Source organism: Ammospiza caudacuta, chromosome 2, assembly GCF_027887145.1.
Source record: "Ammospiza caudacuta isolate bAmmCau1 chromosome 2, bAmmCau1.pri, whole genome shotgun sequence".
Lineage (NCBI taxonomy): Eukaryota > Metazoa > Chordata > Aves > Passeriformes > Passerellidae > Ammospiza > Ammospiza caudacuta.
Genome location: NC_080594.1, coordinates 5154157 through 5222351, shown reverse-complemented (window position 1 = coordinate 5222351; position 68195 = coordinate 5154157). Strand labels below are relative to the sequence as shown.

Here is a 68195-nt window from a genome sequence, read left to right as displayed (position 1 = left end):
AGCTGGACATTACAGATCCAAACTGCTTTTACTCAGTCCTTCTGTGGGAAGAATCACATGCTACTTTTTGGGGTTTGTAGGGGTTTTTTTCCCCCACTAGTTGCTAATGACAGCAGAAGAAGAAGGAGCAACTTTTTCATGGAGTTTTCCAAGAAGCAAGATCCATGCTCTTTGGAGGCTCCATAATGCTCTGTGAAGATCCATGTCTCCACTTCTGGATGCTGACAGGAGGTTTGGATTTTTGCCAGGAGTGAGCTCAGAGGCAGAGCTGCCTGTGACACAGAGGAAGGGCAAAGACGCTTTGATGTTGAATGATGAGCAAACATCATTCAAAAGATGACATTTGAATTGTGCCCTCATGCACCAGAGATCAGGGATTGGGAATGTGATTTGTCCGGGGCAATGGCAGGGAAAAGGCTCAGGGTGACAGCTTCCAGCCAAATTGTGAGGGAATGCTAAGCCTTGACACGATTACCCATCTCTACCCAAATTTTGAGGGAATGCTGAGCCTTGACACAATTGCCCATCTCTACCCCTTGACCTGTTTAATAAGCACCACTTGCCAGATCCCTGAATGGGGTCAGGCGCCAGCTCTGCCTTTCCTGAGGCATCCACATTACAGGGAGGAACGTTCTTGTAGAGGAGACATCCCAGCTAAAAGAAGCCGCACAAGAAAGAAAAGGGAAGTTCAGCCCTGGGAATGCCTGCTCAGAGCCCCTGATCTGGACTGTGCCGCTGGGCTCCACCCCAGCAGCTTCCCCATCCAGGCTCTGGTGGCTGTACGCTCCAGTCCTAAAGCACAGAGCACGACAGCACCGAAATAACTGCAGAGTTAATATGTCCTGAAGGTCTCCTACTTTCACAGGAGCATGTGTAATGTCTCTTCCAAATGATCCCTCTTATGGGTGTTGCCCCCGGATACTCCCATTTGGGAAGCAGTTTAGTTGTGCATAAGTTTTTGAAGAGATGCAAACACGACCATTAAAATAATCTAAGCAATTCCCACACCCTCTCTGTAACATAAAAAACCTACTTGTCTCCCATCACCAGGACATGTGATTACTTTATTTTTCCTCCTGTTATTTCCTTTTAGGTAACCACATTATCAGAACCCACTAATTTATGAGGAGCAGACAAAGACCAGGAGAATCAGTCCCTTCCTTGAAGATGTTACTTCTGTCAGATTAATGTGTGAAAAACAGCCAGGAACTTCTCAATGAATCTTTCTGGAATATTTCCTAAGCAGCTGCTGATTCTTTCTGGGTTATAACAGAAAAGAAATCTGAGAGGAGAAACTGCAGCTGCTGCCACAACAGAAAGCTTATTATGAGACATTGCGCTCTTTTGTTTTTTCACTTCATTTGTTTGGGTTTTGGTGAGGTTTTTATTTTGCTGAAGTGATAAATTGCTAGGGAAAATCCACACCAGGAAATTTTTATATATACATATATATATATATGCCTACCAACATGCAGGTTCCCATACAACCACAGATGATGTCAGCTATTTGGGTTAGTAATGATTTCGTCCCCTGTGGTGCTTTGATTCCCTTGCTACAGGACTCAAATTCTGTGCTGGAGGCACTGGGCTGGGATTTGAATGATTTGCCACCAGTGCCTGTCCCTTTCCAGTGCACTCTGGCTCAGGTTACTTCCATTTACAGTGCCACAGTGCACCACAATCCCAGTTATCTTCTTTTCTGCCTCCATGGTTATTGTGTTCCAATACTAAACCTTTCCAAAAAGGGATCATACCTTCATCAGATTTTTTGGCCCTATTGCAATGCAATAACTGATAAGAGGGAACACCATCTGCACAAAAATACAATTCCCAAAGCTGCACTTAAGGCAACATTCCAGTCCTTAATTACCCAACACTGAATCAGAGAGGAAAGAAAGAAAACCAGCTCCAGGCATCTGCTCCCTCAGTCCCTGAGGAGGAAACCTGAGCTGCCAGCCCAGAGCCCACCACCATGCAGCATTCCTGCTGCTCAGAGAGCACGGGGTCCTGTGTTTGCCTTATGCCCAGAGCTGGTAGGAAGTAAGAGATTAGGAAATGTGGTGCTGTCAGGGCAGACTCAGCCCAGCACTGCCAAGAAAGTACATTTAGAAAAGCTCAGCATTTTGAAAAGAATCACCAAAACTTTTTGAGTTCCACAAAATGCTACTTTGCATTCACATTACAAAACTGTGTGACACCGAGGCCAACAACCAAAACAAGGGGGAATACCTCATATTGTAATGCAGTCAGAATTCAGGTGGCTGTGGGCATGCTACCTGCATGCCAACAGAAAGTGAATATATTTCTAGTCACCAGCAGGCTTTTCTGAAGCACCTCTGACATCCTCCAACACCCTTCTTCACTGCCAAGCATCTAAATAAAATAAAACAAATGTTAACATTGAGCAAGTAGGTTATTTACCCTCTTAGGTACTCCATGCCCTCCTCTGGAGGCTGCACACACTTTTCTCCACCACAGTTCACTTGCTGTGCAAGTTCAGTTTGGTATTTGTCAAATCCTTTCCAAATCTGGAAACACTGATGTGTCACGGAAGTATTTCTTTGTTCCCAGGTTACTGGGTGGATTAATTGCAGTGGCTTCTCAAAGGACAACTTAATCTGCATTAGCAACTCACCTGCTTCTCAGTGCAGCTACTGTGCACGTGTTGGCAAGGATGGATGGGAAATTAGGACACAGAAATAATTTTTGCTGTGTGTTTTTTGATGTGTCTCACCTTACCTGCCTAAATGGCTGGCAAGCATTTGCCACAGTACTTAAATGTCTTATGAAAATGAGTCAACAGAGAACCTCAGGCTGGTTGGGAAATTTTTTAACTTTCTCAGGCAATCAACTAGATCGTATTCTCCTAAGCAGTTGAGTCCCTATATTATTTGTCCATTTTTTAAAACAATGTAGTTTTAACCAGCCATATGACTTTGCAAACAGTCCATTGTATGTCTTGGAATCAAAACTGCTCTGTGACACAGACATGTTTCATTATTGATTCAACAAGTTTCAGTTCCATATGGCTTCAGTTACAGAATAACTAACTGGAGCCTTTCCTTCCTCGCACAAAAGCATCGTCAGCTAAACTCCAATAACAGAAGCTTTATTTCAGGCATGGGCAAGGGGTGGAAAGAGGCTAATTGAATCTGATCTGATAGTTTTTCCAGTTTTAAAAATTAGTGTGGATTGCCATTTCTTCTAGATGAAGGAGCGGGGGAAAAAATCTACAAGAGGCCAGATTCTGAGCTGATGCCCCAGCTGATGACCTGGTCCCATTTTACAAGTAGGAAAATAGTAGTTCTAGAAGGGAGACTCCCTACAAATGGGACAGGATGGTGTGGGTAAGTGGTGAGGGTTATGGACCAGCATGCAACTCCTCTGCAGATCAGAAATTAATGGGAGGACCACAGCATGGGGGTTTTGCTAAATCCATACCTCTGATTTGGCAGCCACAGTGATTCAGACTTCCTCCTGCAGCTTGTGGTCCTCAGCCAATGCCCACTCAAGTCAACAGAAATTTTTTGTTAACTTCAAAGGAAATTTACGTGGCCTTTATTTTCAGCCTTTGAGTGCAATTAAAGCCATATTGTGTTCAAATGCATGGTGGACACTGTTCCTTGGATGATGCTTTTCTTCCATCACTGCTTGGTTGGTAGGACTGGTGATGGTAATACCAGCAAAAGTGGAATCATTCTGCTTGTGCTATGAAGCTGTCAGTGGCTTCCAGGTGTTGGGAGATTTGAGGATTGAGGGCTTTGCCTCAGTTCCAGCTTTACAAATATACACAAAGAGAGGAGTTGAAACCTTACCTGCCTCTGGCATCCCTTCACTTAATTGCACTGTCCCTTTCTTTTCTCTAGGTTGTCCCACTATTGCTTGAGCCCTGTAAAGTAGGACATTACAAAAAGCTTGGTGCTAGAAGCCAGTTTTGCTGAGATTGACATGATTAGTCAGGGTGCAGTGGGGTCCTGAGGGAGGGAACGGGGACCCAGATCACTCTGAGAGCCAAATAAAATCTTTCTGTGGGCAGAAGTGAGGTCTGAAGAGCTCCCTGCCTACAAGCCCAGTGTCTGCAAGATTTCACTCCAGCTCTTTTCCTGGTGACCCTTACTGCTTTTGACAAGTCACCAGGCAATTGCAGATCAAAATCACAAGCTCAGCCCCAACTCCAGTTGGCAGTGCCTTAACTGAGACTGGTAGTGGCTCATTTTCAAACCAGTGAAAAGGTATAAGAACCTCACCAACTTGTTGCTGGGAGGGACAGGGCTGTGCTTGAGGCTCTGGGCAGGCAGGAAGCATCACAGCTGTACTCAATGCAGATCCAAGTGTAGACACACTCATGGCCAAGTCCTGCTTTCAGGTACTCCTTCAGTACAGAGAAACCATGTGGCAGCTCCTGTCTTCTAACCAAGAGCAAGTGATACTGTCCTGCTTTTCTCCATCAGCCTGCAGGATGGGGTGACAGCCAATCTATGCATACTGCCTCTTGCTGCCTCATGGCAGAGGTTGCAGGATGATGCTCCCACCCCTGAGGTCTGAGCAGGGTGCCCATTGCCATGGAAGGACTTCTGCTGTGTTGTGTGCTGCACTGTGTTCATTGTGTGCTGCATTCATTCATTGCAAATGTTCAGTTATCTCACAGGGTGCATACATTCAGAGCTGAGCTAAAAATGGACTGGATGTGTTTGCTGTATCTTGAACTGCCTGGGTGCAACAAAACATGATAGGCTGTTCCAGTTGTTCAAACTTGTATCTGTGTTTAATCAGCCCAGGTGCCCAGCTGTCTGCTAAAGGAAATCCTCCTGGAAGCCAGTGAGATGGGCTTTTCTTTATGAAATCTCATTACTGTGATAGGTGGCAGCAGTGTCTGTTCTGCTGGTTGGCATTACCTTCAGTTTCTTGTAACGCTGCCTGACTTTAACTGGCTGGGCTGACATCTTCTGTGAGAGGTCTTGCCTAGGGCTGATGCATTCCTCAGCCTTTTGTAAGACATGCTATTCAAATCTGGTTACTCTGGTCCTGTTAATTTCCTCTTAGGTTCTTCTAGAACACCATTGTAACGCTGAAGCGCTTACAGCAACTCCTGCATTTATAACCACCAGCTCACCTGGTGAGAAACAGCAGCTATTTCTGACAGCCCCTCTGAGCTGCCCAGGGTCTGCCTGCCCAGGGACCAGCCTGCTGGCACAGTGCATGGAGGTTGAGCAGGACTCACTGATTTCTGTCACTGCACCCCTATGATTTCAATGGGCACTGGGCAATGACAGCACAGAGAGGCAGTGATTACCTAAAAATGCTTAATGAAGTGATGACCATGATATCCCACAGGTACACAGCACTGCAGGCAGGGAGAAAGTCCAGAAAGTTCTCTGGGACAGAACTCTGGTGTCTCCTCAGTGAGACAGGGCCTTCTTTCAGCCTCCACATCAACTGTTACACACTTTCCATCTTCTCCAAAGAAAGGAGCAGAGGTCAGCTGGCAGCAGGCTCCTCTGTCCTCATGCTTTGCTGTTCAGCCCCTCCACAGCTGCAGTCTGGGCACTAAGGCAGGGCTCCAGGGGCTAAAGGAGCAAGCTGGACACTCTGGGGCCCAAAATCAGATTGCACAAGGCCACCATCATTCTGGCTCTCCTCCACCACCTTCTTGCTTATGGAGGGCTTGCTTTCCACAATCTTTAGCATTGCGCTTTTAACATCTTTTTCCTTGTGGGGTTGGTGGTGGTTAGAAAGATGTCTAACAGAAGCTGACCATCTTTTGTAAATATTTCTCAGTGGCGACTCAGGAGATGACAGGGCAAAGCCCCAGAGACATGTACCAGTCCCCTGGGAGGCCTGTCCATCCTTGGGAAAGCAGGGTGAGGAAATCTCAGCTCTTCTTCCTGTGAAGCTCCAGCTGAGGTTGGGCTGCCAGGCCCGAGGTGCCTGGGAGAGGTGCAGACCACTGATCTCTTCTGACTGAGCAGATGATACACAGCCAGGATGGGCACCTAAATTCAGGTGCCAAAAAGGTCATTGGCTGACATAATACATATAGTTTCTGACTCCAGAGATTACACGCCCAAGAGCACGACTCTTTATCCATCCTGGCATCAGCCCCTGCTGGTTTGAGTATTTAAAACAATGTTTCAAGCCTAAATTCTTCTTGCAGCCATAAAATGCCATAAATGGAGGCTGCTGGCAGACATGCAATCCCTTCCTCCTCTTTCATGTGTGCCATGGCTGGTCCTACTTTATCAAGCCTAGCACCTTCCACTGGGAAATGCCAGTCGAGATTTTCCATTTATAAAAACGCATCGTAGCGGATCTCGCAGTCTATCAGAGCATGTGGTACTCAGTGTGCTGCGAGCCCATCTTCACTGCTGCACTGAGCAAAATGGGCAATTCTCCTTCTGCAAGGCAGCTATTCAGATCCCAAACAGGGCTGGTTATTTTTTTCCTGACTTGCAGTTATTAAAAGCTCTGTCTTTTGCAGGCGCCTTGTTGTGCTGGATCAGAAACAGCGATGCAGGGGCACTGAAGGTTGAGCCCTGTGTTTTGCTAACACTTTGGAAGACGATGCCATCTGTGACTTGATTCAGATCAGTGGTTCAGTGAAATTCTGTTGGCAGGGAGTTATTCACCAGATTAATGTTTCAGAAGTTCTCGTGCTTCCAAAATGATGCTTTGCCTTCCATGTCTCTCTGCTGTTTTCTTTCATATCTCCAAAGGTAAGCCCTGTCAGAGTGCCTCATTAGCATGTCTGGACAAGGCAAGAAATACAATCTCTGCTGGCACAAGCCCATGGTGCACAGCTTGAAAGGGTGCACAGAGGTCCTGATGCTTGGAGCAGGTCATGCAGATGCCACCAAAGCCTGTACCATGGGCACACAGCGAGAGTCCCCCCTCAGACACCTCTTCCCTACAGCATCCCAACACAGGAGGCATCCCCAGAGCACACGTAGAACACAGTGTGGATAGGAAATCTGGTTCTTTCAAGAAAAATTAATTTTGGCCATTTGAAAACCTCCATGGCAAATCATCATGTGCCTCATTTGTGTGAGCAAGACCAAATTGAAAATGCCTTTGATTTGGATACCCTGTCAGGACTATAGCTCCCTACACACACCAGACTCTGGTTTACAAGCAATCAATATATTCTCAATACTCACTTGCAGAGATGGACTTGGCAGAGGTCCCTTCAGGCCAGGAAGCCCCATGGCTTTGGGTGCTGCTCAAACACCTCCAAAGCCATCAAAGAGCTCACAGCCCTGTGAAACACCTCACAAACATCCACCAGACAACCTAGACGTGGGAAATTAAATTCTGCAGCACCTCTGTGGGCACCTCTCCCCAGCTATTTTCTGAAATACATTTTTCCATAAAGCACCAGCAGTGTCAGACACTTCAGAGTGGCTGCAGCATCCTAAAGTTGTAGGGGGTGTTTTGAATTACACCAGACCTTCTCTGGGCAAACTGATCTCCACACAGCATTATTTGTAATTGAAAATGAGAGATCAGAGTAAATGAATTCTCATCACCATCACAGATCTTCATAAGCTGCCCACTGCCACAGTAATTAGGCACAAAAATTAGGCAATAACAGCAGTTGTTTCTGAAGTATTTTGAACATCATAAAAATAGTTTTAATGGTTAAAACCCAAAGTGCTGGGAGCCATCACTGTGACAGCTCTGTAGATGAGAGCTGCAGCCCAGCAGTGAGATGCTGTAAATTTACTCACAGTAAATCTGGATCACTGGAAAAATAGTTAGATAAAACAGAACATTTTCATACCTGTTAGTTTCTAGTTTGGTGTTGATTGGACAGTGTGTCTGATCATTTTGTGCAGCAGAGTGACAAATAACTTACAAAATTATTTCTCTGAAATTGTTTGGAAATATAGCTCTTCTTGCCACATATTTCATCTGGAAGGCAATTTTTTCCTGCCCTTCTGCAGATCAGCCTGGAGTTTCTGTTAGAGAGAAGTGGTAATACAGAGAGACATCAGCATCATTCATTGAATGAAAATACTGAAACAGCAAACAGTTTCTAAAAATAAAAATATAGTGAATATGTCTTTAGGTCTCTGAGGCATTATATGGTGACTAATCAGAGCAGTTTTCCTAGGAAAAAGGGACAGAAGCAATAGAGATGGCATCAGATTTAATAGTACAAAATGCAAGGTCGTGCCCCGAGGGAGTAATAATGAGAATTTCTGCTACCAGCTGAGAGCTCATCAGTTGGAAGTGACAGAGGAGGAGAAAGACCTGCGTGCACGAGCTGATCAAATGTCTGTAAGCTGGCAGCAGCATGCAGATGTGAGAAAGACAAATGTGAGCCTAAGACATGTCAGATGAGGGATTTCTAATAGAAATAGCAAGATTTTAATGCCATCACAGAAGTACAGAATATTGTATGTCCATATAAGAGATGAATTAATTTCAAATTGCCTTTTTTTGTGCCTTTCTCTCTTGTCATGACCTGGGAGGAGAGAGCTTTCTTCCACAAGAAGAGACTAAATGAGCTTGGTTTCTTGAGTCTAGCAAAATGCAGGGTGGAAAAAGATATATTTGTTGCTTACAAATACCCTGGAGGGAAGTACCAGGAAGAGAGAAGAGCTATTTGAGTGAAAGGGCAGTGCTGGCAGAAGAACAAGTGCCTATAAATTTGCCAGGAATACATTTCAGCTGGAAATTAGAAGAAGGACCTGACTGTCCAAGAAGTACATCTCTGGGATTGACTTGCAGGAGGTTTTATGGGGACAAAAAACCCCAACTTGTTGTAGTGCAGAAGTGAGGCAGTTCTTTACCACAGCTACCAAGCAGCAAGGGATTGGACAATATGGTCCAAAAGAGACTTTTTTGTCCCTATTTTCCACTGCCCTCATGTGCCTATCTTGTTCAACAACCTAAGGTTTCACACTGATGGTATTCAGCTACCTTTGAGTAGCTGAATAACCAAAAAAAATTGGTCTTTCTTATTTTGCTGACTAGAAGAACTCACAGCCAAGGCCTGGTGCTGTTCCCCTGGGTATTTTCTGGCCCATTTTGTTGAAGAAATTGGTAAGGACAATCCCAAGCCTGTTTCTAATGGACACATGCCACATGAGTCAGACCATCCAGAATGTCTGTGGAGAAATGGGCCAAAGGCTCCAAGCTGCCCTTTGCACTGAGATCAGCTCTGCTCCTGCCTGGGGTGGAGAAAGATCACACATTATCCAAATGTTTTAATGCACAAGTGAGGCATTGCACATAAAGACTTGTCTCCTGCAATGAAAAGAGCTGCATGGGCTCATCATAAATTACTCTTTTGGTGTCTTTTTGTGACTCTTCTCTGTGTTGAAGAGCTAGAGATGAAGCTTGGGCTTGGAGAAGGGTGGAACACCATGATGTGCAAGTGCCAGGTAGGTGATGAGCAGCAGCTTGGGGCAGCTTGCTTGCTACCTGCCCAGCACTTCATGCAGTACTCACTTTTGTAAGGTCATCTGAAATGTGAAGAAGCCCAGCCCAGAAGCAAAAATTAAAGTGAGCAGATATGGCAGAGGACCAGCTGGGTGAGGTTAGGCATGTGACATTGAAGTCCTCACTTAAAGCAGCTTAAATGGAACCATGGGTGGAATTGGTAGAATCAGCCTCAGCATGGAGGAAGTTTGCTCGATGGTTCTTACCATCAATATGCTCTGATCACCCCTGAGGGACAAGGAAGTTTGTCCTTCCTCTGTCTGTAACCAGAGATTCTGGGCAGATGATCTCAGAAAGCATCTGGATGCAAAGCATTTGATAAAGACACCTTTTATGTACATTTCTTTGCTTTCAGACTTAATAAAACACCACTGACCTTTGTTTTCTTTGCCTCTTCTCCCTGGCATATTATGTGTCTCAGATTGCAGTCCCATCAGGGTGGTTGTTCTCTCCATGTCACACTGTAACTTTACACAGCAATTTGTCACCGTAGATAAAACATCTCTGCTGGCCCAGGCTGTGTGCAAGTTAGAACAGGCATGGCATGCAAATCCAACCAACATTCAAGAGTTCAAGTTCAGAGGAGTCTGGAGGAGAGGGAAGAAGGGGGAGTGCTTTAGGAGGACAGTTTTGCAGAGGGCTGCCAAGGCAGTGATAGTGCACTCACAGATGAGAGGAGGGAGGGCTGTCCAGGAACAGGAAACGCAGCACAGAAGGGCAAGAGTGGGAGCAAGGGATGCAAGGAGGGATGTGGAGGAGAAATGCAGGGGAAGGAGTTTGAAGGAGAAAATTAGAGAGCTAGCAACACTGCTGTTGTGTGCTCAGAAACGAGCAGGAGCCCAAAGGCACTGTAGATAACAGAGTATGGCTGCTACCTCCCACCCCAGAGCCTCCCCTTCACTGCTGGGCAAACGATCAAATGTACACACAGACACACAAAGCCTTTGTAGAGGCTTCAAGGTGAAAGGCACCTATAACAGGAATTATTACTGTTGACATTAAGTAGCTGAGGAAGTTTTCACTTGGAAATCCACCTGGGCTTTGTCTCTTTTCAGCACAGTTATTATTCAACTGCAAACCTGCACGGGAGTTTCTTAAGTGCATATCTTTGTATTTAACTCAGCTAGTTGGTTTGGGCTTGCAGCAGCAGAGAACCTCCTGTGTGTTTGAGCAGCACACACACAAAACCCTTACTCTTAGCACAGCAACTGAATGTATATGCTTTGGTCAGTTTTATATTCCAAGCACTGAGTAAACCCTCAACAAATGCTGACTTCAAAAACTGGCTACACACCCATGCCAGTCAAACTTTCCATGGAGTCAGAACCTCAGAAATCCCTCACCAAGAAGGAAGCACTGGCCTGGTCTGAATTCATTTTACAAGAGGAGGGAACAAAGAGAACACATTCATCAAATTTTGTCTAGCCTAAATGATACTGTCCTAAAATTCAACCTTCTACTTTTGTTAGACTTTATAGCCTTGATAAGCAGCAACATCTTACTCCTAAACCCTACATGGAAGCAATCCTGGGAGTAAGACTAAAAGGAATCATACTCTTACTTCATCTTTTTGGGCACAAATGCATCCCTCTACAATGAGCTCTCTGCGCCCCTGAGGACCTGGGGTCTCTGGGGAGCCCAGTTTGTGAAACAAACAGGGATGAGGCAGCCCTTCTCCACAGGGCCTCAGGTTGTGCAAACAGCTCTCCTCCTCCTCCTCCTTCTCCCATGAGAAGGGAATTCATCACAAGAGTTGTGCTGCCCTGCAGCAGGGCAGGCAATGAGCAAAGAGAGGTAGGCAGAGCATGCTGAGCGAGGCACGTTCTGGACATGGGTGCAGGAGTAGGGAGGGAGCCATGGGGCAGCAATGCAAGCAGATCTCTGGCTGCACATGGCTTTTTACACCCACTGAGCTCAAAAACCCTTTAGGTGGGTACCCAGGGAAAGTCTGGTGAGCACAGAGGGAGCTTGTGCTGCTCCATCCCTCTCCTACCCTTGTGACTACAGGCTGGTTGGAAAATTAAGTTATATCTTTAGGCTGAGGATAGAAAGAGAGGACTGCATGAATGCCTTGTTGTTGATGTTATTCCCTGGAGAGCCCACTGTGCCCTTGGACAGGCCTCAGCTCTCAAGGGAAGGCAAATTTCTGCTGTCAAGGGGCTGTGTGAGGGCACAGAGCTGTGTAGGCAGGCAGGCTGTGTTTGAATGATGCAGTGCACAGCAGATGTCCCAGAGACAGCCAAGAGGTGGGACTGAGGCAAGGCTCAGGGAATGAGTCACCCACAGCTGAAGCCAAGCAAGGCCTGAGCGTTGAGACAAATTGTCTAAGATGAGCCAAGTGGGAAAGAGAAGAAGTCTTCCTATCAGGGAAACAGTCAGAGAGATGGAATAAGGAGGACAAACAAAATCAGAGAACTACAGAAGTGCAGGGTGTAATAAGGAGCACCCTTCACCAGACTGGTGGGCATCCAGCTTGGTACACTGCAGCAGTGGCCAGGAGCAGATGTCCAAGGAAAAAGTGCAGAAAAGCCACAACAGGCGTGGAGTGTGACTTTCCCCAGAGGACCCTCCCAGCCTCTGGCTCTCCACAGCACAGCAACTCCCCAAGCCAGAGGCTGTGCCTGCAATGTTCACAGCCTTCAGGGAGTTCTCTCCTCTGAACCTGATTGCTTTGCAATCCCCTCTGTGCTCTTGGCCTCTGTCCGAATTGGCAGGAGTGAGCTCCACAGCCTGAGGGTGCACAGGGGAGGGAGGGATGGATTGAGGAAAGCTGCTGAGGAGTGAGGGAGGATGGAGGGGAACCTTCTGGGAAAGGACCCATTGCATCAGCCTGTCCAGCCATTTGCAGAACCCTCCTAAAATGGCAAATTGAGGTCACATCACTGTGGTGCACTCCTAAAGCTCTCGTGTCAGCCCCTTGGAGTGCCCAAGACATCAGCATCGCGTTTGAGTGGACTGCCCCAAGCATAGCTCTGTCAAAAGGGAAACTGTTTCTGAGAAAGCAAATGCCAAAACCAATGACTTCAGCACCAAGAAGTTTGTTTTCCCTCCCAAGGAGCCTGCAGTCCCCATGAGGCCAGTTCCTCTTCAAGAAAAGAGCTCCAGGCACTTGGACAGCCTGCATTGGTGCTCCTTTCTGGACACCTCTGTGCCAGTCTGTGTTAGAGAGACAAACTTGCTCTGGGCACAACAAGAGGATAGGACAAAGGCCTTTTTTTCCCCCCAAATAGTAGAGCATTTCTTTTTTCCTCCAGGAAAGGGGCAGCAAACAAAGGTATTATGCCGATTAAAGAGAGGAGGGGGCAGGATCTGAGTTACAAAAGAAACTGGCACATTACAGCAAGGGAAGCTGCAAGGTACAAGGCCACACTGTAAAAGAAAAAAAAAGAAAAGGCATTCAAAGCCTCTCCAGCATCCATCAAAGCGATAACATTATTGCATGGTACGTTTATAGTTCCCTTGCAGCTGCGGCAGCAGCTTTTCACTGGGGCTGGGCTTAAAACGAGACCAGAGCCGGTTCTCTGCTGCTCCAGTGCCAGCAGACAGGCCTTTCCCACCCCCTCCTCCATGCACAGCCTGTAGCAGTCACTCCAAAATTCATTTCACCCTTTAATTGGATTTCATGGAGGAGAGCGAGGCGCGAAGGGGGAACGGCCGGGGCTGCGGGGGTCCCTGGTGCCTGGTGGGACAGTGACAGTGCAGGGAAGGACAGGGCTGGGACAGGGCTGCTGTGGCAGGGTCCTGCCCCGTGCAGGACCCACCAAACACGGTGTGGGCCAGCAGGCAGCAAACACTCCATTTCTGGTGTCAATTTTCAGCGAGCACGAGTCGCTTCCATTTCATCGCGCTCAAAAACGTCTGGGCTTAACTAGGTCACATTTCCTAACTGTATCAGAGGCAGAGGCTTCTCTTGCTTGAGTGATTTAACTAACCACCCTGGAAGAATTTTACTGAGTGGTGCCACCAGTGTCCATGATGAGAGATGACTCCCCCTGCCTTGCTCTGGAGGAGTGAAGATGACCTGTGCAAGGAGTCAAATGCTGTTTACAGCCCCACTGCTTTAAGATCCTAGGTGAGAAGCAGCTCTTTCCCAGCAGCATGAATATGTGTGTCTCTGAGACAAGCTATTTCCAACTTGCATTTTTACCCCATTAGGTGCCAAGGGACAACTTTTGTATGTTGTGTTTATCCTGCAGACAATGGCACTAAGCAGTGAAAGCTACAGGGCAAAGAGATTCTGCACCCCATGTGCAGGTGGAAAACCAAACCTCAGTCCTGGGTGCCAGGGAATAGGTGGAGAGGCAAGAATTGGCAGACATTTCAATGTAAACCCCAATCTCCTGTGCCTCTTTCCCCCACTGCTGTGGGTGGCAGAGCCCAGCACCTCAGCTCTCCTCTGTGAAGAAATCAGAAGGGTCCCACATGCTGGCTGATGGTTTCACCCTGCTGGGGGGACCACTCACCTTCCCTCCCAGCTCAGCATCACCTTTGCACTGTGACCACTGCCCTGCCTCAGGGAAGAGCTGCAGGGAGCCTCCAGGGCAGCCCTCTGGAGCTACAGCCCAGTCAACCTGCCCTGCCAAAATCCTAACCCCAGCACAAAACAGGATTCACCTAATGTACAGCCCTACCCTGAATCATGCTGGACTCTTGGTGTATCCTGCACTCTCATCCCCCAGGCTGATGCTACACAAGTGAAAAAAATCCATCCTTTTGCCCACATTAGCCATTTTGGCCATCAGTGTCCATGGGTGTGTCTTTGATTGAGGCTCATTTAGGGGGATAAACTGACTTGTCTTTGTTTTTCAAACACTTCTGATTTTTCAAACACTTCTGTTTTTCAATCCTCCTGATACAGGTGGGAACAAGACAGTCACTATTTTCAGCCTCTCTGCATCCATCACTTTCTCTGCTCAATTTTGCTCCACATCCTTCATCTGTTACTCATGCAACAAGAGAATGTCTCCAGTCCATAATTCACCTGCTCTGCCTAGACAGCAGAAAGTTGGTATTTTCAGCATGGCTTTTTTTTTTTTCCTGTCTTTTTTTCTTTTTTTTTTTAATGCTGTTCTTTATATAGCCAGCCATTTTGTTCTCTCCTGAGCCAGCTGCTGCAGACTGAGCAGATGTTCCCAGCGAGCTGTGTGTGGTGACACCCAGCCTCCCCCAGGCAGCTGTGGGTGACTGAGAACCCACAGAGGTGGCAGTGCCATCAGGGCAGCCTTCCCCACCGCGTGTGTCAGCAGCAAGGGTCACCTGCCCCTTACCTTGGCTAAGTCCCACTGGGTGCCTGCACAGCCTTCTCTATCCTAAATTATTCCATGCCATCTGCAAAACTTGCTGCTTCACTGCTTCCCCCACTTTTCCAAGTCATTAATAAATATTAAGCACCAGCAGTGTGCTCACAGCTCACTGCCCAGTCTCCATCCCTGGAGGGAGAGTGCATCCCTTCCCCCTTTGCCACCAGTTAGACCCTCAGCATCCCCTCCCATCCACCCCCCATCATCCCCACCCGGCTGCAAGGGGCTCCAGCCTGCACAGAGCAGCTTTGGTGGGCTGCAGGGGTGTTTTTTTGTCCCTGGTCATCCCCTGTTTCTAAAAATGGAGCACAGGTTGCCCAACCTCAGCTGACTCACTCAGCTCCTCCACATTGCAAAGCACTCAATAATTCACAATGCTAAATGGCCCCTTTGGTTCAGGCTGAGCTTCCCATCCCGGGGGATGACAGACACAGCACTGCAGCTCCTGTTACCCTCTCTGTCCTGCAGCCAGAGCAGCAAGTACAGAGGCCCCCAGGCTGACCTCCCACCTCCCTGAGGTGCTGCTCAGCCCTCTGAGGATCCCCCCTGCCCATGGGGGAAGGAGCATGCAGTGGGCTGTGGAAGGGAAACAGTCAAGAGATCCAGAAAGACTGGCCCTAGTAGGGATTTCTCTGCTGACTTATTGGGCAGGAAAAATGCCACTGAGGGCACCCACCTTCCCTCCCCACACCCCTCTGCATACAGCCCGAGAGATTGTGACAGTCCCCCCCTTGTCATACCCAAAAAATCCTTTTGTGGGGGTTGAGACCCTCGTCCCCCTTGCCCAGGGGCTGGTGATGGCCCCCTGCACAAAGCTGCTGTCTGTGGGGAGCTGCATCCAACATTTCATCTCTAGTTTGAAAAGAAGGGAAGGCTTGTTTTGATTTTGTTGATTATCTATTTTAAAGGAACACATAGGGAAAGTAGGAATTTTAGTCTGCATGTCTCTGAAGTACAGCTGCATACCAGAAGTAGCCATGGACGTCCTGTCTGTTTGCCCAAGGACATCCCTGATATTTCACCATCTCCCAGAGCTTTGGCTTTTGTATCTCTTGTCCACCTCACATCCTTCCTTCCAATAACTAAAGGGAGCCCACAAGAAAGATGTAGAGGAACTTTGTACAAGAGCTTGTAGTGACAGGACAAGGGGAAATTGATTCAAACTGAAAAAAGGCAGGTTTACATTAGATATTAGAAAGAAATTCTTTACTGTGAGGGCGGTGAAGGACTAGAACAGGCCACCCAGAGAAGTTGTGGCTGCCCCATCCGTGGAGCCCCACCAAGGAGCTGCAGCGCAGGGTCTTCTGTCCCTCTCCAACCTTGAATCAGGCTGGGGCTCTGTCTGCATTCTGCTCAGCCCATGATACATTTAACCAGACTTGTCACTGTGCAGGGAAGTCAGCCACTCATGCAGACTGCAAAGCCTTGTTCAGATGCTCACTTTGAGAGCTTAGCCACAGAAAAAAGTACAGTGCATGCACAGTACATGACTTTAAAGCAATCAAAATGTGCTCAAGAAAAAGTCAACTTTAAAGACATAAGCTGAGAGAGATCTTCATTGCAGAGGTTACTTCCCTGCCTAATTTCAGCCTTCCGTTCTCTGGGGTTTTGGCCAAAAATCTGCTAAGAACATCACTACTTTCTCCCTAATTGATCAAACCACATTTCTTTTCCAGAGAAAAGCACAGACCCAGGCTGGGATAATCACCACTGCTTGAAAGACAAGCATTTTGAGCAACTGGGGAGCAGGGGACTGGAGAGAAAACGAGTGCCCTGGCTGCCCCTCAGCAACCCCCAGGCCTGGTGCTGTGTCCTCACTGCCTGCCTGTCCTGCAGCAGGGCACTTCCCTCTCTCCTTGGCAGAGCTGCGGATGCCTGCAGTGGCAAAGCCTGTTTTCCCTAAACACACAAGGAAACAAAAGAGAGATTTCCCAGTCACTCTTTCAGGATTGCTTCTCCTAAAACTCTCTAAAGCAGTGCTGCAAGCCCTTCTTTGATGTTTGCTTACATCCTCCTTTATCTGCTTCTGTGACACTTTTGTGGCTTTTCTGCCCGAAGTGATGCAGCTCCCTCCCTGCTCTGCAGTGGCCTCCTGTGCTTGCTCTCAGTCACTCTGTGTCCTCTGGTCACACCTCTCCTGACCCACTGTGAGCACCGTTGGCAATTTGGATAGCAGCTCCTATGTTTCACAAAGGGAATCTGTATGGGGGGGTTTTATGTGTATCTTGAAAGAGAGTAGCTTTTAACAACAGCTTTTGCTGACCTCTCTGCTGCATCCAATTCATTTTCATATAAATCATCTAGAAGGACTAAAATCTATACAAAGTATCACATGCTATCCATTCCCGAACGTTTTTGCCTAAGGCTTTCTGTTACTTTGAGGTTTTTTTTCCCTCATGTAGGGTCAGGAATGGCACTACTGAGAGAGGGTTTATAGATATTGTGCTATTTGTATTATACTACAAATCAAACAGGGGAGAGGAGGATAGAGGAAGAGAGAATGAGTAAAAACTCTCTTTTTTTTTTCCCCCTCCAAATCAGCCTGTATTGAAAAGGCAATTATTATTTCAGGGTAGTCTCCTTCTCTCAGACCTCTCTATCAAACTTTTCCTATGCACATTCCTCCTCATTTGGTTAGCATTCATTACTATGAGCCTGATCACAGACTTCATGGTGCTCCTTGAAGAAATTCATGCCCCCATCCCATGACATCTCCTTGATCACTTGACTTTGCACTTGAATACAACTGGCAATGCTTTTTCTGACACAAATGCAAACCTGATGGCACCAAAATCTTCATGGGCTTGTCACAGCCTAGATAGGTTGATATTTAAAAAAAGAAAAAAAAAGGAAATAAAGAAAAAGGGGGAGAGGGATGACCAAGCAACTCTACAGGCAGCCAAAAGATTTCATTTCAGTATTGTCAAAATGAAACATTCAGAACAATTTTTCATTTCTTTCTAAGCCAGAAGGTCTTAAATCCTCATAGATGGAATAAAGAAAATTAAATACATGGCTTTGCCTCTTTGCTTTGCCATGTTTTAAGTTAGACTGTGTTTTCTTAATTTATTGTCCTGCCATGGGGTTGCCAGGAATTGCCAGTCACTACAGACTGCTGAGTTTCCAGAGCAATGAATTGCTCACAGCTTCCCTACCCATGGGCTCTACTGCAGTTCCCACTGCCCCAGCCAGCCCAGCTTCCTAGAAGTGTTTCTGCCTTAAGAGAGGTATTCTTAATATTCCAATGGTTTCTCATGCAGGTGCTCTCTGCATCACCAAGCACCTTCAGCTGCTGCTGTCTGCACAGCAAGCTGCTTCCTGGGTCTGAGCAATGCAGGCTCCTCTCCTGCACTTTGCCAACAGGTTATTCCCACTGGAATGCTCCTCCAGCCCAGCACTTTGCTGGCCTTCCCTCCAGAAATGCTCAGCAGTTTGTCAATACAGAGCTGGCCTTGGCATGCCTGAAGGACAACAGCGTCGTAGTTGCTGCCCGTAAACCCCATCCTAGCTTGCCCACTGCAGCAGAGTCCTCCTGTGCCCTCTCCAGAGCCCATAATCACTGAGTGATGCTGCCAAGCAGCTCAATTGCAAGTTTACAGCCCAGCTAAATGGCCCTGTGCTCCCCACAGTTCTCATTCAGCATTTCCGCCGTCACCCTCTCACTGGATATCTGGTTCAGATTAATTGGCCTGAAGATGGGGCAGCCTGCATTTGTCTGCATCGTTTCCTGCCCAAGCTGCTAACCTCAATAGATATAATTTTTTTGAAAAGGAACGCATTGGCAGACCATCAGAAAGGAAAACTCCCTGACAGTGCAATTATAGTTTAATGTGTAATAGCCATCTGGGAGATGCTGGGAAAGCCCAGGCATTTTGGGTGTATGGAAATACAACTTGCTGCTACGCATGGAAAAAAAGTGAAAAACCCACTGAAGGGAACTTTGCAATAGCCAGGGGTGAACAAACTCTGTGTGAACCAATAGCTCATTTCCATCTCCACCCCTGATACCAGAAATGTAGGCCATGCAGGAAAGGTGGGATCACCTGCAGGCAGGGAGAGCCATTCCTGCTGGCGATGGGCTAAGTGAGAAAACAACACCAACTTGCCCTGATCTTCGGTTCAGTGACATTGATGGAGGGACTAATTCAAACTGATTGACCACAACTTCAGACCTCACATTGCTGTCACATATGATTAAAGCTGATCAAGTTGCTCACTGCAGATAAATCCTGTGACAAACGCAGCGCCGCTATCTGTCCCCGCGTTATCAGCCGGCAGCCTGGCTGCTCACGGGCGGGCTCACTCCTCCAGTGACTGTGACAAGTGCTTTGTGTGAAGGCATTTTAACATATGGCTGAGCTGAGACCCTTCTGCTGAAAATATCCTGCTCCTCACTCAGCATTTATGTTGTGCCATTGGTCATGTAATTCATCCTAAGTCGCCTCTGGTTAGGTGGCATCCCCTGCTCATCGCGAGTGATTTGCAATCACGCCGGATTGTTCCACGAGCCTATTATGCAACTGATAGGGCTCTTCAGCCTGGCTTTGAGAATAAACACCAGCCTGAGAATTCAATTATATTTATTCACATTACTCCAAAAGATAGCTTGCTTTCGTGAGCATCTTTGTGGGTAGAAAATTCTTTTCCAGCAGAGTGTTTGGGAATAAAATGGGTCACAATCGCTAAGGAAGACAGGCTGCATGTTTTATTCACAAGCACATTTTGTGAACGTTTATTGCTACATACGCCCAGCTCTAGTGAAGATGGACATCTCTAGTTTCCCTTCTCATTTGCCGTCCCTTAGTTCTTATTTTTGTCTCCAGGTATTAACTACATCCTATTGACATTTTCAGCTACCAACTGAAAGGAGGAAAAAAAATTAATTCTGGGAAACTATGCAAAAAAAAAAAACTTTACTCCCTCCTAAACCTTTTCCTTAAATTCAATTATATCACTCTCATCCGCAACAGTCTAATGGCCATTTACAGAGTCTGTATCAGATGCAGCCACACGGTTTCTGCTGAGCAAAAATTTCTCTGGCAAAATGCCACTTCATTTACTGGTGAGCTGGTTTGCTCAGCGCACCTCAGCTTTGACAGATTCTCACCAGCTACAGCACAGGATTGCAGGATGAGTTCAGCCACAGTGCTGACCCCTCAGGGGGTGCCAGGGACCCTCTTTTGCTCTCTTGGCCCCAGAAGCTCTCCCAGACATTTATTTTCCCTGACCAGCTAGCAGCAGTAGCTGGGATTTTATGGAAATTTCTTTGCATGGTTCTCACACTTCCAGCTTTTCAGGCCAGGCTGAAATGGGGGGAGACACAGTCTCTGACCAAATGCACACACCACTGGCCACAGTCCAGCTCAGCCACCCTGCATTTCAGGTGGATTTGGACACTAGGGTTGGCTTCTTTCAATCACTAAAGACTGGAGATGACTTCCTGTGTTCCAGGAGCCCAGACTTTCATTCCTGAACTGTCTTGAACCTCAGGCTGATCTCATCAGTGTGTTTGGCTCAGCAGGAATAAAGAGACCAAGAAAACATCAACCAACACAGGGAGGGACTCTGTGTATGTTAGAGCCTGTCAACCAGGAGGCAGAAAGGAGCCCATCTCCTTCTCTAGAAATCAACACCAACAGTGAAGGATGGAGGGAATGAAGACACAGTGGCCTGGCTGAGGAGGAAGATAAGGCAGAAAGGGTTTCTGGCTTAACCAGCTCTCTTCTCTAAAGGCTGTTCCTTTCATCTGCCTCAGAAAGGTCAGTGTGGAAAAGGAAAATAATTTTTTAAGACCAGCTCTAAGATAAAGATAAGTTCAGCAAAATAAAAACTCTCACATAAAAAAAATAAGGAGGAGCAAGAGGAAAAAATAAACAGAGATTCTTGGCTTTCACTTTATGTTACTATCTGTGGAAATATTCCTATCTTCCAAGATGCCTTTTTTCCATGCTACTCACATCTCTTGGAGCAAGCATTTGATGTAGAGCACGCATGTGCAAGGACGGCTGCATGGGAGGGATCCAGTTTTCCTCACAACCACAGAGAAACAGACACAGGTGGCTACAGGGATAGAGAAACCATCCAACACCTCCCTGGGTGGGACTGATCTTGCCCCACGTAGTGTCACCACAAGGGCTCTGAGGTATCCACTGTACAGATGGGCACAGAGGGGTCACCCTGCTGCAATGTCCCCATCTGGTACAGCAGGGCCCCAGAGGTCCCTGTGTGGTCAGGGGCCACTGTGCTCCAGTGCCTGCCATCCAAACATCTCCTTCCCACCAGGAGCATGGGAAAAACAGACTGGCAATGCTCCATGCCACCCAGCATCTCCTTCCCACTGGGAGCAAGGGAAGAAGACAGACTGGCAATGCTCCTGCCACTAAAACACAACACTCTCCTGCCACCCCTCCTGCATGAAAGTCTGTGAGCGTTACACAAACCAATTTGTTAAGCAAGGCTCGCTGCCTTTCTTTGAGGTACTGAATTATTATTTCCATTTTACAGGCAGGGAAACAGGACAGAGAAAATGAGGGTGTTTGTGTGAGATCCCATATGTTCTCCATTACAGGCCATGGCGCTTCCTGGCTGCAGCAGGACCTGACTGAAGTGCTAAATAACAGCCAACATTTGTTCCTTTCATACATCCACACCAACCAGTAGCAGGAAGCACAGTTGCAAACTCATGGAAACCTGGGAGGTCTGGGGAAGGGTTTGGGCTCCAAGCATATGTGCTCTGGGATCCAGAGAGCAGAAATGCTGGATGCATTAACCTTCCCTGCAGTGAGATGCACCTCCTACCAAGGGTCAGACAGGACACCACTGCTTCTGGCTAGCTGGAGCGTTTGCTTTGCAAAGAGGCAGGGTTCTAAGCACTTTCTAAGCACTCTCCTTTCCTCTCCCTGGGAGGAGAGGTGCCAGGACACCACCAGGAGAAGGGAGCAGGAACAGCAAAGCAAAACCACCACCCATGCAAAGCCACAGAACAATCAGTGGTGGCCTCCTCACAGCTTCCATGTCCAGACGTGCCTGCCCCACACACCACCCTCCTACCACCCTTTCACCAGGATCAAACCAGCAGCTCTTGTGCCTCCTGCACTGCCACACAGTAACCACTACAGAGGGGCAAAGAGGCCATTATTTATCCAGCCCAAGCCAGGAAAGCATAACCTGGCTGATGGGCACAGAGCGCACTGTCCCAGACAGACATAGCTGAGAGGAGTGCAGGCAGCAGAATTATTGATAAGGAACTGAGGGATTATGCTTGGACCACCACAGTTCTGGAGGGTGACTTTGGCCTACAAGAGTCTGGATGTGACCCTCAGCCAGCCAAACCTCTGGCCCCTCTTATATTACTACAAAAGTCCCACTTAATCCCAATTAGCCAGGATTTATTTTCAAAGTTTCTCTACTCAGAAACACGATGATGCCTTACAGTCTACCCACTGCATTTGGGGTTCATTGGGGATTGGACTAAATCACCTCCAGGGGGTCTCTTCCAGCCTAAATTAAGCTTTGATCCTACAGCTCTCCAATTCTGAGGGAAGAGGTCTGAGCCAAAGCACCACTCACTGGTCTTTACCACATCATCACTTTTATCCTCAGTGCATCTTTGAGGGAATTGTTCTTGGTTTCAGCTTGTAAAAACAACATCCCTGTGGAGACACAGCTGCAGCTGTGTTAACATGGCTGGTCACCCAGAAACTTCTGAAGGGAAGCTGAACCATTTCGACTCACTTCACAAAGAAGATGCTGCCTCACCCTCTGCTTTGGGCCTCAGAGCCATGGCAGTGGTATGAGGGAGGGCTTTCAGTGTGTGAGCCAGATTACCCCCAAAACACACATGCAGAGCCTAACTGGATTTCCCAAGGAGGCTAAAAAGCTGTGGCCTTCCTGTTAGCACCAACAAATCACCCTGCTTAACACAGGTGTTTCACAGTACCCACAGTCACACCCAGCCAGGCTCCAGAAGAATGATTATGTTAGAAAAAAACCTTTCAAATCTGAGGATGCAAGGGGCTCTGCAGAAGAGATTTTCTCTCCTTGGGTAGCCAGAATGCTTTTCTGTCCCACAATGCCAGTCCAGAAGCAGAGGGAGGAGCTGTACACCAGACAGCAATTGCAACTGCCCAGGTATTGGGTTTGTACCTTTCTCCTGAACATAAAACTGCAGGTGACAGGAAACCTGTGCAAAGACTCAGCTAATGGTTAAAACAGCAACATGCTGCCCCAAGAGCCTCCTGGGGCTGTGGGCTTTGCAGCATCCTTTTGCCAAGACCTGACATCTACAGCTCTTTCAGCTTGCTTTGAAGGTCACTCCACAAAACACAGCCAAGCACCACTGACCCCCATCCAGCCCAAGGCACTCATCTCCTCAGCCACAAGACAAATGAAGTGCTCCAGCTCTGGCTTGGCTTTCTGCTCTGCATCATCTGGGCTAGCCTCTGGCCTTCCCACACAGAACAGCAGGCTCATGGCTCCATGCAGGCTCACGTGTCTCCCAAGGACCTTCTGGGGGCTGCATCAATTTTCCACTAATGCTGCTCTTTGTTTATGCCCAGAGGTCTCCAGGTCAGCAAGCTGCTGGGGGTGGGGAGCCAGAGCCATTGTTTTAGTGTACACAAGAAAGGAGAGGCAGAGCAAAGCCAGCTGAAGATTCTCCCCACCGTGGTAGCACCAGCTGCCATCGCCTGACTGAGCAGATGAGAGAGCTCACTAAAAAATAAAACAGCTTATGCAAAACCTGGCTCTGTTAGACATAAACACAACTGTTGTGACTCACCATTAGGCTGGGACAAAGGCATGAAAACAGGGATAGAACTGGAAGTAGCACTGGTGTCACTTCTCTGAGGAAGATGTCCTGAGGAGACCATGGAGGATGCACAGCACATCTTGCTTCTTGCCTCATGTCTGTTCTAAAGAGAAAACAATATTAAAAGGCAGAAAAAAGTGAAGAGCACATGACCAATTTAGGACCCTAACCCCAGTGAGACACCCAGCAGGCTGAGGCCAGTAGGGGAGGAAATTGGGTTGAGCAGCAAGGGTGCTGCTGGCACAGCACTGCAGGGACAAGCCAGTACCTCTGCATGCATTTTACTCAAAGGTTCACCCCCAGTATCACCCTCATGGTGAAAATGTTGCTTAGCACAACATGCTAGCACCCTTAGAGGCAGCACAGAGCCTGGCTGTGCCTTCCCCAGAGGAGTCAGAGACATCCTCAGACTCAGGACTCCCTCCCACACCACATCACATTGCACCACATCTCTTTCAGGTGAGTTAATATCTGTTCATCTGCTTCAGTGGAGCCTCTCACAACACATGGATGCATTTGGGGTCAATGCAGACTGGAAAGAGTGATAGAGACACTTGGCACAGCACTTTTTGCTTCATGTTGTCTTAGCACTGGGACAGGTCACCACTACTGTTCAGGTATGCACAAGCCAAATCCCATAAAGCCAACACTTCTCAGTGTCCTCCACATACCTCCTCACAGGTCTGGTCTCTCAGTCAGAGGCAATTCACTCTGAGCAGCTGGAAGCTGTTATTTAAATGCAGAGCACAGCTGGGGGAGTAGCTGAGCTCTGGGTGGAGCTGACGCCCTTTGCCCAGGCTCAGGCCCTGCCCCTCTGCAGAGGCTGGCAGCTCTGGGCAGGGACACCATCACCTGCAAAAGCCCCAGAAAGGCTGGTCCTTGAGAGCCCTGGGCAAGCCAGGCAGCAGAGAGGTGCAAGGATGGGACAATTCCTGCACACCAGGAATGGCTGGTCTGCAGTGCTGAGCGCTCAGCATGGGAGTGAGGGGATACCCCATGTTCCCCCTTCCCTGGTGCTGCAGCACAGCACAGCCTGGCTGCCTGCTCCCATTCCACCAACAGGGAGCTCCTACCACAAGCTGTGCCCTCCTAAAAGCCAGAAACCTTTGCTGATGCCAGCAAGCCACCCTGAAACCCCTCCTGGCCATGCACATCACTCGCCATCATCGCTGCTGTTTGTTCCACCCCAGCTTTCTGGTTCTCCCTCAGCTCCTGCATATGAGCAACACCTCCCACCCATCCAGCACCTCACTCAGGGCACAGGTGTGCTTGGGCAGGCTGGGTACAGCCACCCAGTCCATCCTGGCAGGAGCAGGGGTCTGCAAAAGCAAAAATTGCCAGGTTTTACCTCTTACAAGGAAAGATAATACACCTCCCCGAGGGGAGCTCCCACCTGAGCACAGCACAGAGCATCCCTCAAGAGGAAAGCATTTTTGTCAAAATGCTGCATTTGTACCCTTAAAACAGGGCAGGGGGTTTCAGTGAGGGAGCACACAGGGAGCCCATTTTAACAAGCCACACGTCGCCCCAGGAAAACGCCTTGGACAAACGTGATTTCCAGTGGCACGTCTGCAGCACCTTGCAGCTTCAGCTGACAGCCTGAACAAGCAGGAGAGACAGGCATTAGAGAAAACAGAGTCAGAAACAAGGGGGGAAAGAAAGACCAGAGAAGCAAAGACAGCCTAACAACAAAGGCTTGTCTTTTCCAGAGAGAGGAAAGTATGTGTGTGCCTGTGCAAAGAAAACCTATTTTTTTAAACTTGAAGTTGTATGGAATAGGTGATGTATACACACAATCTGTAGTATAAATTTTTACAGAGCAAGCAGAGCCTTTGTGCTTAATAAGTGAAGATGTACACATAATATGAGTTCTATGAGCACTATCTGGACACATGAAATGTTTATTGTGTCATGCATTGACTGAGAGAGAGGGTGCTCACCTGAGGAAGGGAGCTGCAGGGAAGTGACGCAATTAGGGCGTAATGTGCACAGCAAAGCCACAGCAGAGCCTGTGGAAAGGTTTTGTTGGTAGAGATTTCATTCCTGAATCTGCAAGCACCATGAGAAGTGAGGAGGAAACAGCTCACGTTTGGGGACTGAGGATGAGAAGAGTCTGCACATCTCTGTGTGAGAGAGGGAAAGACCATGGGATGCTCACTGTCCCAAAAGGGAAGCAAGGTGGGGATGCTGCATGTGTCAAAATTCACTCCAAACAAATGGCCAGGAGCTTTTTTATAATCTGGCTGAAATTGGTGTTTCTCCCAGCCACCCCACAGTACAGCAGGGCTCTGAACATTTCTCCAGCCTGACACCTTTGACTTGAAGTCTGACGGCTCCATGTTTTCAGCCTTCAGAAAACCTGGATTTTCAGGGAGCAACGTTCAACCACTATGAATACAAAGAATAAGAGTCACAGAATCAGCTAGGTTGGAAAAGACCTCTGAGCTCATCGAGTCCAACCATTAGCTCAAGCACTGCCAAGCCCACCACTAAACCAGCTCCCTAAGCTCCACATTTAAGGTCTTTTAAATGCCTCCAGGGATGATGATTCAACCCCTTCCCCGGGCAGCCTGTTCCAAAGAGTTTTCCAAAAGCCAGGGTGTAGTTGCAGCTCAAAAAGACATCCAAGCCCGGCACTGCTTCCAGCCTGATGTTCTTGCTTAGTGAGGTGGGGCATTTTTCTGATTCCTCAAAATACTACCACGGTTTGAACACACATGCTCTCTTACTGAAGTCCGCACGTTTTGGGGGAGAGCTTTTTGGGAGGCAGGGGGGAAAGGATCGAGATTTGGCCCCTGAATTGCTGCGTGGTGACAATACACTTCATGTTCCCCTATATTTTACGTGGGGGAGAGCATGAGCGTGTGCACGGAGCTGGGTAGAGAATTTGGGGCAGGAGGAGAGAGAGGGGATGCAGGCAGGGGGGCACAGCCGGCTGCCCCCCGCACACCGAGCGGAGCTTTGTGCTCCTCTTTGATGGCACAGAGCTGCGAGCTCCCAGGAAGATGAAAACGGCTCACAGGGTTTGTGCAAAAAAAGGTGGGGCCAGGGGGAGGCGAAAATAAAATGAAAGGGGAAAGGGAAGAGCCCAGCAGCAGAGCCAGGCACGGAACAGTTGTTTCCAGGTGCCCTCTCCTGGCCTTGCGGGGCTCTCTCCTCGGGGCTCCTCGCCCTCTACAATAGCCTGAAAGAGCCACCTCGAGTGGTGCCAGCCGAGGTTTAGATTGGATATTATGAACAGTTTCTTCACGGAAAGGGTGGCCAGGCACTGGAACAGGCTGCCCAGAGATGTGGTGGAGTCACCGTCCCCGGAGGTATTGTAAAGATGTGTAGGTGTGGCACTTAGGGACATTATTTAGTGGCTGATTTGGCAGTGCTGGCTTAATGGTTGGACTCAATGGCCTTAGAGGTCTTTCCCAAAATAAATGATTCTATAATTTCAAAGATTTGTGGCTCTTTTTTTTTTTTTCTTTTGGTGTGTCTTTTACATGACCTCCACACCACACCCGTGCATGGAAACAGAATCCCATCAAGACCTTCCTCTACTCACCATCATCTTGCACCACTGAGTTTCTGCAGCCTCCACAGCTGACACCATGAGCTGAAGTAATTAACCAGGGGGCAAGGAGTGATTTAAGCAGCATTACAAAGTGATAAAGAAATACATTTAGGAATCATTAGGAAAATAAACTTTGTATTTACACAGACATAACCTGCAGACTAACGTGCTTCCCAGAAAAGGAGGGTAAGAAGGAAGGGTAGAGAAGAATAGCACGTGGGTTGTTCTACAGGTCTATTTAAAATAAAGTTAAGAAATCCCTGCATCTCTAAAAAAAAACCAAAAACAGGACAGTGCTGCTCATTTGGGGAGAGTGCTTTCACTTCCTTGCTGCCCCTTGCTCAGCTGTGGTCCCTGTTCCAGTTCCTCCACCAGAATTAGCAGTGTCAGATGTTCCACGATTCCTTCTGCTTTGTGAGGAACAAGGAGACACATTAAAGGCCAGGAAAGACCTAAAATGAGCTGCATGGCCCTAATTCCACCTCTGCCCTTCCATTGCCACTCAGCCTTGAAGACATCCCAAACACTGAGTCTCTGAGATTGGTTTTTGTCTTCCGGAAAACAAGTTTTCTCAATGCACCCTCTGGGAAATTTTGAGGCGGCAGACAGGAGGTTTGCCATGTGTTGTGGAAGTGGTTAGGACATGTCTGAGCATCTGCCAGAGGAACCAAAACCTGAAACTGATTGTAGTGAAGATCACAAGCAGAAAATAGTGATTTGTGTCTCAAATACAAATAACAGGAGTCAAGAGCTTAAGAGAAGTCTCTAGTCTTGATCACTTTTATTTCTTTGGGTGCAAAATGAGATCTAAATTAGATGGGTAGTTAACCATTATTGTTTGTGAATCTCTTCTACAGGCACAAAATGCACTCTACTGAGGGTAAGTATGTGAGGGCCATCAGAGTTCAAGAGTTTGGATGAGCTCCCTTTAATCCTGGCCTGTGATAAACAAGCCTGACATAAACTGTGTGTGAAGCCTGTAACAACAACAGCTTTCACACTGCCTAGTTTAAGAAAAAGCTTTATGGCCACAAAATACAGGCCTGATAGGATGTGAATTAGTGCAAGGGAGGAGTAGAAGGCATGGGAGGAAAGGCACAGAGCTGTGCTCATGTGGTCCCACTAGACGACAGCACCAACATGTTCTTGTGCACCCCACGCTCACACCAGCTGGATAGTTCTGTGCTGTACACTGCCCTCCCTGTCTAGAGGTGAGCACCACAAGTGCTGCATCCCTAAACTCTTGTCTACATTGTATGGCCAGCCCACAAATTCCATTTCTCCTCCAGTGAGTCCAAGCAGTTCGCTGAGCAGCTCTCTGGTCCAGCTGCCCCCTTGAGCATGAGCCCAGCCTTGTGTCCTCCCTCCAGCCATGCTGCTTACCAACAAAGAAAGAGACTTTAGCCCAGAACCCACAGCTCTGGGTATTAAATGGGCATTGCATGAAACCTTTGTGTGCACAATTTTCCCCAGGGAATGTCTTAAGTGAAGCTTTTGAGGTAAGGCATCCATCCTGGCCCACCCTGGGCTGTTCCTGAGCAAAAGTGGCAGCAGGTAGGTGTTCAGCCTGCCAAAGCTGCCAAGAGACCCATGGCAGAGATCCACGGCCCAGGCTCCTGGCTGGCTGCCACCACACCATCTGCAGACAAGGTTCTGCTTTCAAGGCAGGACTGTCCCATGACACCACTGCTCGCTGTTCAGGCAGCCACGTGGAGCTGGGAGCTGGGAGAGGGAGCACAGCAGCCAGGTCCCATGTGGAACATGGGCTAAGCCTCACCTGTCCCACAGAGAAGGATCATCTGCACCATTTCATCCATCCCAGCCTCTTGCAGCAGCTTTCTCCCAAAAGGATGCAGCATCTTCCTTTCACACCTTGGAGAAGCAGAGCTTTTGCTTCCCTTCTGGTCAATCTAGGCCTATAAACCTTTCTTCTGTACTACTTCTCATGAGGCCTACGGAAGCACATGTCCCTCAAAACTCCAGGGGAGGGAGAGGACCAGCAGTTCCTGCTGCTTTACATGTGTGTGTACATGTGTTGAGTCAGTTGAGGTAGCTGCTCCAGCGCCTGTCACTCATGGTGCACTTTTTCATCTCCAGATAAGACATCACTCCTGTGTTTGCCTAAGGTGCTCTGCCACAGATGCTCTTCCCTAGCACAGATTCTTTGAGACAAAGCAGATTCACAGCTGATTCTTCTGTGGTTGCTATCTTGAAATGCCTCTCCTCATGTTGTTGACATTGCCTCTAATCCTGGCACCTGTGGCTCTTCGGAGCTGCAGTTTGGTTTGGCATTTGGTCTTCCAGTTTAAGGGAAATCCAGTTTTCCTGATGTGATGTTCCCAACATCAACAGGGAGGCCTACTGCAGCTAACATTTGATATTCAGAAACATACATCTCCAGCCTCTTTGCCCTAGAACACAGCCCAGCCAAACTGTACCTGTACCAAGGAAGAGGGGTGAGAAGGACAAGAATGAACCTGATAACTGAGTGTAGTTTGGCAGCAACAGTCAGGGACATATTTGCTGTTTTCTGAAGCATCAGACAAGGCAGCCCACCTGTGACCTGAATTTCTAGGCAACACAAGATGTCTGAAAGAAACAGGATAGGAACACTCTTTATTTTCACTCCTTTTTCCTTATTAAACACACCATCCTTTGGAAAACTTTGGATTCTGATCAACTCCTTCAACACTTGGTATTTAATTTCCACAGGGCCTAAAGGCTCCTACAAGTCACTTGCTGTGCAGACAAATTTCCTTCTTGACAGTGCTTTTTAAAAATCTCCATGTTGCTTTGTTCCTCTTTTGCAGTGGATAGCTTTAGGCTAAGCTTGTCTTCTTGGTAATTTATAAATGGCTAAAAGAAAAATAGAGTCTGTAGGAACTGTAAGGTCAGCAGAAGAGCATTGGAGGTTTTCCTGGTTGAATTTTGGGTTTGAAATACCAGAACTTCCTACCAGCAGCAGGAGCCACATCCTCATTTTGCCATGTACAGTGGCCCTGGCTGCTGAAATCACTGAAGCCAGCTAGAAATGGTCACTACAGTGACTGGTGTGTCTGCACGACAAGGGCCTCGCTGTCCCCCTTGCTGTTGGTGCAGCCTGGTGCTGTGCAGCCATTCCTGGAGACACAGCTCCCTCAGAACAGCCATTCCCGGAGACACAGCTCCCTCAGGTGGTGCCTTTAACAGCTGTAAAACTTCCAGGAAAGCAGAGATGGAGGAAAAGAGCAACGCCAGCACAAACTGATACCTTCCTTTCTTGTACAACTGGAGAAATCCCATTTCCAGCAGGAATACAATTAGGAGCATCACAGGGGCATCCCTGCCCTTGCTCTCCCTGGTTTGCCATTGTGCCTATTGCTCAGGACAGGGCAAGTCACAAGGGACAGACAGGACACCCCAGTGACTGTGAGATGAGTCAGGAGTAAGAGCAGAGCCAAGGCAGAGCATGGCAACCCCCCAGCGCCCTGGCACAGAGCTCCTTTCTAGGAACTGCCCAGCAGGATCCTCCAGAACACCTGCCAACAAGCACAGGGGCTCAGGGGCACGCAGCCAAAGGAGGAAGGGACTGACACAGGCTTTGCAGGGAGCCCATCGTGGAAGCACGTCATGTGCATGCACGTTTTATGAAAGAAAAGCTGGAGACCAGGGCACCCTTTCACAGGAACTTGTTGGCAAACAAGCATGCCTTAATTTCACTGCCATTATTCACGGGAAAACTCGCTTTGGCTTTGACAGAGGAAGAGGGGTTTGCCTAATTCCGGTCCCAGACATTTCATCCTGGGGCTCTACCAGGGCCAGCTGTCCAAATGCCTCACTGGCTGTCCCCATGTCACTGCTGCTGAGGCAGGGAGTGGCAAGCAGGGAGATGCAGCCTGGGGCTGCCTGCAGGCAGTGCTGTTTCAGAGCTGTTCCCCTCAGTGGACAGCAGTGACAGCACCAAGAGCATCTCTCCTCGCACCCCTCTGCCCCCGCACTCTGCTCGCTCACCTGCCCCATGCCCCACACCAAAGGACTGGAAATTAAAGCAGGCATTTGTGATTTGTGTGGGAGGCCAGGCAGCCAGAAACACTTGCCTGCTGTTTTTATGTAGGCAGAAAGAGTGTGTGGGAAACACAACCAATGAGCATCTCAGTTGTGGTGTTATCTCTTCCTGTTATCTCAAAACTGCGCTTCAGATGCACCCCAGGCAGAAACTGTCGAACAATAGCGCCCAAAGGAAAGGCAGGCGAGGCTCTGGCACCTCACTGGGGACAATGCTGGTGACAGGCAGGTGGGCAGGATCAAACACTGCCCTAGCAGGGCCTCACAGCACCATGGGCTCCATGCCCAGGGTTCACCACAGGCCCAGTGAGACTCAGGAAGGGGAGCAGGCCAAGGCTGTGCACTATCCATGGCAGAAGGCAGCCAAGAGGTTCCTTCCAGAGCCAGGAATCGTTCCTGACAGCACTGGCAAAAGCAGCCAACAGCAAACAATCCAGAGAGGGGCTTCTCAGGGCAGGCATGATCATGAGGAACCATGTTCTGAAGCCATGAGGACACCTTGAAAGTCCCCTTTCCTCCCTTAGGCCGACACGTGCATAGGTGGAGTCCTGAGGCGTCATTCAAAGAGGAAGAATAAACCATACTGAGTGGGCATTTTGTAGGAAAGGAAAACTAGAATAGACAGTAATGGTGGGAAGTGTCATCACAGGAGGTGAGAACAAGGCAGCTGGTCCTCAGATGGAAAAAAAGGAGGGGGAAACAGGAGGCCCAGCAAGGCAGGCAGCTCATGCCTCTGCCCAAAGGGTAAATCACTCTTCAGATGGGAGCTCTGCACAGAAAGAAAAGCCACGCTCCGGGACTGAGAGTGTAACAAATTATGTGACTCAAATCCTGCTTCCTGATCATCCAGCTCATCTTCTCAAGCAGCCATTTCTGAGCCTGCCCATCCTGTATGCCCCATGCACAGAACCTGGCTTATTCACTGGGCCAGCTCAGCTGATCCCTGCCCTTAACCCCAGCCTGGAGGCCCTGAGCAGTAGCTGGCAGATGCTTCACTGATCACTCTGTGAGGTAGCTCCTCACATGCCTGCCCTTTGCTGCTCACACCTCCTTTTCACACCTTCCCAGCTCCACCAGAAGGCCCAGGGGAGCAGCAGCCATGTCATGCTTTGGCACCTCCTTCACCTGATTCCTTTGTTCACAAAGGAAGAGCAGTTCTGGTGAGGGGGCTGTAGCAGAGCTGAGGAGAATTTCAATCTGGGGCAAGCACCAGGGTCTGGCACTTCTCTGAAAAGGTAAAGAACGAAATTGCACCTCTGAGGGAGGGAAAGGCTCCCATGGTTCAGCTGATCCAAGGCTCAAGGCAGGCAGGCTGGAAGGATGAGAAAAGGTCCTGTGGTATAAATTCCCTTCTGCAGGGAGGGAAGGAGCACTTTGGTGGGGGAGAGAGTGAGAAGGTTGGGTTTGGCACTCCTCTTGTGAGCTGAGGCTGGCAGAAGAACCAGGAGGCCAGTTCATTGGCTCAGGGCCTCTCACTGTGCTCTCCTTCAATTAACCCTTATCTTTCTTCCCACAGCATGAGATAGGATTGCCCAGCAGTGGTATTTCACAAGCTTGATAGCTACTACAAACTGATCTTATCCAAAGTCTTGAGGCCAGACCTCTTACATTATCAGCTGCAGCACCTGAATATCTGTAGCAGAATAAGGACAAAATCAGTGTCTTTTCCCCATGGCATCATTTTGGCAAGCATCTCAAGAAAGGCTTGTACTAGCTATGGTTTCCTACTTGACTTTTTACTCAGAGTTTTGGTTTAGAAATTAAATTATTATCTGGCCTCTGTCAGAAGCCTGAGAACCTCCCTCTAGATAGGCCAAGAGAGATACAAGCAGGTTATGGTTACATTACTAGAAAGGCAAGGTCTGGGCAGCAAGTGCTGCTGTTTCCACACGGGTTAATGCTGGGATAGAAGATTTGTATCTTCTACAGAAACAACCATTGCTCTTTTGGGTGCCTGCTCACTCTGCCCATCTGGTAAGTGCTACAGACCCACAGCACTACCACAGACCTGCCTTGATCACAGGGCTGAGCCTCCCTCCATCCCATTCCTTCAGCTCTGGCTCTAGAGCACGCCACCAACAAAACTGATCCCTGCTAATACCCACGCACAGAAACTGCAGCTCTCAAACAGGGGGACGAGGCAGCAGACAGAAAAGGACAAGACCAGCATTGATCATCTCATCCCCCTGAAGAAGAGTAGGAAAAAACACTTCACCTCATGATTCAGTGGTAGATGCATCTACAAAAGAAGAACCAAGAAAGGTTACAGCAAGAACCACCAGAGCCAAGCATGTCCTGTTATGTCTTAGGTCCCAATGTCAGCTCAATTTCCAGAGCTGAAACATCCACTACAGCATAAAAACCCAAGATTTGAATGCCCCACAACATGAATTCAGAAAAATGAAAATCTGCTGGGTGCTTATTTGATAAGTCAGCATTTTTTCTGAATGTGTCATGGAGCATTGACAGTCACCATTGCTTTTGCGATGTCTCACGTTTGTTCCTGATGTGCTGCACTAGACAGTACTTGTACAATGAGACATCACAAAAACAATGGTGACCATCAAAAGAAAAGGAGCAAATAAAAAATAAGTTTTGCCCTGGTGAGCTTTCCATTGCACAGGCATGCTCTGTGCTAGTAGTATTTTCTTGCCTGCCAAGGACTGTGTTTTGGGTAAATCAACCCAATTGGGATAAATCTTCTTTCTCAGGCCTTAGTAACCCTTCCTCTCTCTCAGAAAGGAGCCCCACACCTGTAACCACAGAGCAGCACCAGCAAAGCTCTCACAGGACAGGCAGAGCAGCTGTGTTCACCACACCAGCCTGAGCCCACCAGCTCCTGGCACCCCAGCACCTCCCAGGGACAGTGTGACACCTCCTGCACCCTGCCTCTGTGGCTCAGGGACCAAAATGGGGTTTTTTGCCTCCTTTGTATCAAAGTGAGATACTGAAGTACCAGCACAGCTGTGAACTAAGATCCTCTGCACCCAGTCTTCTCTTTATTTGTTCAGTTCAGGGATATAACATATGGTATGTTACAAAATAAACCATGAAACACTTACCAAATGCAATTTTAAATAGCAAAAGCCCAAGAATCAGCTGCAGAAAGCTAAGGCAAGAGAGCAAGTGGCACTCCCAGGGCTATTCCTGCTGTCAGAGTTCAAGTGAAGTGACTGAGCTCTGGAGGAGGCAGAAGCTTCGTTTTCCTGACAAGTTGCCTCCTTGCCCTTACCCCAGAAGATAAAAATAGTCCTATTTCTCAGGAGAAACAAGCATGGCTGTTTTATCTGCCCTGGCACATGTGGTATGGGCCAGCCTGGAAGAGGCATTGGGTGTTCTTCTGCCTGACACATCAGCTAGCTGGCTGGTTGTCTTGTGTTCTGTGGCTCCTGTAGCTCTCTCCTCCTTCACTTGCCTTGCTTTTTACCCTAAATTGGTCAGTGTATCCATGCAGACACTGCTCTAAAACAGGCCTGTGCTCTCAGCTCCTCAGCTGTCCTGAGAGGCAGCTATGGACACCTCCACATGGAAGGTAATGCAGGTGCACTTTTTGCAGTCCAGCTTCTCCCTTGGGGATGCAGATCTCTCAGCAGCTCTCCATCATCCCCTCATTATACCTGAGGTGTTGCCAGCAAAATCAAGAAACACAGTCCCTGGGATGTGAATCCCTGACAATTCAGACAGTGCCATCAGCAACCCTACTGGTGGGCAGTTTATAATGCTCTGTTTCATGAGCCAAAGGAGACCAGACCTCTTCTAGGCAAAACAAAAATTGTCTGGATAGCCCCACAGACTTATTATGAGAATAAAGGTTTGTTTTATTTGCCTAAAAGTCAAAGAAAACTGAGTTGAAACTGTCCCTGAAGGGGCTGTGTAGCACATTCTCCTGGCCCTTGTCAGAACACAAAGGCTTCACAGAATGTAGTCTCATCCACCCTTTGAAACCCCGGTGCTGGAGAACCTCTCTCAGAAATCTCTCTCAGTGTTTCATTAAAAAGAAAAATAAAATACTGACCTAACTCTCCCTTGCTGCAATTCAAGTCTACAGTTTCTTTTCTAAACACAGTGGAGAAAGGGAGAAAAGGGAGAAGTTCTTCCTTTCCCATTTGTGTTTTTCCGACAGAGGTCCTTCAAGGTCCTTTCAATATTTTCTTCTCTACATTGTACGACACAAATCCTTTCAACTTCAGTCAAATATTTAATTATATACAACTCATTTTTGATCCAGGAGTCCATGTATTTGATGCTGAAGCCAGAGAGCTGTCCTAATGTGTAGCAGGAGATGGAACCCTGTAAGATCCATAGGTCTGTTTTGTCCAAGTAGAGCTTTAGCTTCTTCTTGGTGAATATCATCCAAGAAAACAAGAAGGTGCAGTAAAAGCAAGTGAACCACAGAAAGACACAGGTTTCAGTGCTCCATATCTGTATCCTAACATGATGAAAAAATGGCCACAGGGATGAATGCCCATCACCTTGAGTCTCCTGGTCTCCATTTGATGCTGATTCTCTGCAAGGAAAGCTGCCTTTTCACAGCTGAGTGTTACACAGGGCTGAGCAGGAGGGGCTCCTGGCTGTCACAAACTTTCTTTTCCCAGAGAGTGGTGAAGCAGAGAGACCAACATCCCTCCTGCCAGAAATGTGGCCTTTTCTGGGATTCAGGCTGTCCCCAGCAGGCTACAACAGGGTCCAGATAGCTCTGACCTGTCAGCACAGCTGTCCAAGCAGTTCTTAGCTGCAGGCAACCTTAGCAAGGTTGTGGTATCAGCTCTTTAGTGATGATCAGCTCATTGTGATATCAGCTCTTATCTTACTAGGTGCCTAGGCAGGCAGATGCAGGGAAAGAGAGGAGAAATCTGGAAATCTGTGTGGGGTTCCACAGCAATGTCTTTATTAATTCATCTGCGAAGGTTCCCAGTGACAGAAGGTTCTTCTGTGAAGGTTCCCAGGTTTTCTTCTGCCCAAGCTGGGCAAAAGCAGCTCTTTATGTAGGGTTCAGGGGTTTTGGAAATTGTCCAATAGCAAGGGTTAAAGGAAAGTGACCTGTAGTCTTACAGAGAGATAAGCAGGGGTCCAAAGGCAGAAGAGAGGGGCTTCCAGTCCAGTCACCATGAGTTGGCATTTCCCATCTTAGGCTGCTGAACACCAGGGAAGTCTTGCAGGCTCTGGGCCTGCTGCACGCCAGGCTGTGCGCTCAGGGCCAGTGTCTGGGGGGGTTTGGGGTCCGTGGCTGGGTGCGGGGCCGTGGCTGGGGCCGGGGCTGCTGTGGCTCCTGGGGCTGCGGGGGCAGCGGCCGCTGCTGCACTCGCTGCTGCCTCGGGGTGGGCTTGGACGGAGCCTGGGGCAGCTCCCTCATCGTCCCCATCTCATGGTACACGGGCAGGGTCTGCATCGCTCGCTCCTCCCCTGCAACAACACCAGGACCCCACAGTCACACATCCAACAAAAAGTCCAAGAGACACAGAAATGGCCTCAGCCCAAATGTTGTGTTTTAAGCCGCCACTCTTAGACGTTCCGGCTGTACCAGTGTGTCACCGTAACAGTTTATGAAAAATCCCTTCTCCAGGAATTCTACTCCTGGGAAGCTGTGAAGCTTCAGCTTCTCCCTGTCTTGCTGCTTTGGAATGTGATTTGGAGAACTGTTTACCCAGCATCTGAATTGGTTTTAATTAATGACCAATCACAGCCGGCTGTGTCAGAGTCTGAGTCTGTCATGGGTTTTTATTATCATTCTTGTCTAGCCTCCTGATGTATCTTTTCTCTTTTTATTTATATATTATTTTTATATATTTTTATATATTATTTATATATTATTTATATTTTTAAAGATAAAAATATAAATAATTATAAATATAATAATATAAAAATAAAATTTATAAAAATATAAAAATATAAATCATTATAAATATAAATTATATAAATAAAATATTGGTTTTATTTATATATTCTTTTTAGTATAGTTTTAGTATATAATTTTCATATATCATATAATTTCATATAATACATAATTTCAAATATTTTTCATATCATTTTAATATAATATAATTTTCATGTAATTTCATATCATATATAATTCATATAATTTTCATATCATACAATATTAATATAATATAATATATGATATTATATCATATTGTAAAATAATAAATCAGCCTTCTAAAAATTCGCAGTCAGCTTCTCAACTCTCACCTCGTCCCGCGGACCCACCCAGCACCACAACACCAGTGAACAGCAAAAATCACCTCTGCCTGCATCTCCCAGGCCAACATGGAAGTTTTTGGCTGCCTGGCAGAGATCAAGGTACCTGGAGCACTTGGGAAAGCTCTGCCCTGTCTGTTGGGGGAATCAGCTTTATCAAGGAGACATCAGTGGACACCCCCAGCCTGAGCTGCTCTGTCCCCTTTAGGAGGCTACCAAAGGGAAAGTGAGATCTAACCCCAGGAAATAACATCAAAGTACCTTGCCCTGCCTTTGTCTGTGCTGGGATTTCCAAAATCCTCTCAGCCAGAGATCCCTTCTGTCAGCATTAATTTTCACACAAAGAGGTAAATTCATACAGGCTGACTTCTGATCACTGACTCATCATTTCTGAAATATCACTCATCTTAACTTAGGGATTGAGGGATTTACCTCTTGAGACACTGAGTTGGCCTTAAACTCACAGCAAACTGTTTCAGAGAGGCTAGTCACCATAAAATAATCACTAAAATATTAGTATTCATTTTCTCAGGCTAATTTTCTTGATTCCTGCTGAATCCAGGCCCAAGAGCTGAGGCTATGGTGTCACTGCACAGCTGAGGCAGTGATCTGTACCACTCAAAAGAGAACAGCCACAATGTAAAATTATACTCAGGTGGCTTTCTCAAAGCACATATCAGAAAGTGAGACTGGCAATGCCAGCTGATCTACACAGATTCACCATGTGCATTCAACACGTTATTGCTCATGTCAGGGCAGAGAAAATGCTCCTGACCACAGGGTTGCTGTCAGTGGGAAGCTCTAATATTTTAGGTGGCTGGATAGCAAAACAAAGCCTCTTAAACACTTACCATAAATTTCATTCCTTTTCGTTTTCCTCCTTCTGATACAATAAATAATGCAAATCACAAAGATGACAAAGAAGACTGCACCTCCTGCTATGCTCAAGATGCGATAAAAGTCCATCTTGCCTAGTTTAGGGGATGAAAGAGGATGTTAGAATGGAAAGAAATCACTTGCACAACATCTACTCAGAATTCTGCATTTTCTTCCATTGACTGTAAAGGCAGACCAGCAGACATCCCACCCTTTGCCTTTTACTTGCTGACAGCAGAAAGTTGCTGTTCCTCATTGTTGAGAATTTTGATTGCTCCCTGATGGGTTCAAGTTCTGCAGAAAATTGAAACCAGAGCATTCATGTGTGCCAGCTCACTGTATTTAAATTGCCACTTGTTTTAGCAGCCAGTGTTACACCAAGGTGTATTTGGCTTTTTCTGTACCTGTTTCTCCCAGATGAGTGCAAGAGGAGCCTGGACAGAGTCACATATAATTACACTTCTATGAAAAGCTGGCTGAGCTTAAGCCCACCTGAAATGTTGCCTCTAAAGATCAAAATTCAAGGTGATTGGCCTTAAATGCAGGACCAAGTGCTCACAGAGGGCAGCAGGATTAGAAGGAGGTGGGGCTCCAAGATGAGGGATTTTTAATCTACTGTGGATCTGGCAGAGTTCTGCCACTACATAGAAAATTTGAGAGGTATTTAGTTTGGGTAGGAAGAGTAGTGTTCCACGTTCTTAGGGGGTTTTTGGTGTCTGAGAAATGCTGTATTTTTACCTTAAAGATCATTGGTATTTCTCTGTTAATGATGTGAGGAAAAAAAAAAACAAACAACAAACTCTCTGACCCAATTCATCCTGTGATGAAAGAGTGTTTCTCAAGGGTGAGAAAAAGTGAAATCAAAATTGTCTAGACAATGGCCAGTGTCTGACTAGAGGCAGACCTGTCCTTGCCTGGCTTGTGTCCTGGCATGGGCAGCTTTGGCCAGGATTTCCTCATCCAGACAAGGTGTTTGGGATAGTTTGCCTTGACTTAAACAGATCTAATCCAGCAGCACACTTTCATACCTGGCTCCAAAGTCCATGCCACATCCTGCTTGCCCCTTCCCAGTGCTAACATCAATCATCAACGGGACTGTGCAGTCCATCAGGTCAGGCAGCAGCACAAAAATGCATTGCTTGGCTATTGTTGAAATCAGGATTATTCAGAAGGCATCAGCTGCACAGGAGAGCAGTGCTCATCCTGACCCTCAGCTCTTGGCCCATGAGTCACAATCAGCAGACCTGGGATCACTTCAGTAAAGCCTTTAAGCCTCAGGGCTTGCTCCCTCCCTTCTCACACCATGGGCTGTCCTTCAGACTTGGACTTTCCCTAAATTCACTGTGGCAGAAATGGGTAAAAATTGGAAATACTGAGCCAGATCTTGTGAGCCCCTTTTACTCTCCACCAGCTCCAGCAAGAGTCTAGAGTAAGAGAATGCTTCCAGCAGAGCACTCGTGGTTGGGTGGGATGAACCCAAGCCTGGCAAATTGAAGGACTTTTCCCCAGCACTGCACTGGAATTCTGAACTTTGAACAGCACACCCAGTGTCACACCAGTGTGATCTCTCCTTTGTTTGTGCCTTAACTTGCAGAATTTTTACGTGGGAGGATGACAACTGTGATGACTTCTTTTGCCTACTGAATCATTTCCAGCATGACTCTTCCCATTTGAAATGCAATCCTTTCAGTCCTTTTGCTGCATCTGTGGTTAGCTGAATAGGAAAACCTTGGTACATTTGAACCATGCTTATCTGACCCGTGTAACCCCAAAGAAAAACCCTCCAGAACTTCCCTCCTGATTTCTAGGCCAAGCTGAAGAGTGCAAGCAGCTTATTTTCCCCCTTGTGAGAGAACTCATCCACACCCACAGTTGCAGGCAACCACCACGTTGATAGACATGATCGTGGAGAGGAGAAAAACACAATGGATCTCCCCACAGGAGAAGAGGAAGAGCAAAACCTCTCTCACACCTCACTGCCCTCAGCAGTGGTCCACCCTAGCACATTATGACAGAAGAGATTTCTTACCTGAGCAGTCAATTGCTTTTTCAGCCATTTTTTCACTGACTTTGTTCTTAACAACGCATCGGAATGTCCCAGAATTCCACCCGTGCCATTCCAGCACTGTTGCGTTCTTTTGGATTTTTTTGCCATTGGGTTGGGTCAGTTCTATTAAAAATACTTCATCCTTGGCCTTCCCTTTTGCTTCACACTTGACAGACGCACTTTTATTCCTGCATTCAGCCATGAGGATTGGCTGAGGGACAGGTTCTGAAAGAGAAGGGAAGGGACAGGCATGTCTGAGAGTATTTCTCCTCCTGAAAGCCTCTGCTTTAAGCAGAACAGAGAATAACCCCCAAATCACCAGCTAATGAGATCACACAAGAATGAAGAGCAAATTGGACCTCAACTGCAAGGTAACAAGGCAACAATAAAGAAAATGCAGAGCAGTAGCCTACACAGTTGGCTCAGTAAAGCAGAGCTGGACACCAGGCAAGTGAGGGGAGGAAGCTGAATCTCCTTGAGGTGGGTGGAAGGGACTGAGAACCACAGCACCTCCACCTCTGGACCCTGTGTTTTGGTGCAAGGGAAATTGATCCTGTTCAGCCTGTGCCCATCAGAGAGAGATTTTTCTCTAAAGCGGGAAAAATTATTAAAAGCTCCTCATGGTGCTCTGTGTGCTACCAACAGCACTCAGCAAGCACAACACCACAGCATGGAAGGCCATCAAGCCAGAATGGAGAGCACAAAACAGAAACTTCAGCTCTCAATGAGGTTATGACAGGAAAAAAAAAATTTTTCTGTCTCTTCTTATGCCCTGCAAACATCTTGCTCCCTTTTGGTTCCAGTTTCTCTGTCAATGAAAGAGATGGAAAGGCCTGCAGGGTTTTCATCAAGTAAGGGCAACTGGCAAGGACAGCAAATAAAAATAATTATTTCTACCTTTAAGACAAGATTAAAAAAATGCCAGTGCCACCTGTAGTTACAGGCTGAGTAAATTATGGAGATCATAAATTCTAAAGAAAATAAGGACTGCTCATAGCACATGCAGTCAAGGCTCACACCACAACATCCACAGCCACCCTTTCCTGGGTAAGCCCACTCCTCCTCTGCAACCTGGAACCTATTGCTCAGGGAAACATCCCGGTGGGAAACATTAGAGTCCAGGTGCTGGAGTTGGGTGAGGATGTCATTGGGACAATTTTCAAATATTTTTAACAACTGTTTGTCCAGCCTGGCTGACAAATTATTCGAGGACCCAAGAGTTACTACAGGACTTCCAAAACCATGTGTCAGAGGTAATGTAACAGCAGAGGAAATGATGCAGCACACAGCTGGGCTGGAGAATTAACCTTGGCCTGAAATGGGGACACCCCAATGACAGCAGTGGCCCTGATGACTTCCTGACTCTGTTTACAGTAATAGCTCTCAAAGCAGTGAGACACCCTCACTGCTCTGCTCAGCAGTCCCTTAGACACAAAGGGGCCTCCCACTGCACAGAAACCCTGCTAAAACCATTCCAGCTGTCATTGCTGCCTCAAAAAGGCATCATTTCTGTAATCCCAGCTGGTGCCACAAACTCAAGATGTTGGCAAAGCTGTGCATGATGACTGAAGAAGGACAGAGCAAAGCTATCCCCTTATTGGGGAAAAAAGCCATGCTGTCCTACAGCTGAGAGGTCTGGAGAGGACACAGCAGCTTTTAAGGAGCAGAATAGCCATCCCCATCATCCCTTCTCACCCCAAAACCTTTGGGCTGCTACTGCTCTGATCTCTGAGGACAAGATACAGCACAGGAATGGAGGCTGCCCTCATGCTTTGAACCCAAGCAGCTGAAAGCCCCAGGTGTGTGCTTAACTGTGCTTTAAAGAGCACAGCTTTTCTATTTGTTGTGTTGTGCTGTGCAAGGATAGGGTGCAGGAGTCTTCTTCCACTGCAAGTTCAGCTCCTGTTGTGGTTCATCTCAAGGGAGGTGACTGCTGGCTGTTTTGTATGTTACAGCAAAAATGGAGTGGGATTCCGTTGCCTGAATTAAGGCATTTAGTGCCATCAGGACTCCTGAGCTCTCCTCAAGGGGCTGGCAACACCAGTCATAACTCAGTACCCATAAAATAGCACCAGAAGTACCCAAAACCCACAGTGCATCAGCCACAGCTGTACCCCACATGGGCTGCTGTGCTCCTAGCAGAGGTTTCTGGAAGCAGGATGCTGCTGGCAGCCCAGGCCCCTCTCAGGTCCCACCCCAGCTCAGGGTCTCAGCACTATTGGTGGTGCTGCAGTAGGACTGACCATCCTCACCCTGCTCTCAGTGTGAACCTGCTCACAGCTGCTTCCTTGGGCACAGCTAGGAACATGCTGGATGACAAACAGGGGAGCCAGAAAGAAGCTGGGGGTTTGAGGCCATCAACCAGATCCAGAGAAGGGAGGAGAGAGGCAGGCTGCTGTCAGTGGCAGGAAGAAAAAGGTACAGCCCTACAGAAGTCCTCCCACTCCTAATCAGCAAGGAGGGCACCGAGTAGGAAAGGCTGTGGGACAGAGCAGAGAGTACCAAATCTTGTTTAGCTGTCCTGAGCATGGCATGGGAAAGGCAAAAACTCACCCTGAACTAATAACATTATACTTTCTTCTGCCTTCAGCTGTCCATCCTTCTGATAAGCCTGCACCGTGTAGCTCCCACTGTCCTCCTTCTGCAGGCGCTGGATTTCCAGGGTCCCATTGCGGAGTAGGGCACACCTGCACTGCTCCTTGTTCACAAAGTGCTTGGCTCTGTTGTCTCTGATCTGAACCAGCCTTTGTGTCCCTTTCTTCCATGTGGCCTCGTAGATGCTCCCAGGAGCAGCAATGCTGAGAAGAGCTGTCTCGTTCACTGCCTTGTAAATCCAGCTGGTGCTGGAGCCTGTGGAGGGAAGCACAGCCAGCCCCTCAGTTGTCTCCAGCAGCCACAGCAGTCACCCAAAAGTTGTCACTTGCTATGCCACCCCCTTCCTGAGCTGCCTAAGCCTCTCTGCTTTACTGATGCTATCTTCTTCCCCTGCTCCAAAGTATTTCTTGATTGTTCATTAGATAAATTCCAGCATCCAATTTAATTCTGAGAGGCAAGAAAGCAAAGAGCCCAGCTTTCAAAGGCTGAATTTATACCCTGGCTGATTTACTTGGAGTGACTCTGGATGCCAAAATTCATGCCCTCCCATTTCAGTTTAACATGAACTTAGCCCTTCCTTCAAAGAAGGTCACTTCTGTGTTTTGCACATGGCACGGGCTGGTACCCAGAACTGCAAACAGCAAAAATAGTTACATCTCTGGACAGCAGAATCATTTCAGCAACCCCAGTGATGGCAATGATGATAATAATAGCAGCCCACGTCAATCTGTGGTGAGTGTAAGGCACTGAGCTGGAGGCACACCCACAGCAGTTACTCTGCCCCCCTGGAATGCACCCACTTGATTTTTCCCTGATGGGGAAAGTAGGGCAGGAATAAACAGCTACCAGCATCTGAGGGGTTGCAGGAGTCATTACAAGAAAAGCAATTGCCAAAAATAAAAACCCTAAAAATCTTTTCCTTTGATTCCAAATGTGGTGTCAGGACTGGGAAGCACCTGAGCCTGGGGCTGCCAAAGGGGATATTTACTAAACATCCACCACGTGTGCAGCAGTGGGGATGTTGCACTCCTGGAGCAGTGCCCGGGTGCTCTGCCCGCTCCCCTCCAGCCACCGCCTCTGCTGGGCCCATTTCTGGTGAGCCAGCACTTGGGAAACTTTCCTTGGAGGTCATTTCAAGTGAGGAACTGTCCCCAGCCCCGTGGCAGGTGGACAAACCTGCAGGAGGAGGGCGAAATCTGCGTGCAAGTGTCAGGTGGGATAAGCTCACTGGCACGAGCTCAGAGCCACAGCTTATTTAGTTTGTCAGATTCTTGTGTTCATTCCTCCTCAATTTACAGGGTGAAGCCAATCAGCAGGAGCAGATTTCCCTTCCCATCACCACACAGAGCTGACTCTGCCCTAATTTTATGTGTTTTAAGTATTTTTTTCCCCACAGAGAGAAAAACCTGTGTTTATGCATATTTTTATTACAGTCCTTCACTCCTTGTATCTAGGATAATGATAAATGGCACCACGGAGGGGAAACTGAAACCCAGTGGCTATTTCATTAAACTAACAATATTAGAGATAATCAGAGAACTAAAATCGCATGCCTCTGCAACAAGAACATTAATGCTGTAGTGCTTCTGGCAATTCACCACCTCCAAAGAGAGCTTGTTTTTCCTGCATTGCCTTTCTTGCAAGGTATTTGACATATCTAATGAAATGTCCTGAAATAAAGCTATCAACTAAACAGCCTTGGAAGCAGTTACGCCCCACACAGATGACACTACACGTTATACCCCAATATTTGATTTCTGATACTTGTTTCTGCTCAGTCATGAACAAGTATTTAGAGCTAGTAATAGGATTTCTTTGCATAACAGACACCACTTACATTTTCTCTCTGAAAGCAAAGGAAAAAAATAATCTGAGTTTCCAAGGATAATTCAATGGCATCTCTGTGGACCAGAGACATTTCTAAATATCAATCTAGTCTCCATTGTCTTTCTAGTGGAAAGCTGAGTATCCCATGATATTAAAAATCTGTTTAACTAATGAAACAGCACTTCTGATAAAAATGCCCACTAAAATGTGCTCCAAAGGGCAGAAATGTTTTAACTGAGAGGCCACAGCTCACTCAGTCACAAGAAAGAGTTAAAAGAAAAAAGCTCCCATAGTAATTTTAGAGAAGGAAGGAAACTATTTTCTATTCAAGGGAATAATCCTTATTTCTGCTGGGGAAGATGTTTTATAGATTGTGTACATAAAAAGAAGAAATCCTTATTTATCTATTAATTTTGTTCTGAAGGAAAAGCAAAGCATTAAACCACCATACATACAAACTTAGTGGAATGAAACAGAGGGAGAAAAAAATTATGCAGGCTTGTATTGTCTCCATCTCTTAAAAAACCTTCTCTAATCTATGAGTTAACACCTTAATTAAGCTTTTAGATTAATATTTTAAAAAATAATGAGAACAATAATACGCAAAATATAAAAAATATATGCAGTCGCTTGCTGTTTTCACATCTTAAACTTCAGCTCCACTGAAGACACTGGAATCTATCACTCTGTTAATATTTATGGAAGAATATAAATTGCACTTTCAAAAGATTTGCACATCTTTGATAAGAAAAGGAAATTACATGCGATAATGCACAGTGAACTGGATCTCTAATGTAGTACAAGCTGCCTTGAGGGCAGAATGCAAACTGTATGCTGACATTTCTCATTACACATGTGTCAAATTAAGGCTCATTAACTTAAAACCAAAACTCTTTACAGCTTATTATTATAACTGGAATAGGAAACTCAGGTCCTGCCCTCCCCCTGGCTGAAAATTAAATCAAATAACAATCGCAATAACCCAGATGTCTTCACTCATTGGAAAAGTGGAACAAGTTCCTTATCAGTAGCAGCCCACCAAGTTGTAAATGCTTTAAAATGCAATTTTAACATCAGCCCAAAAGAGCAAAAAACTGTAAGAAAAACTCACATTTTACACTGGGAAATAAAAGCAGCAAGCACTTGACTAGGAAAATCCTCCTAAAGTTCATTTTCAGGGTCAAAAACCATCCAGTGTTGCCTTGTCCAGTGATAGCTCCTGGCAGGTGAAAGGGTTTTCTGCTGTAAGCAGGCAGTGATGGGACATGTCAGTGCAGCCTCTGTGCCCTCCTCCTCTCCTCCAGCACTTCTCATTTCTAGCAGGGGCGGAAATCAGCCTCAACAGGGTGCTTTGTCTGCATGGAGGCAACGTGGAGACAACAAAGAAAATGGGCACTAAAATACAGGAATGCCCTGGAGGTTTGTCCACCCAGCTGGAGGGCCAGGTGGGGCCCTCATACTCCTCAATGCTCACCTGAGGAGCCCAGTTCCAGCATCCACGTGAAAAATGCCAATCACTTGGGGTTTTTTTAAATTTTAAAAGTTTAATGATAATAAAATGGTTATAAAAATAGCAATATTGTTAGAGTAATAATAATTTGGACAATTTGGATTAGGACATTATGAGACAACAAAGAGTTACAGACATCCAGGTACCTTTTTCCGGGCTTTTCACAATCCACATGCTATCATCCTGGAGGGAGGGATGCAGTTTTTGGGCGGGGGAGTGATGGGAACCCTAATTCCCCTCCACAGCCTCAGCAGCAGCAAGGGGAGAACAAGCCCAGGAGCCCCAGTGAGGTGCAAGAGGCTGCTGGACAAGGCTTGGAAAGGAGACACACTTTCCTTGGAAAGCAGCAGGATCAGCTTGGCATCAACATCTGGGGTATGTATGGGCATGAAAGGGGGTGAGAACCCTGCCTTGATCCAGCCACAATCCAGCTCTGGAGCTGGCTGCTGTGCGAAAGAGCAAAGAAGCTGTAAGGAGCTAGGTCTAAAAACCATGAGAGAAGCTAATGAGGTCCTTATCCCTGATCCCAGTATGAAACAGAAGGAGTGGTGAGGATTTTGAGTCTTATCCTCATCACCATAATTCCTCTGCTGCAGTAGCCACTGAAATGTTCCAGCTCTTTGTGACAGGCACAGGCCAAGAAAGAAGACAGAAGGAAATCTGTGGCACCAGATATGTACAAGAGTAGATAAACTTTGCTTGTTCGTTCTTGTCATTCCTCTTCCTTGAGGTTAGGTCTTCCTTGTAAGACACCTCCCCTTCTCCAGCTTAATCATTTTTTACTGGTACTAATGAAATTTAAAAAAATAACAGTGCAGGAAAATCTAGTTTTTCTTCCTTCTTTCTGCTATTTTCTTCCTTCTTTCTGCTCTTGTTTCCTTCCAAAGAACACACAAAGGAGGCACACACAAAAGGAGAGAGGAAGCAACAGCAGCAAGATCACATTTCTGTGCCTGCCCTCCACCCTCTGTGGCAAGAAACAAGCTGAGGGCAGGGGCTGCCACACTCAGTGGCACACTCAATCAAGTTGTGTCAAACTCCTGGACACATCTGCTTCCAGCCTGGGCACCTAAAGGAATTTGGGTAAAGGCAGCAACCCTGATTTCTCCTCTGTTCTTTGAAGGTTTTTTGCTGGTCCATCAGGAGAGCAGAGGGAGGCCCAGCATGCTGAAACCACTGTCCATGCTCTGCTCAACTTTGTTTCTCTTCTTTTTCTTCAGGCAAACATCTCTCAAAGCCCCTGCCTGCTTTCAGGGTACCCCTGCAGGTTGTCTGTTTGTTGGCGTGTTCACCTGGCCAACACACTGGGATGGGAATTGTCATGGTACAAATGAAAGCAAAGGGAAAGATATGTGTGTGTGTGTGAGAGAGAGAGAGAGAGAGAGAGAAGACAGGTAAAGCTCCATAGTGGTAGAACTAGATGTAAAAGAATCTCATGTATGCATAATGAAGGCTACTACTTCCAGTTAAGCAGTTTGGTGCCACACACAACCTTCTAAACGCACAACTGAAATGGGTCAAAAGCCCCTATGGTCCAGCACACCAAACACCCTGATTGCTGTTGGAGCAACAGGTAGGCAGGAGCAAGAACCCATTTGGACAGGATGTAAAATGTCTGTTCAAAGATGAGCTCACTGTGGGCAGTGAAGAAGCACTTGAGAGAAGGGTGGGGGCTCAATGGCTGATGTCCCATGGTCACTGGACTCACAGAAGTGACACCAAGCCTTGGTATTCCTGAGTACTTGGTGGTTGTGCACAAAATCCACTTGCAAGACTTTGCGTAACAAAAGCCAAAAGCACAGCCAAACCTGCAAAAGGGGCACAGCACTCACCTGCAGCACGAGTTCCCCATGAGATCCTGGCACGGTCTGTCCCAAAAGCAGCCCCTCTTCTAACTAGCCTCTGAAACCTCCTGCACCATCAGACCCAGCTGGAGAGAGACAAAGCAGCCCTTGCCTCTAAGCTCAGTCTTCCTGCCAGATGACAAGTGAGGAAATGTCAATATTCTGCCAGCTTTACCCTTCCTTTCTTGAAAAGTAAGGTAATGTCATGCTGCAGTCCTGACTGGGCTTTGATCCTCATTTTAGAAGAAGGAGTTTTTGGATGTTACTTGGAAGGAGGCACTCTAAGTTGTTGCACTGCTGTCTCTGTTTTCCCTTCAAGGAGAGTCCCAGGAGAAAGCATTGAAGTGCCTGAAGGTGTCTCTGGAAAGCACAGCAGCTCTGGGCTGCAGCCACAGAGGAACCCAAGGAGCCAGCATGTACCTCAGAGATGTGGCAGGGGGTAAACATGCTGAGAGCAGTTCCAGCACAGAGCACTGGCCAGAAATGCCCTCCAAGGTGGAGGGAGTGGCACAGAGAGCGCTGTGGCTGGAGCTCTGTGTGGCCACAGCCCAGGCACTGGCCCAAGGTGTGCTGGGCAGGAGAGGGTGAGCTGTAGATAACAGCTCTAGATAACAGTGCTCTCACTCTCTTCTCCTCACTGCAGATAGCTCACACAGGAAGTAACACCACTGGATTAAACAAAGCCAGCTAGAAAATGGGCAATGATAGAAAAGCAGATGTCTCCCAGCACGGTGCTGCTAGGCCTGGCTCAATTAGGCCTGTCCTTAGCATCAAGCTAAGGATGCTGGAGCCCTGTTTAGCCCATTGCACTGCCACACATCCCCATTTTCTGACACACAGGAGAGCAGAGGACTGAGCACAGCCACAACAATGGGCTGTCTTTGCACACCTCTGCTCTCTCTCTGAGGCATTGTTTCCACTGCAGAAGCCGCAAAGAGCTGCACTCGAGCATTTGCTTTTGTGGCTTGCTCTTTCCTTTACACTGCTGCTCTTTGTAAGACAGCACACAGTTTCCTCACAGGGAATGTAAGTATCATACTCACATTTCCTTCTAAAGGTGACAGAGTCCCCCACATCTGAAGGCAACCTCTCAAGAGACAATATGCAGCTGTTTACAGCTCTGAGTTCTCAGCTTAGTGATGAGCCAATAAACATTCATGCCTGAGGTTTATTTTTAAAAAATTGTGATAAAAAATACTGTTATTTGATCTACTAGAAAAGGAAGTCTACAAAAAGTAGATTTGGAGCCCATCTGATAGTTTGTACCATCTTCTCTAGTATGGAACTTTGGTTATACTAAGTGGCATTCGCATGTGAGTCAGACATCCTGCACTGAGTGTCACCCAAAACCTTCACACCTCTAAATCTCTCAGCAGGCCTTTGATGTGTGTGAGGAGAAGAGCAAATGTAATTTTAATTGAAGTGTCAGATAGGTAATATGTGGAGTGGAAGCTTTGGGGAAGGGCAACTTCACTCTTGGGAGCTCTCCCGAGCTTGCACCCTGGCCTGCAAGGCTGGGCTCCATCTGGGATGGCAGCTAAGGGCTTCCTGATGGCACATTCCCCTCCACTGGAGCTTTTCACAAAGCAGGAGGAATTGTGGGCAGTGGCTGGAGCATAGGAAAAGCAAAGTCAGCCCCAGCAAGGGGCACTGCCCTGCACTATGAAATGCCAAGGAACTGCTGGCTCCCATGTAGAGTTTCAGCCATTTGGTTGGTGGAGGACACATCCTGCCTCCTCTTCACTTCTGCCTCACACAGGGCCAAGAAAGGAAAAACTCCAGTTTGAATCAAGTGGTGGAAATATGAGGATCAATAACTCAAAATACAGCTTTAGCCAAAGGTTTGGCAGGGATGCTGACTCAGTGCCTCAGAGCTAACTGAGAGCCTGAGCTGCACATACCCAATGGAAATCTTCCAGAAATAGTGACACACACACATACACATGCTACTATTATTGAAAAAGTTGTCTGCACAAACTTTTTCATCCTTCTCTCAAGAACAGTAAACTAACATTATCAAACCATGAATGATGCAGAATAGTCCTCACCTGATTATTTGAAGAGAAACAATTCCTCAGCAATGTCCATAATGCCACATAGAATATTCTGAGGTGGAAGGAATCCACAAAGATTCACCTCCTGTTCCTGAATAGGACAGCCCCAGGAACCACACCCTGAGCCTAAATGCATTGTCCAAACAATTCTTCAGCTCAGCCATACTTGGAGTTGTTACCACTTCCCTGCTGAGCCCATCCCAGTGTCCCAAAAGCCCCTGGAAGAAAGGCCTTTTCCTGATATTCCTAAGCCCCCACCCCAACACAGCTTAACGCCATTAAACCTTTAGCCCCAGGTGCTCTCGCTCAGACACATTTTCTTCCTTTTCAGCTGTAAGCATGTGTCAACAGCCAAACCTCACAAAAACCACCCTTCATTTCTGGTCTGAAGGAATATAATCCCTCTCAGACCAAGCAGTCTGTGGTTCACAGCAACGACTGGGGCTAGAGCAGATGGCAGCATCCCATCAGTTATTCTTGCAGATGGTGCATTTCAGTCTGGCTGATGATTTCCATCATCTGTAATGGCCCCAGATTTAGGAGCTAACTCTCAGCATCTTGTTCCAGTAAATTCAGTGACATTACTACTGCTGCAAAAGGTGTTGGCTTGCTGGCATGCTGCAATCAATCTGTCTCATACCAGAAGCCAGATAAATGACCATAAAAGCCTCTTCTAGTCTTGGCAGTGGTAAATACACAAAGACCTGTGTTAACTACAATGTGCCCCTTCATCATGAGAGAGTGGATGGGCTAGCTACCCAAGAAGGATAATAGAAGAACAGCTGCCCCTAGAAATAGATCTAGGAGAGACAAGTTGTTGCTACCATCTAAGCAATCTTTTGGACAAGATCTGACACTCCCCAGAAGCCATCAGCTTAATAAATGCATGTATACCTGATGTTGTGCACAGTGCTTTACTCTATTACAGTACTATAAATCCAGAGAGGAGTGAGGGACAGTTGGAATGGGCAGGTGGGAGGTTGAGGAGTTATGCAGGAGACTGAGCACAAACAACTGGATAATGCATTTCAGTACTGGGTGCATTTATTTCTAGCAGTGGCCTTTATAAAGGAAAGTCTTTCCTTCAAATGCAAGACACTGTTGGCATTTTTCTACTGGTGCAGCCCCTGGAGGGCATGTTTGTGGGTATAAAATGTCCCTCCTCCTAGAAGACCTAGCATAAGCCTCTCTGGAGCATCACTGTGGATCCTGAAAGTGTCTGTAGCTTAGTTATTACAGCTGTGATAGCAAAGCCAAAGGACCACTATGTGGCCTTATGCATACATATAAGGAGGTCTGGCTGTTACTACTGGGAAATTAAGATGTAAATGTCTCAGAAACATCTGAATGACCTGTTAGCATAGTCTTGCTTCCTGCTGAAGGAAGAAAAGTGCCCTGGTGTCTTTCATACCACTTACACAGATGCCCTTTGCACCATGTGCACCTGGAGCCATGAGATGCAGTGAAAATTCAAGTCCTTTCCTGCTCAGAGCAGATGCTGGCAGCAGCTCAGTTTCCCCTGCTTCTTCTCTCATCCCACAAGTTTCCTGTGCCCTGTGAACCTGGTTTTGGCCTCTCTGAGGTTTGTCTGTTCCTACATTTAAATGCATCACCCCCTGCCAGGTAGCAAGACATGTGTTCAGGGACAGCAGAGTGGCAGGATGGGCTCAGCTCTGGGGCCAACACCCCACACCTGCAGCAGGAGCCACACCAATGCTGGAAAAGAGCTCTTCTCACAGCAAAGGAAAGCACAGGCACAAAGCTGCCCATCTCTCTAAACATTTACACCTCACAGCTCCTGCCAGGAAGGGTAGTGGCTAAGGTGCTGTGTCACTGCATTTCTGAGAATTTCTGCTTTTTAAGACGTCAGTGAGTCAGGTGCAGGCTGTTCTGTGTGATGCAGATGAGCACCTCTCCTGTGTGATGCACGGGTGGCAACTTGTGGTTTTTCACAGCATTCCTACCAGGGCAGTACCTGCAGCCCTTTTGTCACACTCCTGACAGTCAGATGGTGTCACCATTCTTTTCAGCCATCCCTTTACACTTCCATCATGGGAGAGCAGCCTTTTTGTTAATTAACATGTCCCATGTTCCCTACACACATGGCGTTCAGCAGCTCAGTGACAATTTGCTGAATTTCAGAGGGCACTTTGCAGGGCAGGAAGTTTACTGTGCAGCCTCAATGGAAAGTTACTGTGCATGCCCTGTGCCCTCACAGATAGGATGCACTGGGTTAGAACCACAGCTGCCATGGTTATTTGTGTTACATTGATATTCCTTTGAGCTCTTCAGCATCAGTAGTTCAGTATAAAAATGAGCATCTACTTTCCTCTCATGCTGAGGAAACTGTTTAACCATTGGGACTTTTTAAGATGGATGAGATAAAATTCATGGCAATGTTGACTTCTCCTCATTTTCTCTCCAGCAAAGAAAGGACTTTTCATCTGCATCTGGTTTTCCAGAGAAAGCTATAAACAGATCTTTGTACTGGCCAAATAACAAAGCTTTAAACACTCAACAAAAGGCAGGGAAACAAAACTCCTTATCAGACACCAAATCATCTGAAGGAAGGAAAAAAAAGTCCCAAACTCTTGACAGCTGGGCAGAAAGGTGTACAAAAAGAAGCTGAAGTTGCACAGCTTTCGCTGTGATTGCAAGGGGAATCCTGGCCCATCTTGTGCACAGGAAGGAAAGAGAGCTGGCACATCCCCACCTGTATTCAGGGTACCCAAAAAGCTGGGTGGAGTCCTGCCTTTCCATCACCCTTCTCCCATCTCAGCTAGAAAAACCCTTTCTAGAAAGTGATAAAGACGCTGGAAAGGGTTTACCAGAACGAGGAGGTGGAGGGACAAGAAAGGTTATTTCCTGTTTGCTGCTATCAGATTTGGGGTGATTCCTCTTCTTCTCAAAATTAGCACAGCACATTCCCTGCAAACGGCTCAGGAGAAAGGCAGAGAGGAGGGAGGAGTCCCAGGGGCTCAGTGGGGCTGTGATGTGCCACCAGCAGAGGAGTGCATCTGTCTGGGGAACACTACCCATGGCAAATGCAGGCAGAGCAGGTGTCAGGAGAAAGCAACAGCAGTGCAGCTTTCTGCAGAAAAACACTTCATACTGCCTGAAGAGCTTGCAGGATGATGGAGGACAGACCTGCAGCCTCCCCACCTACTTAAGGGAAGGAAAAAGCATCTCTGCCTGCCATTACTCACCAGCAATTCTGTACCCTCAGTCATTAACCACATGCCCTTTCTCTCTTCCCTCTGGGATCCTGCACAGCAGACACTGAGTCTGTGTCCTCACCCCCTTCCTCTTTCTGTCCTGTCATGGCTCATCCTGACACCAGAGGCTGTCCCAGCCAGCAGTGCTCCTGCTCCTGGCTCCATGTATCCCCTCAGGAGAGCCTCCACCAATTTCTCCAGCTGGCTTCAGGTGAATGGAGTTGACATTCACACACCTTCCTGAATGTGGCACCTGACACATTCCTGAATCCCACCCCTGCTGTCCAAAATTCCCTCTCCATTGGTCTGCCAATTGTTTCAGAGGAGAAATCTGATTCCTATTGCCCTGTGATTGAAAGCAGGGCTGCAACACAAACTCTCAGTGCTCTTTGCCAAAAACACCATCACAATTTCTTTTTCTTTCTTTCCTTTTTTTTTTTTTTTTGTTTGAAGAAACCTCGTTACATGACTTTTCAGTATCAAAAAAAAAAAAGCTTTTAAAACTGTTTCACTCCTTAGTTTAGGGAAAATATGTTTTGGCCTCAAAGAGGAAGTTGTATAAACCAAAGATGAGACAGCAGTGCTGGCTGGAAGATAGGCACCCAGCTGTATTTCCTTGTTCCATTTGCCTATGATATGGGAGTAGACAATCATTCTCTCCAATGCACTGCATTTGCAATTCCAAAAGATTTGCTGAAAACTGCCTCCAAGTAATTCTTGGCCTGTAATACATCCAGTTTCTGTAGTGTTAGATAACACTAAAACTATCGGTAGCCATCATCAGTTTTAAAACTTCTGCACAGAATTTCCAATAGTAACTGTATTTATATTAGCTACAAAACACACACTTTGGACCATAGCCCCATTCAGTATTTTGTCATGGATATTGGCTAAGTGTGACACAGAATATGCTAACCAGAAAAATATATCAATTTAAAAATAAGCAGACATTGGCCACCCATATTTTCTGCCTCTGCAGATGGGAACTTTCCTTATGTTAGTGTTTATGGCACAATGAGCACACTACAGCTGTACATGAACTTGCAAGTGCAATGAATGATTTTATAAAGTCAGGTTCCTGCTGACCTCATGGCTGATTGGGAGAGTGGGTAAACCTCTGTTGCTTGGGGCTGAAAACCCGCCTCAGGCAGGAAATACCTTCATGAAAGTGACAATAATGCCATCAGCATGCATTAAATACATACATATATATATATATATGTATGTATGTATAATTAACACCTGCCAGCAAAGACATGGGGCAAAGGCTTCAAACTGAAACAGAATAGGTTTATATTGGGTATCAGGGAGAAATTCTTTTCTGTGAGGATGCTGAAGCACAGGGAACTGTGGCTGCCACATCCCTGGAAATGTTCAAGGCCAGATTGGACAGGGATCTGAGCAACCTGGTCTAGTGGAAGGTGTCCCTGCCCACAGCAGGGGTGTTGGAATTAAATGAACTTTAATGTCCCTTCCAACCCAAACTTTTCTATGATTTGCTTGCAGGTAAAGTAGAAATATCTAGAAGGGCTTAAGGCCTTCTAGGTTCTCAGTAAAGACACCCCTGCTGTCTCCAGCCACATCCTCTGCCTGAGGAGATGAGTCATGTCATCTCACAGAAAGGAAATGCAACATTTACCCTGAACAAAACCCATGCAGGGCTCAGTGGTTGTCAGAGGTCCCAGGCACTGAGCAGCCCCGCAGAAGGCACAAACAGCATCCAAACACCAATCCAAGCTTCTGCAATGACACATCATGGAATTCTGCTTCCACCTCAGACAGGAATGGGTGATGCTGCTGTTTTCACCCACTTCTGTTACCAGTTCTGTGTGTTCACCTGTGGAAATCTGTGGGGCTTCTCACTCCTGCCTGCCTGGTGGCAATAATACCAGTTTGGATTTTACAATTACACCACCAGAATTTGCTGTTTCATTTGAAGAAATAGCTTTAAAAATGTTAATCTGTGACACTGCCTGCGACAGATTCATTACACACGAACCTCTTGTTCGCTTGTTTTGAAATGAGCTGTAATAATTCATAGAAAGTGACATGAACCTACCATGTACATGCCTAAAATCTTGAGGGGTTTTTTTCAGCTACACAGATTTCGATCAGAAGTTCACACAACCACTGACCATTATCAGTTTTGTCTACCTGCCCTTAGACTCACCAACTTCTACTCTTGTTTCTGGAGAGCTGAGGGTGACAGGGAAGGCTGGTCCTGCTGGCTCTGGCCCTGGTGTCTCTGCTCCCATGCTGGGTTCTCCAAGGAACAGCACCCCAAACGCTACCTGCACAGCCACAGGGACATCAGGGACAGCAGCCTGTGGTAGAGGTTGAGAAACAAAGCACTGTTTTATTACTGGGATGTGGGAGCTTTTCTGACATGATAGTGTGGGGATGAGCTCATCCTGAATGCTAAAGGATATCTAAAGGGATCCTTCCATTTTCTCTGCTCACCATTCTACAATTCACTTCTTGCTTGCTCTTGCTTTCACTTTGATCTTAAGTCAAGTAAGTTCATTCTCTGGTCTCCTTTTATATTCATAACCTAAATTAATTACATGATGAAAAGATTACATATTGCATTTCATGTCAGTTACTGCTTAGCACATGCCACAAGCAAGCTCCTCTCTTCCCTCCATGAGATATACACATTGTCGCAGACATCTTTTATGAAAAATCCTTTCCTTAGGATTTTTTCCTCCTGAGAAGCTGAGAAGCCTCAGGAACAAAATGTAAACAATGGTTATCTGCTGCTGTGGAATGCAACAGGTGCATCTGTGATTGGCCCACGTTGGTTGTTCCTAATTAATGGCCAATCACAGCTAGCTCAGACTGTCTCAGTCAGCCACAAGCCTTTGTTATTATTCCTTTTCTATTCTTAACTAGCCTTCTGATTAAATCCTTTCTTCTATTCTTTTAGTATAGTTTTAATGTAATATATATCATAAAATAATAAATCAAGCCTTCTGAAACATGGAGTCAAATCCTCGTCTCTTCCCTCATCCTGGGACCCCTGCGAACACAACGACAGACATGGATACAAATCCAAACCTCTATTCTGTACAGTGCTACAAGCCACTGGTGGGAGGATATCACATTCCAAAACATCCACATTTCCCACAGAGCAGAGCTCCTCTCATCCTGCCAGCACTGGATCAGCAGAGAGGTGGAAGCTGCACTGCCCCAAGCCTTACCCAGCCATGACCAGCTCCAGAGAGGATGATGTGGGGGTCAGTTCCATCACCTGGAAAGCTCTCCAGAGGAAGCCAGAGGCACCTGGAGGCACCCTGGCACCAAGGACTCTGTCAGCAGCCCAAAGAAGGCAGGGCTGGCCTGGCACAGCCTCACCAAAGGCACCCAAAGAGGCAGCACAGGCACCTTTGTTTGTGGTCAAATTCCTGAGAGCAGCACCACATTCATACTCTGTTCTCCTGTCAGACTCAGGCTGGAAAGTGTCCCTGCTCTTTCCTGGGAGATGCAGCACCCCGGTCAGACTGGAAAACACCAGGAAATTCAGGCAGATGGCTCCTCAGAGTGTTGGGTTCATAGACTGCAGGGCAGGACCCTCCATGTCCAATCACACCAGCATTCCAGGGATAAACCTGTTATAGTAAACTCCAGGGGTTTGATAAGACATTCCTTTCAACCACAATCTGGGCTCACTTTTCTAAGAATGAGAACACGCCTCCCTCCTCCTTCAAAAGGTGCAGTGCACTTCAGCATCCTCTCTCACAGCTAAGGTGGTTTTAGGTTTTAGCCACAAAAAAAGTACAGATGGATAAAGATGGGTAAAACCAGACCATCCCCCTGCATCCCCACCCTGCTGCTCACAGTTTAGGCACCAGAGCAGGGCTTGGTGAGCTGCCGGGGCACACAGATGTTCTTACACATCAACACACACATTCCAACAGGGACAAGCTTGTGCCACTGTCCCACAGCCTCTCCTGGGGTGACTTACAGATGAATGTTCTCATGATCTCTCTGCCCTTGGCCACCCAAGTCAGCAATAACTTGTTATCACCTCTCCTTTATTTGTTTGTGTATAACTTTGAAAATAAGCCTGTACTTCCTGCAAAAAACAGAAAGAAACAATTATTAAATAACAAAACTTGAACAGATCTGAAACAAGGTAGAAAACAGATCTTTTTATTTGGAACAAAATTAATCACGGGTGGAAAGGAAAAAGAAAAAAAAAAGACACCAGAAAGAGAAAAGATGGACATGAAGATAATACAGTTAAAGGAGGAGCACAGGCTGCATCACTTCTCTCCGGACCTCACAGTAACAGAACCTTTTGGCCCTTTGGAATGGCACTTTCAGTGGTAAAGGACAGAAACCAGCCCTGGTTCAGTCTGTCTCACAAAGATCTCTCACCTCTCTATGTGAAAATTCCTTCCAGGACAGGGGTGATAACAGTGGTGATGGGCACCCCCAGCCCTGGGGCTGGCAGCAGGAAGGCAGCACTGGAATAAACCGGAGCTGGTATGCCCCAGCCCAGCAGGACAAGGCTGGCCCAGCTCTCTCATCCTCAGTGAACAGTTGTCTTCTCCAGTGCAGCTCAGAGCACCGATCAGCCTCTGAATCATGTGCTGGAGTCGAGTGTCGCTCCTGCCCCTGCCAGAAAGTGCAGCAGTGATGCAATGCTGTGTCCTCCCATTCTGGTGACACTGGCACGGTGACATTCACTGCTGCTTTAGTACTGCCACCCCAAGCACGCCATGCCACTTCTTTTGTCATTCAACTCACAGCCTCTGAGGAATGTTTGTACTGAAAGGAGTTAGAACAGCACCGTAAAGAAATGAATTATCACCTCCCTCTTACCGTGGAAAGCCCATTCCTGCGGCAGCCTTTAAAAGCAGAGACAGGCTGAATCACCACCAACACAGCACACAAGAGCCAAACATCTTCTAAAGAGAGTCACAGGACAAGGAAACAGCGAGAACAGTCACCTATGGCTGGGTGTCACTGATGCAGAGCCTTGGCAAGCAAGCAGAGATGAAGGACTCCCAGGTGAGTGTGCAGCCACCCTCCAGCTCCATCCCTGGGAAACAAACCCTCAGTTTCTCAGTTTAGTTTGGATTCTGCTGGGGCGCTCATCCCTCATTGGATGGCTTTCACCAGGCACACCTTCAATCCATTTCCAAGGGATTCACAGTGTCAGCACAATATAAAACAGGGACAAAATGACAAGGAAGGAGAGAATGCAGCTCCCCATCCCTTTTGGTCCCAGTCTGTACCATCTCTGCTTTTACCACTGTGCCTTTCTAGCCCAGCAGGCCAATTTAACACTAACAACCAATTTACCACCTCACTCTGACTACTAAAATTGTCCCATGCAGTAAATACCTTGCTCTGGCAGCACATCCTGCAGCACTCTCTGGCAGCTTTGCTGGGATTCAGCTGCCTGAGACAGAATCCCTGCCCTCTCTTCACCACATCCTTCTTCCCTGCAGGTCTGACCCAGCTGCTGCACAGGCACAGCTCCCCTGAGCAGAACAGGACAAGCCTAGCAGCAAGACTTACCTAAGAGATCCTATAAATTTCTGCTGTTTGTGCAAAGAGCACAGCCCCAAACAAGCCTACAGGCACACGCAGATGGCCAGCTTCACCAGCTTGCAGTAGCTAAACTATCACACTAAAGGCACTAATGCTTGCATTGATAAACAATCTCAGCCTTAAAATCAAGGTTTCTGCCAAAATTGCAGCCCCAAGCCCCCTCCTGCTGCAGGCAAGCGAGTGATAGCTCGGGGGCAGCCCAAGCAGTCAGATTTTGGGGAGAAGTGACCTGGACTCTGTCATTTGGGGCACCCAGAGGGGAGCAAAGCCAGCACCACCCCAGCTCTGCACACAGCATCTGCAAATAGCACATTTCAAGCCCTGCAAATTTCACTGCTCCTGCTCCAGGCAGCAAGAGGTGAGGGCCAGATCTGGAGCTCAGAGGAGCGGCTCAGGTGAGCACCCAGGACAGCGTGTACCCAGCTGAGACCTCCTTTGAGCTTCCTTGGCAGGGCCGGGGAAAAAACTGCTCTGAAGTCTCCTGAGAGAGAAGAGGCTTTCTCAGGTAACTTCTGGCAAGCACCTCAAGCTGTCTGTTGTGCCTGCAAAGGCAGGCAAGGCATGAGGTGGGCAGGGAGCAGGAGGAGCCCTCTCATCCCAGGCTGTCCCCTGGGCTCCTCAGTTTAGCTGCAGCTCTGTTACCAGGCAAAGCATCACAGAGCTGCTCCTTTTGTTGTTGGTGAACCTGTCAGGCCTTGAAGCCATGTGTGTGCTTTTCTCTGGATTTTCTTTTTTTGTTTTGAATCAAGTCAGAAGGTTTGACACCTCACTTCTTTCCCCTGCTAAAATTTTCCAGACACAGTGAGACTATGGGATGCAAAGGACAAGTGTCACAGGTTTCAGGGTGGAACAGCAAGCGTGTCAGATCAGTCATCAGCTGGATCTGGGAAACAGTCTGAGGCATCTTCCTGGCCATCCATATCAACTAGGACCTCAGCATCCGGCATTTCCTCAGCTTCTATCTGCACTGGTAGGTTTTCTTCTGCCACTGGCTGAGGCTCAACACCTTGACCAATCTGGGCAGCATCTGGAAAAGGGAGAAATGGTTTATAAGTGCCCACACTATGGCTCACCCTCATGGAAATTTTCACCCCCTGGTCCCTAATTAGGCTGCAGGATGCCTAATCCACTCAGTCCCCTCACCCCAGGCACCTGCAAGTCAAATTTCAATTTTCTCTGGAACTACTCATTTATGCATCATGCCTTAGGGCACTTTGATATTTAAGCTCTCTGGCTTCTTAGTACCAAAGTACTTTAGTACCAAAATACTGAAGCCAAATCTATTCATTTACATCTGAATAATTCAAGCTGGCTAACAGCACACATTTAGTTCTTGCCTACTTTCCATGTGTATCTTTGCTTTTTCTTTAATTGTAAAAAAAATTAAAATATGGACTACTTGTTAAACTTATAATATTTGATTTTTTTATTAAAAGCTCTACATTTGAAGTATATTAATATTAAGCAATGAGCTGAAACTTTCTTCCTCTTTCTTGCTCTATGTTCATGAGTAGCACATAATATTTTGAAAGCAGAGCAAAGAGCATCCAAGGTTAGATTTAAAGCACAGCAGAGCTACAGGAGGCTGTGCATGGTACAGTGAAGGACACCAGAAATGGAGACAGCAGTGCTGAGACCAGGCTATGACCTGTGTAAAGCTGCTCCAGTTCATGATGTCTCTGCTAAACCTACTTCAGCTGATGATGGTGCATTACTAGGCAAGGTGCTGCCAGCATTTGTGTTTGGGAAGCAAAATTAAAGGAAACATAATACAAAAAGTAGAGTACTTATATCAAGCACTTACAGAACAGGACATTTCTGGAGAGTTTTTATCACTGCACTCTCTTGACCATATTGTGCTAAGGCTGTGGGGGTTTATGCTTGATTTCTTTGAAAAACTTAAAACTTGACCATATTCCCACTCCAGCCTCAATTTAAGAAAATACACAAGCCTCTGGCTTTGATAGGATTTAGCTGTGTTTACAGCTCAGCATATTGGCTCCTGCTGTCCTGAGGATGACTGCTTAAAAAACAGCACAAATTTTTATAAAATGTTACTCATGAGAAGGGTGAGAAAATTGTAGGAAAACTGCTGAGTATTGGGGGGATTGCTGTTTCTGAGGTATGTGTTTTAGCACAGGACATAGTGGAACAGGCAGCCTGCAGCCTGCTGGCAGCACCCTCTGTGGGATGCCTGCCTCTGCCATGAGTAAGGCGCTGAAAAATGCCCGGCTGCCACTCCTGCAGAAGGTGCAGCACCTTCCCTGTGCTGCCATGTCCCAGGCCCCTCTCCACTGTCACCTCCACCCCCAGCAGCCACACACAAACACCGTGTGCCCCCTGAACAAGGTGTGTCTGACCTCAGACAGGTCTCTGCACTCACCAGGCTTGGCAGGACGGTCACTCTGAGCCTCCAGGCGGTCTCCATTGGGGGGGCTCTTCGTGCCTTCCCCAGACACCACTGACATTGTTAGCCCATCATCCTTCTCCTCCTCTGTGAAAACCAACCAGAGATTTGAAGGAAGAGGCTCCCACAGCCCCAGCAGGGCTGCTGTGAGGCCAGACCCCAGCACGTGTTTGTGTCCCCTCCTGAGGTGATGCTGGCTCTGCTCCCAGAGTGGGCAGATGCTGAGAACAGAGGGTGGTCACTGCCAGCCTGCCAGGGACCAGCCTGGCCAGGCTGCCAGGATCACAGCTTGAGGTGATCTGCACGGGCAGAGTGCTCCCAGGGACAGGGGACTGCCATCAGAAACCATTCTGGGATCACACCTGAATGAGGGTCCATTTTATTGACCATAGGAGAGGTTTTGCTGGGGGCTTTTCTTCTGGCCAGGAGCACAGGGTGAGGGCAATAAAGGGAAAGTGAGGTTTAATTCAAGACCCTGCTAGCCATAGAGGCTGGCTATCAGCAGCAGACTTCTGCTCCAGCAGGTCAAGGGAGGACAGGCTGGATGGAGGACAAGCAGCCACCCAGCTGAGACCAGGTTACTCTAAGGCCACGGCACAAACACAGTCCTCTCCAAAACTCATAACAGGAGGGTCACAGCATTCCCCACTCACCTGAAGGCACTGGGATGAACTTGTGTCTCCTCTTCCTCATGCAGCAACATATGGCTGCAGGCAAAGCCACCAGCAGGATAAGCGCACCCGCTGCACAGCCTGCCAGGATGTAAATGAACCCTGGGTAGCGCAGCAGGTCTGCAGGAAGGACACAGCAGTGTTAGCTACCACGGTGGACAAACTCCCTTCTCCCTGTGGGAGAAACCCCACAGCCAGATTAGAGCTTGTTGGCATCACTGTTGCTTTAGTTTGGATCAGGGCAGCTGGCACTGTGAGCTGTGGCACTTAGTGATTTATGTAACATCGTCTAATTATGGCATGGAATGTTTCTTTAAGAGGAGAGGCCTGTGTGCAATCACTTCTGCCTGCTCTGATCACTGACATCTAAGGTAATCTGTAGGTTTAAATCAAATTTAACAGAGAAGGTGGTGGTTTAAAAGATACTACATTTCAACAAGGGAGGGAGACCCAAGGAAGCACCTCCTTGTGGCCACAGCTCTCTTCACAGAGAGCTGCAGGCACAACTACCCAAGGATTTTTCTCAGGAAGGCAGTGAGAAGTAAAGAGAGAAGAGGAGAAAACAATTCTTATTTCTATTCACTGTTCCTGCTATTGCACACTTGGAATGTGTTATGGAGATTGTTTACCCAACGTGATTTGGTTAATTGGACACCGGTGAAAGTTGTTTTGAGTGATTAGCCAATCACTAAAAGCTGTGTCCTGTACTGTTTTTTGGTAATATAGTATAGTATTCTTTAGTACTCTTTAGCATAGTTAAAATATAGTATTAATGTAATATATAGTATAGTTTTAATAAAGCAATTTTCAGCCTTCTGAATCACGGAGTCAGAGCGCATTATTCCCTGGCTGGGGCATTGCCTGCTTCCACTACACCTCCTGCTGAAGGAAAAGCTGCAGAGCCTACCCTCAGAGCTGGCATCAGAGAATCTGCTGAGGACAGTCATGTAATGCCTGCACCAACCCCAGAGCAAGTCTCATCAGAGCCTGCACTGCCTCAGGCACCGAGACTGTGGCCACTCGAGCCAGAGCTGTGGGGAAAAACCCTTCTCTGGCTCTGCTCTGCTCGGGGAAGGATTCCACCCTGTTCCCCTGCCCAGCCTGAGAGCAGGACACACAGCAGGAGCAAGGGCTGCAGATGGCTGAGCAGAAGGGCAGCACAAGTCACTGGTGATGATTTCCCAGCTCAGCAGCCCTTGCTCAGGGTTGCTGTGATGGGGCAGACCCGCACGTTTGCTGCTGCTGAGCAGGCAGCTGCTGCAGGGCACAGAGACCCATCCAGGCTTGCTCCTTCACTGAGATCATCCCCCTACTTGGGGCAGCCTCTAGGAAAACTCTTCTTGCCATATGCAAAAAAACCCCACACATAAATTCCTTAAAATTCCTTAAGTAAGCCAGTGCCATCCCTTTCTGAACAATTCACTGCTTTTCAGCAGCACACATGCCTGCACAGCACAGCAGCAACCAACAGGCTCATTTGGAGCTTATTTCAAGCCCTCAAAAGCACTAATTGCTCCATATCTCCAGAGACTAAGAAGAATTTTAAATGTTCCAGGATATACTACATGCCATCATACTCCACCTACTCACTGGGACAGTAAAAACAACTGCACACAGGTGCTCGTGGTATTTTCAGAGTGCTTGTTCCAGTCTTTTTAAGAACAGTTAGAAAGTTCCAAAAAATCCATATTCAAAATTAAAAACTTTCAGCAACTCCGAAATAATTTCCCTAATTATTTTAGTTGATGAATGCTTAGAGAATATTGTGAAAAATATAAATATAAGTTGGAAATTTTTTCCCTGAATCTTTTTCCTAAAAATTTGCCACTTGTTATTAAGGTCTTTTTGAATAAAATATTGTGTTAAAAATAAGCAATAAACAAGTAATTAATCAATAAAAGTCCTTTATATATGTTGACTTCTTAATTTCTGAACCCTGTGTGTTGAGAGCCCTGTGTTGCCTGCTAAGTTTACAGCATTTCTGCCAAATTGTTTTTTGGTTATTCAAAATTAATTTCATCAGCCCAAATGGATGTTTTTACATATATTATATACCTAAACCAAATTCAGCCCTTTCCCTGGAGCAAATAATAACACACAAAAATAATTCATTAACTTTCAATTAAATTAAATGAACCTATTTCCCTCTTCAATTCATTTTACTGATATCCAGAATTGCTTTAACTCCCTTTTTCCAAATGTGGTTGCATTTGATGACTGCAAAGTGGAATCACCGCCACTTACTTTCTTTCAGATCTTTCCAACTACGTGGAGCTGGAGTGTCCCAGACAATTTCTAAAATGCTACAGTATAGGTTCTCTAGTGGCAAAAGTGATGAAATTAATCACAGCAAAATCTTCAAAAACCTTATAGTTATATTATGCCATGCCTGCAGCTTTGATAACCATCTTTTCTGCCAGAGAGCAGAAGAATCTTCACTACTGGAGGTGCAAATTAAATGATAGAGAATCTGGATCCTTGGGTGTCTCATTAAACTCTGGCCTTGCTCAAGCAGAATACTCCGCATTTATGAATAGCTTGCAAATGGATAAAGTCTCAGCCTTCTCACAGACTTACATGTCTGAGCAAGGATATGGAGGGGAAAAAACCCTACATTCCATAAGTAAATGGCATGTGTCTTTATCCATTTCTGAGGGATGGGGCTGATGGAGAGACATTTGTATAGATCAGAAAATCTTTTGCGCTTCTGGCCTAAATAAGAGGAAAAGAGATGAGGCAAAACACCTCAACTGAGTCCAGAAGCAACAGGGCTGAACCAGTGGAAGGCTTTTTATGGAATGCACTCAAAGGCATCTGGGTCATGGATGCATGTCAGAGTAGGAAGCAGCCTGTGTTTCTAAAGCAGCATAGAGGATTGGTGCACAGGAGGTGCAAATCTCCATCACCAAAAAGTAGGAAAAGAGACAGATGGAGATCCATCCTTGCTGCAGAGGTGGGTAAAAGAACCTCCTCAACAAACTCATCCCATCTGTGGCTGTAGGCTGTGTCAGTCCAAAGCACAGGAGGGAGAAGGAAATTAAGGGGTCACTTTCTAAAGGCAGGATTTGGTAACTCTGGAAGGGCAATGCCAGAGGACAGCAGAATTTGATATTTTGAGGACACCAACAACCTCTCAGTTGGCTGTTGCAAGAGACCAAAAGGAAGATTTTCTGGGGATGCCATTACTCACCGTAGCTGCAAGACAGCGAAATGGGCCTGGTCCTTGTGACACTGTTCCCCTTCAAAATCTCACACACAAACTCCCCAGGCTCAGTTTTGCCCAGGTGAACCTTCTTCCCAGCATCCTTAATGCAAGCCCCCTCGGCTTTCAGGTGGGTGCCATTGAGGAGCCACCTGAAGACCAGGATCTCGTTGCTGGCCACGTTGCAGGACAGCTCTGCAGTTCCGTCAGGGAAGCACTGGATACCAATGGTCGGCTCTGCTCACACACAGCATGGGGCACGGGGAGCAGGGAGGAAAGAGAGAGGTGAGGAGAGGATTCAGGAGTGAACATTAGCTGAACAGAAGCTTCCCTTCCCAGCAATCCCAGTAACACCACATTTACTATGTGAAGGGAGTGCAGAAACAAGTAACCCATCTCTTGAGTGCCTGCATTCTACCCAAAAATGCTTTACAGTGCCTACCCCAACTCTGCTAGCAACTCTTGATCCCTGTTTTGGGGATGCCACCAAAATCTGGCATATTGTCATTTTCCTAACTGACATTAAAAAAAAAAAATAAAAGCCCCTGGTCCATGAAGATGGTGGAAACATCCAAAGCACGTGCCAGCCAGAGCCCTCCTCAGTAATCAGCAGATAATCATAGCTTTGGAGGACACTCAGCCCTCCCCTCCACCTGAGGTTTGTACTTTTGCTGTCACTCTGCCCCTTCTTCCATTTTAGAGAGAAACTGGTGCAAATCATGGCCAACATGGACACGAGCACAAGATACCTGCAGTTAGATACAATACCCAGACTAGGACATTTTAAAATAAATAAATTAATCATTGCTCTTACTACATTTCCCTGAATTTCTCTCTTTCAGTCTACTAAAAGGAGGAAACCCATTTCCTATACTTGCCACTTTGCACATACAAACTAGATAGAGAACTGGTATGGTTTTAGGACAGCAGGAGTAACACTGAGAACATGTATCCATGGAAATAAGCTCAGAAATCACTTTCTTGTGCTAGGACATCAGTTAAAATTCTCTGCCTCCAGGAACATGTTGGCAGTGAAAGTTTTTCCCTGCCTTAGGGGTGGCAGCAGAACAGAAGGAGGAGGCAAATGTTCCCAAAGTAAATCCACTGAAATGGATGTTAAACCCAGGTTGCTTCTGCAGTCTTTGACTACTTCCAGTCTAAGCCCCTGTTCCTCACACCAAGGAGTCACATCTTTGACCTAGTGTGCACAGCAGTTCCGCCTGTTTGCACCCAAAAGGTGTAAGGGCTCATTTGTCTTCACTGAGACCAGTTTGCTCAGACATTTTCATTACAGTTTCGTGCGCTTCCATTTATCTTGGAAGCCTGTGCAAGTGAAAGCCCTGCAAAAGGAACAGCAGCGATGAGGAGCAGAGCAAGGCTCTCTGTCTGCCTGGAGCATTGCTCAGCAGCAGGACAAACCCTCCTAAGCCTTCTCCATATTAACCCAAGCAATGAGCTGGATCCTGTACAGAAGTGACTTTGTGTCTGTCTTTGCTGCCTGCAGGTGGATGAGCAAAAGGGAGCAGGAATTCTGAGGATACAGGGGACAAGAGGGAGACTGCCACAGCTCCCACGGGCACCCATAGCTCCTGCAAGCTCAAACAGTTTCTTTGGAAAAATTTCAAGGCATCAGGCTTCCAACAAGTTCAAAAGCTTTTTGTTGCTAAGAAGGCCACTTACCAAACACTTCCAGTGTAAAATTTCTGGCGGTGTTCTGAAAAACAAATCCGTATTTTCCTTCGTCATCTTTCTCCACACTCCTCAGCACCAGGGAGCCATTCTCTAAGTTCAGCCATCTGCTGGCAGAAGTGCCACACTTGGCCAACAAGGTATCATTTAGGACAGTTGTAGAGCATTTCTTGTCCTCCTTGCTCATGCTGGAGAAGTTCTGCAGGCTTTGGATTTCCAAAGAAAATATTGCTGAGTCGCCGCTGAGCACGCCAGTCCAGATGGCAGAGCCTAAAAGGAGAGCAAGCTTGCCATGTCCATCCATCCCCTCCTGGCTGCCCCCCAGGAAGAAAAATGCCCAGGTGAGACATAAGAGGGACAGACCCAACCCTAGGGACACTGGATCACCAGTGATTGAAAATCTGAGGAGTGGGATGCCTTCTATAAGGTCCAACTTCCCCCACCTCAACAGCACAGGAATGGTGTGAACACCATGCACAACAGGGAAACAAAAGGCTGAACAGCTGGTCTTTTATCTCCCTGAATTTAAGATGACCATCTACCAGCCCCCATCAGAGATGAGAGACTAAGCAAAGAAAGGTCCTCAGGGCATCAGTGCCATGGACCTTGCACAGAGGGTAGCAGAAACAACAGCTGCAGGTGCCCAGCTGCTTTCACCCAAAGAGTAAGGTCAGAGTTTTAACTCGAACAGTCTTGCACATTATTAAGTTGTTGTGTGTAAATCAGAGGTGGGTAAATGGCAGGAGCTTGGGGACTAATCCAAGGTCACACTGAGTGCTGGGACCTGGACCATGTCGCTCTCCAGCCAGCAGTCTGCATACAAGGACCTTACATTCCCCACTGAAAATTTCTCCAGACCCAGGACACTCAAAAAGTACAATATTGTTAGTTATTGTTACTTTACTCAAAAAATAATCTATCTTACTTTGGTCTGACTTCCCTTTTCATGCATTAGCAGCTATTTGACGTCACCCCAAACCTGGTAGCGTCCCTAAAAGATCTTGGAGCAAAATTAGGGTGTCAGCTCATCTAGGCAAACCTGTGCCAACACCAACAAAGAAAAATCCTACCTACCTTGAGTAACAGTTATTATCACCAGCAAGCAGAGCAGAGTCAAAGGAGAGCTGAAATCCATCTCAAAGAGCTCCTGGCATCATACGCTGAGGAGACGATCTGGAGCTCAGTGAATTTAGTGCTCAGGAAATGATGTCAGAAGCAAGAGTGGGAAAAAAAAAAAAAAAAAAGAAAAGAAACTCCATAGTGGACAGATTGAATGATGTTTCAAAATAGACCTGCAAGGTTTTGGGTGACTGAACTCGGGCTGAGCCAATGCAAGCCACAATGT

General features: G+C 47.1%; 2 protein-coding genes across 2 annotated transcripts; both read right to left on the bottom strand.

The window, feature by feature from the left end:
- Positions 1 to 35780: 35780 nt before the first annotated feature.
- Positions 35781 to 45951, bottom strand: CD2 (CD2 molecule). The gene is made up of 5 exons (XM_058800397.1): positions 45808 to 45951; positions 42828 to 43124; positions 40257 to 40499; positions 38203 to 38322; positions 35781 to 36559 (listed from the first exon to the last, which is right to left on the bottom strand). Exons 1-5 carry the CDS (start codon positions 45866 to 45868, stop codon positions 36348 to 36350), a joined length of 933 nt encoding a protein of 310 aa, XP_058656380.1. The 5' UTR covers positions 45869 to 45951; the 3' UTR covers positions 35781 to 36347.
- A 13182-nt stretch (positions 45952 to 59133) lies between these two features.
- LOC131554801 (uncharacterized) lies at positions 59134 to 67985 on the bottom strand. The gene is made up of 7 exons (XM_058800396.1): positions 67925 to 67985; positions 66842 to 67120; positions 65150 to 65398; positions 64927 to 64929; positions 61942 to 62079; positions 61267 to 61375; positions 59134 to 59919 (listed from the first exon to the last, which is right to left on the bottom strand). Exons 1-7 carry the CDS (start codon positions 67983 to 67985, stop codon positions 59748 to 59750), a joined length of 1011 nt encoding a protein of 336 aa, XP_058656379.1. The 3' UTR covers positions 59134 to 59747.
- Between the last annotated feature and the right edge of the window lie 210 nt (positions 67986 to 68195).

What these genes read in the sequence shown, in the direction of transcription:
- CD2 (XM_058800397.1), bottom strand. Translation starts at nt 45,868, where the DNA reads ATGAACTTTAGGAGGATTTTCCTAGTCAAGTGCTTGCTGCTTTTATTT. An exon ending in TTTATTTCCCAGTGTAAAAT is followed by an intron (nt 43,125 to 45,807) that starts GTGAGTTTTTCT and finishes TTCCCTCCACAG; the next exon opens with GCTCCAGCACCAGCTGGATT. An exon ending in GAAAAGGAATGAAATTTATG is followed by an intron (nt 36,560 to 38,202) that starts GTAAGTGTTTAA and finishes GTGTTGTTGCAG; the next exon opens with GGGAGGAGCGAGCGATGCAG.
- LOC131554801 (XM_058800396.1), bottom strand. Translation starts at nt 67,985, where the DNA reads ATGGATTTCAGCTCTCCTTTGACTCTGCTCTGCTTGCTGGTGATAATA. An exon ending in GATAATAACTGTTACTCAAG is followed by an intron (nt 67,121 to 67,924) that starts GTAGGTAGGATT and finishes CTCTCCTTTTAG; the next exon opens with GCTCTGCCATCTGGACTGGC. An exon ending in TTTTACACTGGAAGTGTTTG is followed by an intron (nt 65,399 to 66,841) that starts GTAAGTGGCCTT and finishes GTGTGTGAGCAG; the next exon opens with AGCCGACCATTGGTATCCAG.